This window comes from Mesoplodon densirostris, chromosome 10, assembly GCF_025265405.1.
Source record: "Mesoplodon densirostris isolate mMesDen1 chromosome 10, mMesDen1 primary haplotype, whole genome shotgun sequence".
NCBI lineage: Eukaryota > Metazoa > Chordata > Mammalia > Artiodactyla > Ziphiidae > Mesoplodon > Mesoplodon densirostris.
The window spans coordinates 33,419,128-33,488,335 of record NC_082670.1 but is presented as its reverse complement, the minus strand read 5'-3'; the positions used below and the strand labels follow the sequence as shown (position 1 = coordinate 33,488,335).

The following is a 69,208-nucleotide window of genomic DNA, read 5'->3' as shown; positions in this document are numbered from 1 at the left end:
TCCCCTCCACCCTGGTTGCCAGCATCCAAAATAAAGCAAACTTTCCTTCCCACCAACCTTGCCTCTTTATTGCCTTTGGAGCAACGAGCAGCCGGACCCCACTTTCGGTTACAATCCCACAGTGTACACACCCTCCCCTGCCCACCATCGGCCAGGTGCTGTCCACACCAGTGGGCCGGAGGCAGTGCTCACCCATCCCAGGGACTCCTCCACCTGAGAGGTAGGGTTGTTGGGACCCCCTCCCCTGACAGAAGAGGAAAAAACAAAAGCATGAGGATATGGGTGGAGGGCTTCCCCAAATTCCTACCACCAGAAAGGGGAGGAGTTGAGGTGCTACCCCACGACGGTAGGGGGATGCCTCGGAAGCCCACGCCCCTTCTCCTCCTGCCCTGCCACGCTCCTTCTCTGAGTTGGCAAGAGGGCACTACGAAAGAAGGGTCGTGTGGGATGAGAAGGTCTAGGGGTACATGTGGGGAGAGTGGCTGGCGCACACTGGCATTTATGAAAAGGAGTTAAAGCAACTCGGTGTCTGGAGGAAAGGCTGCTGGGGGCGGGCAGTTCTGGGGGCGACAGGTGACTGAGTGGATTGGGAGCAGGCGAGAGAGAGGAACCTGGGGACAGGGGCTTAGGCCAACTATCCAAAGAACCACACGACCAGATGAAGCGTATTCCCTTATTTGTGTTCCGCCACTGGCCTAAGGACTTGAGATACAGGGTGGGGGCGGGGGCCCCAAAATGCCTGAACGGAGAGCTTCATAGAGGATGGGGTACTGATGTTGGCTGGGTATCGAAAAAGGCACCGCAAGTGGGAAGAGCTTGTGCAAAAACTGAAAAATACATCTCTGATCTCTTCGAGGATGATGAGTGGACCAGCTTGGCAGGCCTGGGACGCTTTAATGGACATGAAGCCAAAGGGGATATTGTGGCCTGTTGGGGAAAGCTTTGGGTGCCCTGGTGAGCATTTATTCCTTATGGAGGAATCCAAGGGAAACAGCCCCTTGGGTGAGGCCATGCTGGCTTCAGGGTTGGTGGCAGAGATTTGCTCATGGCCCCTCAACACCTCCTCCCATGCCTTCTTGCCCTCTTGAGTCCTCTTCTGGTCCCTTTCCAGAGGGCCAAGCCTGGCCTCCAGGGCCAGGATGCTCAGGACGACTCACCCCTTCCCTAATTGGTCCTTGGTTGGGGGAGGAAGAGGTGAAGATGCCCCAGCATCTTAGGGAAGTGCCGGCCACCCCACCCCCACCCCCACCAGGTCCCTGGTGTGGCTTCAAGAGACACAGCAGTTAGGTCAGAACCCCCTCCAGATGCTGTTACAGTGTATCAAGGAAAGCCCCCTGGGGGCGTTTTCCCATCTGTTGCTCTATTTCTGACACATACTGCTCGCCCACCTGGAATTCCCGGGCCCTCCTCTCCTCTCATCTCAGCCCTTCCTGTCCTTGGACAAGTTACCTAGTCTCTCTGGGTCTTTTTCTCCTCATCCGTAATGTGGACATGACAGTGCCCACCTCCTGTGAGCCACAGAAGATTCAAGGGATTAATTCATACCAAGTGTTTAGTGCAGGGCCCAACATGCAGCCTTTAGACACATTTCTGCACAGACATGATCCACGTGCAATGACCACAATTAGGTTGCTCAATTAATGGTGGCTACAGTTCTTCTCAAGGCCCAGCCCAAAGCCCTCTTCCTCCAGGAAGCCCTCCCTGACCACCCCAGGCTTAAGTGGCACTCTCTCTTCTGCTTTCCACTGCCCATCCTTCACTGCTTGTCACATCCTGATGTGCACCCTGTGTTGCCGATACACACCTTGCCCCGACATCTATTGGGAGCTTACCATGTGCCAGGCACAAGTGCTTTACATCTGTTAACTCATTTAACACTCCCAACATCCCTATCCCATTTTACAGAGGAGGAAAACAAGACACAGAGAGGTTAAGTAACTTGCCCAAGGTCACACAGCAAGTAAAGTGATGGACCCAGGCCAAGAACCCAGACAGTCAAACTCCAAAGTCCATGCTTTTACCTTCTACTATAATCAGGTTGGTAAACGTTTGCCCAGGGCAGGGCGGTGGGGGGTGGTAGGATATACACATGACAAGTACCATGGGCTTTGTGGAGTTTCCAGTTTCACGGCTATGTACACTTGGGGGTCTATACCAGGATTGTGCATATGTGGTCATTGCACGTGGATCATGTCTGTGCAGAAATGTGTCTAAAGGCTGCATGTTGTATGCACAGAGAGCTTAGACACCACACTTTCAGAGTGTGTGCACATCTGTACAACGTCTGTGTGTGCACCCGGTGTGTATTTCTGCACGGGGGGTGGGTGGGGTTGTAAGAGGGCACATCACACACTTTTGTGTAGCTGTTATTCTTCCTTAACAATAGTTAACTACTTGGGAGGGAAGTGGAGCAGGACTTACTTCCCCTTCTTTAGAAATTGAGATGCCAGAGCCTGGAGCAGCTGCATGACTAGCACCCTGTGTGCGCATGGAGTATGAACAGCATGTGATCCAAGCACGTACGCACATGTGTGTAACCGTGTGTGTGTGTGCTAAGTACACCCACACATCTGTGTGTCGACAGTGCCTGGATGAATGTCCACACAGTACATTGGTAGCCGTATTTGGGTGCACAGAGGTTGTATGTGACCCGGGTGTGATAAATATACGTGCATATGCAGGTGTGCATGTGTCTGTACTCGGAGAGGTGTATAAGCAGGCACATGTGAGAGGAAGCGTGGTGGGTGCCAAGACTGCAAAGTAAGACAGACCTGACCTCCGCTCCTGCCTCTACCGCTGTCCAGCTGTGTGATCTTGGACAAGTTGCTTCATCTCCCGAAGCTCAGTGTCTGCCTCATAAAGTGGGACTCAACCTCCCAGCTCAGGAGAGTTGGGAGGATGAGAGAGAACAGACCTGAAGCACAGTAGGCACTGAACATATGTGCGCTATTTGAGGACGTGTTTGTGTGCACACGTACGTGTGTGCCACGAAGGTGTGTACGTGGATCTTTGTGTGTTCCCAGGGTATGGAGTGTCGGGGGGTGGGGAGCATAATGGGTGAGCACGGTGTGCTGGGCACACGACGGGTGTGTGCTCAGGCTGCGAGGGGCACAGTGGTGTCATTGCAACGCGTGTGACTGTGTGTGCGCTGTTGCACACAGTGTGTGCATGGGGGGCCGGGCCCCAGGCCCCTGCTTTTGGGAGGGGCTGGAGTAGGGGGGCCTGGCGGGGCGTAAGGGGGTATCTCTGGCTGTCAGGTCCGCGGTGGGTGGGGGCGCCCCCGGCGGCGGTGATGGAGCGCCCCGCTCTCCCGCCAGGGCTGCCAAAATACAGGCAGACAGGGTGTAATTACCGGCACTTACCGCGGCCATTACCCCCCTCGCCGCCGCGCGTGACACACGACCCGTCAGCTCGGCGTTCGCACCATTAAGGGGCCTCATTAGCATCCCGGCTCAGAAGCAAAATTACCCTCACTGCTCATTTCAAGATGTCATCAATTTTAATTTAGGGCCCCAAAGATAGTACAATGGGAAGCCCTCCCGGCCCGCCGCACAGGGGAAGGGAGGAGAGGATGGGGGAGGGGCGGGGGGCAGCCAGGCCAAAGTGCGGGGGGAGGGAGGAGAAGGACAGCGGTGGGGCGGGTAGCAGAGGCCCAGCGGGGAGGGGAGGAAAGCGCTGGTCTCCCCCTGCCCCCAAAGAGGTCCCCAGGCTAGGGCCTCCGCTGGCGCCCCCTGGGGAGGAAACCGGAATTGCAGGGACAACCAGGGACAGGGCCCTGACCCACCCGCCCCTCGAGGGCCAACTGAAAGTAAGTCTGGAGCCACACCTTGAGCAAGATGTTGTGCCTGGCATTTCCCTTCAGTTATTCCTTTAATTCCCACAACAACCTTGGGAGGTAGAGATGGCAGTCCCCAGTTACAGAAGGGAAACCGAGGCAGAGAAAGTCTCCCCCACTCCCCTTAACACGGCAAGCCACGGCAGAGCCCACATTTCAACACAGGTCCGTTTGGTTCTGCTGCTCCCTGCCTTCCTGGACCCAAAACCTGTGCCTCGTGGAATAGTCTTCTGGTCAGTGCCTGGGCCCCCCAGCTTCATCTGCTGCCAGGCTCCCCAGCCCTCTGGTCCACAGGCAGCCTTCGCACACTGTGCCTGGAATGCCCCCTCCGTCTCCTTGCCAGCCTGGTCCCTCATGATTCAGTTTAATACCGCCTCTGCCTTCCTGTAACCCCCTCGCTTAATCATCATGGCTGTTCATGTGCCTGTCTCCTCGCCCCCACCTGCCTGGGGACTGGCTCCTAGAGAGTAGGGACTGTCCCTTATCCACCAGGGCATCCCCAGCACCCAGCACAGAGCTGGCTCTAAGGAGTGCTCAAGGTTTGCTGAGGGAATGAATAACCACTATCTCGCAGCCAGTCTTCCTGCCCTCAGGTGGAGGCGGGCTGCTGTCTGGGTGGAAAGGGACCACAGACGTGTCCCCAGCCCACCCTCCATCGCTCAGATGAGAACCTAGGGCTCAAGATGTGGTCGGTGGGCCCTCGAGAAGGGCTATTTCAGTCTGTCTGAGATGGGACCAGAGTGGGCGTGCCACAAATGTTTGAGTGACTGAATGATTGAACACATGGATGAATGCACAAGTGGGTGAGAGGCGCGCACCCCAGGGTGCTTTCAGGGCTCTCCAGTGTCAGAAGTCTTAGCTATTTCCTCTCCAGGCCTCACAGCAACTTGACTTATCAGCACTCCTGGGACATTTTTATTTTACAAGCAGAGCCTGGGCACATGCTATGCCCTTAAAGAGCCTCTTTCTTCTGAAAGGGGAACTACACAGGCCAGTGGAGATTTTCCAGGAGGCGGGGGGAGCCTTCTTGTTATTCCAGCCAGCTCCACCACCCCAGTCTGTCTTAACTCATAGTGGGGTTCAGGTCAAGGCCCTGAACCCAGTGGGCCTTGGTTTCTCCAAGTGTAAAGGAGGAGTCCATAACCCACACCACCACTTCTCAAGCTATGGCGTGTGGCTCAGACCAGGCAGCAGGAGGAGGGCCAGGCTGGGGGCAAAGGGCACTGCCAATCACCGCACCTGCCCCGGCCCAGACCGGGTACCGCCTGCCTCCCCTGCTACGCACAGCCCCTCCAGCTCCCTGGCCACCTCCAGAGTGAGAGGAGGGGGAAGGACCCCCATCCTGATCCCTGAGACAGGGTCCTCGCTTGCGGCAGGCACCACTCCCCGGCCTCACAGAAGACAGATCGCTCCCTTAATCACTCTGGAAAAGAACCCCAAGCCGATATAATATTATAATTAATTAATTCACTAAAAAGGTATTAAATTTCTCTCCCCCCTGAATATTATCTGAATTCATTGACCTTTAGAAAAATCACCCTCTAATTGTAACCAGGTCCAAAAGCATTTGCAGCCCGTCCCTTTTACATTAATAATATCTTCCCAGACTCGGCTCTGCCTGCTTAAATATTGTATAAATTTCACTGCCCCCCTCAAAAAAGAGAGAGCAAAGAAAAAAGATGAGGCTGGAGGAGCCCGAGAGGGGGATGGGGGCTGGACCCTGGGAGGTGAAGGTCTCAGGAGGTGAGGGACAGGAGATGAATTGAAGGAGCTCTTTCTAGCTGTTCCAGCTGACATGCCAGGTGACGTGGAGGGGCCCAGGCTCTGAGATGGGGAGGGAGGTATGGGTTGGGAGCAGGAGGGTTAAACTTAGGGTTCGTTGTTAGGAGGCTATGTGGGGGGTGATATCCATAGTGTATATGAGACGCTCATCCAAGCCATTATCTCCAAACAGTGAAGAATCTCTGATTTAAAGGAACAGTGGGTGAAAAATCTACAAAAAATAAATGCTGGAGAGGGTGTGGAGAAAAGGGAACCCTCTTGCACTGTTGGTGGGAATGTAAATTGAAGAATAGTATGGAGTTTCCTTTAAAAACTAAAAATAGAACTACCATACGAACCAGCAATCCCACTACTGGGCATATACCCTGAGAAACCATAATTCAAAAAGAGTCATGTACCACAATGTTCATTGCAGCTCTATTTACAATAGCCAGGACATGGAAGCAACTTAAGTGTCCATCGACAGATGAATGGATAAAGAAGATGTGGCACATATATACAATGGAATATTACTCAGCCATAAAAAGAAACGAAATTGAGTGATTCGTAGTGAGGTGGATGGACCTAGAGTCTGTCACACAGAGTGAAGTAAGTCAGAAAGAGAAAAACAAATATCATATGCTAACACATATATATATGGAATCTAAAGAAGAAAAAAAAAACGGTTATGAAGAACCTAGGGGCAGGACAGGAATAAAGACACAGACGTAGAGAATGGACTTGAGGACACGGGGAGGGGGAAGGGTAAGCTGGGACGAAGTGAAAGAGTAGCATTGACATATATACACTACCAAACGTAAAATAGATAGCTAGTGGGAAGCAGCTGCATAGCACAGGGAGATCAGCTTGGTGCTTTGTGACCACCTAGAAGGGTGGGATAGGGAGGGTGGGAGGGAGATGCAAGAGGGAGGAGATATGGGGATATATGTATATGTATAGCTGATTCACTTTGTTATACAGCAGAAACTAGCACACCATTGTAAAGCAATTATACTCCAATAAAGATGTTGGGGAAAAAAAAAAAAGGAACGGTGGGTGATGGAAACTTGAGAAATTCCAAGAAGCACATACTGAGGTCCTGCTTCTCCCCCCTCCATCCCCACCCCAGGCTTCACTCCGCTTCTGGCTTCCCAGACAGCCCTGTTCTACAGATGGTGGAGCAGGCCTTGGAGGAGATGCTGTTGGACGTCCAAGATTTCCCCATGCTGAGGAGGTGGGTGTAAGGAGCCGAGAGCCAGCATCGCCCCTGGCCTGTCCTCAGCAGGGCCCGGAGTCCACTCTTGGCCTTCTGTCTGAACAAGCAGGGAAATGCTCCACAGACGTCAGGGGTAGAAAGCCACCGTCCTGTGTGTACACCCCGGTGAGTGTGTCTATTTTACTTCATGGGCCTCGCATCCCAACTTCCTTCCGGTACAAGAGGTGAGAAGCCAGCAGCTGGTGGGGGAAGGACAGGCAGATACAGGGAGTGGAGCTGAGGATGGCAGGACCCTCACACCCAGTATACCTGCTTGGCTTTGGGGCTCCACAGGGGAGCCAAAGGAGCTGCAGCTGCTTGTCCTCCCCCAACCTGGCTTGGACCCCTTCCTAGACCCCACTACCTTTTCACTCTTTGGCTTGTTCTCAAGGCCGTGGGGTTTTCCTCAGTGAAACGAGGGGGTTTCACAGGTCCGTCTCTGCCTTCACACCAATCCCTCACCCACTCCACCCTTTTACAAACAGTTTCCCCGTCGTGGACCCGACGTCTGGAAAGGTGTTGTCTACCAAGTAAAGGGTGTGAATGAAGACTGCATCCTCTTCTTATTTAATCAGAGATGTTCATAGCCACCGGTCAGAAGCTGTTGGCCGACGCCATTCCAGCCACAAGCTAAGGGTCATGCAGACCAGTCTCAGATACATGAACACTTTCTGGTGGCTTGCTGAAATTCTGGAGGTAGCCTCTGTGCCTGCTTGAACCAAACCTGCAGGGCCCGCAGGCAGACAGCTTGAAAAGCACAATTAAGCTGAGACATCGGCCCCACCCACCCCTGCCAGGGGAGCCGGCAGCTGCCCGCTCCTGGCTCTGTGGCACCCTCCTGTGGGCAGAACCCCCCCCAACTTACTCCCCAGTGCTGCCCCATGGGCTGACTGTCCAGACCCTTCTTCCCAAGCTGCAGGTGGTGGCCAGGCTGAAGGAACCTCGGGGCAGGAAGCCTGCAGGCAGGTGGAGTGGGGATACCATGGTCTTGAGGGGCTGCTTGAGGAGGCAGGTGGGCAGCTCTCCACTCCACTGAGTCAGTCCCCAGGGTGAAGGGGGAGAACAGATGGGGGTAGGAGAGAGTCCTCAATGGCCTGAAGGATGGCCTGGGGATTTCCACACCCCCATGTCTCCCCCATCAGGTATCTCCCAGCCAGAGTCCAGGACCTGCCCCAGGAGGGGCTGAAAGGGAGGTTCCCAGGCTGTGGGCAGGTCCCGGCAGTAGGGTGGCGCCTGGAACTGGAAGGAGGTGCCAGCACCTGGGCTGGCTCCAACTCACAAGGTCATCCACGGCTCCATCTGACCTTGAGATTAATCCCCAGCCCAGCCGCCATCAGCACCCACACACCCGGCCCCCTTTCCTTCTCTCCTGCACACATTAATTGTTCCAACGTTGATTCAATCTCCCATTCTGCAAGGAGGAAATTGCCCACTTAGCCATTTTCATCCTGGAATTTTTCTTTTTCTTTTTTTATAATTAGGCCCCTTTGGCCTCATAGGGCCCCATAAGGGGGAAGCCACTTTGGCCTTTGCCTGAAGAGACTGTGGGAATTCGAGGGAAAACCAGGGAAAGCCCCCAGAGACCCTCTCCTCCCTCCCCCCAAGAAACCCAGGGCTCAAAAATCTCCCCCTTCACCCCTCTCTGCCCCAAGCCCGTTTCCCCATCCTGGGTGAGGTCATAAAGTCCCAGGATCTTGGAGCAGAGGCCCCAGGAACTATTGTGCAGTGAAGGAGCTTTAGCCCAGAGAGAGAAAAGGGTTAGTGGGAGCCTGACGGCCTGATGGTGCCGGAGCAGAACCCACGCCCTGGGCACCACCCAGCGTCCTGTGCTCCCACCTCCTCCCAAACTGGTTTACATGGTCCCTCTTTCCCCAAACCCATAGAAGGATGCAGCCCCTCACTTCCTAGGGAGACTGTCCTGCTAGAGACACTAAGTCAGAGGGCAGAGGGCCTTGGCCGCACAGATCAGGCAGCCCACCTATGGAGGGGAAAGAACTGGGGGTGGGGACAGGAGAAACATGCCCCCCATCCCAGGCCAGGAGTAGCCTGGACCCACAGTGCCCAAGAGCTGCAGTTAGGAGCAGTAGACTTGGTTTACAAGCAACGGGGTCTCCCACATCACCCGGGTCAGCGGTCTCAGGCCACAGCTGGAGGTGTGAGACCAGCAGGGCTGTGGCGCCACCTTGTGGCCTCGAGGAGGGACAAGGCCCACGGCAGCTCCCGACCCCACTAAGTAAGGCTAGATCTCCAGCTTCCCAGGGGACAGGGCTGGGGAGTTGGGGGAAACCAGGTGATGGACTCAGTCCCTCCTGTCTGTATCCCCCTTCCTTGATCCCCATGGGGGCATTTGAACTCTGAATCCAGAAAGGAGTCCACTGGGTTGAATCCTCCCATCTCTGTTGTCCCCAGACCCCCCTCCAAAGAGACAGGACAAACAGGTACAAAGCACAGTGTTTACTAAAGGCACAAAGTGGGGAGACTGGAGGGGAGCTGCTCTTCCAGCAGTGACCCCACTCTAACTTAAACCCAGAGCCTCCTCTTCTGGCCACCCCCGCCCTCACACCACTTGGTGGAGAACTGTTAGCACCAAAGGGGGGTGGGGGGAGTGCCAGGCCGGAGGACGGGCTTGTTGCCATCAGAGTCCAGAAAGGCAGGCCTGGGCACCCCCTGGAGCAGTCACTGCCTCCAAGAAGGAACTTCTGGACCCCTGGTTCCAACGAGTCCTCCTTCATCGGTGGGGGGACCAGGCTCAGAAGGTAAGACCTCGTCTTACCTCCAGCACACCCTGTAACCTCCCTCACCCTCATGATTTCACCTCCGGGAGCCGGGCTGAAGGCCTATTTCTGCCCAGCCCCATCAAGAGGGCTGCCCCTGGGTGGGGGGCTTCCGACCCCACGGGCTGCCAAGGGCACTAAGCCCAAACGGGGGGCCGCCAGGGCGGAGTGAGGCAGGGCAGGGGCTACTTCACACACAAGTACAGGCTGGAGGGTGGGAGGGAGGTGGCCCTGGCTCTCCCACCCCCCAGGCCCACCCCCGTGGCCCAGGTCACAGCACGTCGCCCTCCTCCATGCTGAAGCTGCTCCTGCGGCTGCTGGCTTTGGAGGCCTCGGGGGACATGGTGGAGAAGAGGGGGTCGGAGGCCAGTGGTAGCAGTGAGTCGTCCAGGAGCATGAGGTCCAGATCCTTCTTGGACAGGTTGGGGAACGGGGAGCCATGCTCTGGCCCCAGAGGTTCGGGGTAGCCCGGGGGCCCTTCGTTGCCCCCGCCCCCAAAGCTCAGGCTGTGGCTGAAGTCCAGGTGGTGGAATGGGGACTGTGGCTGGGCTGGCTGGGCTGGCGGGGGCAGCTGGGCCTGGGGGGGCAGAGCCGGCAGTGGCTCAGGGTCGGGGACCTCGGCCCCCAGCAGCAGGGCCTCTGTCGGACCCTCCTCGCTGGGTAGCTCCTGCTTCACCACCTGCTGGGCCAGCTCAGCCATGTTCATGCCCGAGGGCGAGGTGGTGGGGAGGCCGTGGACTCGAGCCTGCATCTCCAGCTCCTGCAGGTGCGGCAGACAGAGTCTGGAGGCGCACACCCGTGGGCACCTGTTGCCCGCCCCCCACATCTGCTGCAGCCCTTGCCCCTCCCTTTGTGGCACCCAAGACCACAAAATGTCTCAGCTGGGAGGAAGCACAGGGCAGCTCTAGAGTCTAGACCGGTGTTTTTTCAAACTATAAGTCGCAACTCATGAGTGGGTTGGGAAACCACTACAGTGAGCCTTGACCAGCTCTCTATTTTTTAAATTGAAATAGACTTGCCTAGATTAGACTAGACGAGAAACTATCAGAATGCACTGCATCTATTAAGGATGAGGGTTCTTTCATGAAACTTTGATTTTTCACTTTGAGTATGGCTATGTGTGCTGGATTGTAATGTGAATTGTATTATCTACCATAAGAAATAGAAGAATTTTAAGCTGTAGTCCAGCTGCCCTTTGTATAGGTGACCAGCCTCAGGTCCAAAGAGGACAAGAGGCCTTCAACACAGAGCCAGGACTAGGCAGCTCTAGGTGGTAGGATGGACTCTCCCAAGCCTTTGTTCTTTCTCTTGTCCCCTGTGGTGATTCTTAGCATTACCCACCATAAAGTCCCAGCTCTCTGCCTCCCACAGGGGCAGGTTTGCCCTTTCCTGCCCCCTTGACATTAGGTATAGGCATGTGCTTGCATTGATGGAGGAAATGTGAGCAGAAGGGACAAGTGTCACCCTAAGGGTGACACACGGCTTTAAGAGCCAGCTCTAGATGTGCCTGTCCATCAGCTTGGGTCCCAGAATGAGGGTCTCATGGAACAGGCCCTCCAGCTGACATCTGTTGCTTAAAGCTGCTGGGGATTGTTTGTTACCAAACTATAACATACTGACTGATACGTCCTCCCTCCGCATGGGTATCATTCCCATGTCTCCAGCTTCAGAAGTATAAGCACTGCCCCTGGGGTCAGGACTCAGGCCAAGGGTCAGGAGTCAGAGCTACCCAAGAAGTCCAAGTTCAGGGGCCAGACCTGGATGCGGAGCCAGAGCTGCTTGTTGGTCATCTCCAGGCGCCGAGAGTGGTTCTCCAGCTCCCGGGACTTCTGCAGGTCCTTCTGCATCCTCCGGATGTAATCAACAGAGGCCTTGAGGATGGTGCCCTTGTTCCAGCGCACATCCCTGCAGGCCAGGCAGAATGAGAGGTGCATGCTCAGAGGAGGGGGCAAGTATTTTCCAGGAGCTTAGTGGGTGGAAGTAACACCCTGTTCGGAGCTTATGTCGCCTCTCCCAACTTTGCCCCAAATCCCAGATCCAGGCAACCCCTACTTATGAAGGAGGCTGATCTCCATCTGCACAGAACGGGCCTCCCCAGGTAACTGTGGTGCTACCACCCACGTCACTAATCCCAGGAACCAAGCAATTTGGAGCAGCCTCCTTCCCCAGGCCTCCCATTCCTGCCACCAAAACCCACACCCACACTCATCCTTGACTCTCACTACTCCTGTCCCTGGACCACCTCTGCACCAGTCCTGTGGCCTTTCCAAACTTTCCCAGCATGACTCCAGCATGACTCCTCCTCCAGGAAGCACCCCTGACCCCACCCTCACTTCTGGGACATCTGCTCCTCTCTCTCTTCCTTATTTGGGGGAGGGAGGAATCTTCTTTTCCCAAATAGATGATAAGCTCTTTAAGGCAGCAACCAAGGGATTCTCTTCCCATCCCTTCCCCGTGGCAACCAGCAGATAATACCTGTGAGCTGCTGCCCTCCCTTCCCTTCCTCCAGGAAACCCACTCACAAGTCGTTGGCCTTGGGGATCAGCATTCCCAGCTCCTTGATGCGGTCATTGATGTTGAACCTCCGTCTCCTTTCAACTAAAAGTAACAAATTCCAGGCGGGGCCATTAGGGGGATGAGGACCCCACCTGGGACGAAGGGTCCAGCCCAAGCAGGGGTGCCTTAGTCCTTCTGGGAAGTAATGGGTGACCAACCAAATGGGATTTCTATGGGGGTGAGGGGGTCGGGGGCGGTCGGATACAGCTAAGCGGGTGAGGCTGTAGCGGGCGAAGCTGCCTGGGGAAGACTCTCTCTCTCCACTGCCCAGAACTCCTTCCCAGACTCCACGCCCTAAAGAAAACAATCTGATAAACTCATTCCCTCTGAATATCTCTTCCCTGGAGCGCCTCTCCCACCCCTTCCTAGAAAGGGCTGACGGGAAGAGGGCTGTGCTGCACCCAGTCACACCAATGCCAGGATTTTAAAGCCTTGGGTAGGGAATCCTTCCTAGAAGCTGTGCAGGTCAGAGTGGCTTTTGAGCCAGCCCAGGTGAAGGGGGGAAGAGGGGCTGGGGAGACTCACTGAGGTTGTGATTGTCTTTCTTCTGTCGCTCCTTGGCCAGGGCCCGGCTCTCAGCATCTGGAGGACAGGAGAGGAGAGAGGAGCTGGGAGGGGAAGGGAAGCGGCAGGACTCGGGAGCTGGGGCGCAGGGAAGCAGCGGGCTGGTACCTGTAAGCTCTCGCTTCTGGGTCAGGTCGGCTGGGCAGGAGCTGCTGGTGACGCCCACCAGGGAGGTGGTGACCTGGGGGTCTCCACTGTACACATTTAGGTGACTGCTGGACAGGGGCAGCTGCAGGGTGAGGTGGGGAAGGGTACCCGATGAGCAGCCCCCTGTCTTCGGGGGGCTCTCCCCAGGGCCCATCGTCCCAGGATTCCCCGGGACACTGGGGGAGGCTGTGCTGGGGTCACCCAGGGCAGAGTCCAGAGCTGAATAAGAGGCAGCCCCTGCCCTCAAGGAGCAACCAGCCAGCGCTGGGAAGCAGCTGGAGAGAGAGGAGATAGTGGGTGAGAGGATTTCCCCCAGGGCCTTTGGAAGTCAAGGGGAGGGGCACCTAATCTATTCTGGAGTTTCTGGAAGGTTTCCAGAGGGTGTGGTGAGGAAGGGCACTATGGGCTGGGGGATGGCTGAGCAGGAAAGCAGCCAGGACACAGCATGAGGTCAAGCTGAAGGAGCGCAGTGGTGGCGGGGGGAGTGGGGGGAGATCCTGCCGGATGCTGGAGGGCAGGTTCCACTTGCAGAGACCCTGGGACTTGGTGATGAGCAGCCATTGGGCGTTTAAACGGGCCCCACAGGGACAGGTTTGAGCTCTGGAAAGATCTTCCCAGTTCCTGCCACACATTCACGCAGAGCAAATCACAGGCCCAGAGCCCTGCAGGGTACCCTGGCCCCCACGAAAGGGGCCAGATGCTGTGCCCTCCTCTCCGGCCTCCCAGCCCCCGATGCCCCTGCTGGCAGCTGGCTTCCGACCCACTGGCCCCGGCCAACTCCTGATGAGCCCCTGCGCGCTGTCACCAGGCAGCAGGGATTGAGGACTGAGTCCTTGACTTCCCTCAGCAGCATGGGCTGGGGCCCAAGGGGCAGGAGTGAGCAGCTAAGCTTCAGGGATCTCCAAAAAAAAGGGAAGGGGACACCTGCAATTCCACCTGCTCAGTGTAAGTACCTGTCCCCCTTGTGCAGAGCTAGCCCCCAATTTCTTGCCTTATCTAATTCTCCCACCAGCCCGTGGGTAGAAGGCATCATCCCCAGGGGCTCAGACCAGTTAAGGGACTTCCCAGAGTCACAGACAAAGCCAGAATCTAGGCCTCTTGATTCCAAGCCTGACCCCTTCCCACCTGCCCTGTCACCTCTGCCCAGGAAGCCCAGAGAGCATTAACGCTGCCAGGAGGCTGCCAGAGGGAGGGAACCCAACCAGCCTGAAATCACTTGCCCCTCAGATTGAGGGACACAGGCCTGTGCTTTCTGGGTCCTGGGCTTGGTAGAAGAGGGGGCCCCAGATCTCAGAGAAACTCATCAGCTCCAGGCCTTCCTGGGGCCACACTGCTCCCCTCAGTACCAGTGCCTCCTGCCCCCCGCCCCGCGACCCAGGAAGCCTTCCCCAGCCACCTCTCCCCCCAAGCCCCACCATGCACGCAGGCTAAGGTGCACTCTGGATTCACAGCTCTGCCGGACCCTGGGCCCTCGTCACATGATTTGATGGAGGTGATTCTCATCTCCGTAGGAGATATTCTAGTTCTCTCCAGGCTCACAGCCGCTGTAGGGCCGCTGCCCCTCCCTCTGACACACCCACCCTGCCCTGGCCAGCAATACCGTGTTGGGAATCTGATTTTCAGGATTGATGAAGCCCAGGACATCGTCCAGACACATAATGTTGTCGATGACATCAAACTGAAAGGGAAAAGATAGTCCATATTGGGGGGTGCCTGCTCGGAGAAAGGCAGGGGAAAAGGGGCACTGGGACAGCCACTGACCCGAAGGGACCTTGGCGCCTACCTCACCCCATCTGCTCACCTGGGGGGAAGGAAACAGACCCAGAGAGAGGATGAGCTGTCCAGGTCCCCCAGGCCCCAAGGCCCAGGCCAGGGCTCTTCCGAAGGAGCCAAGTTGCCCAGGCAGATGGCTTTATATACCTTCTGTCAGGACGTGGCTTTGCAGGTGTGCTGGGCATTCCTGTACGAGTCTCCTGTTTCTCCCTAGCAGAGGTTTCTAAAGTAGGGATGTTTCTCCTGGGAGACTGGGGCTCCCCGAGGGCGGGGCCGCGTCTCCCCTCAGACCAGGGCTCCCCGAGGGCGGGGCCGCGTCTCCCCTCAGACCGGGGCTCCCTGAGGGCAGTATCTTGCCTCTGTCATTAGACTAGGAGTCCCAGGAGCACAGCACATGGCCCCAGCTCTGCTGGTGGCAGGCACCGGCCAGCTCCTCACTCACCTCCCGCTCAGGGTTGGAGCCGATGTGCAGCATGGCCATGGGGCTGTTGGGAGCACTGTTGCCAGCTGAGGACGACAGCACGTGTCCGGCCCGCACGCCCGGGGAGGCGGCTGGCAGGGGCTTTGGGGAGCCCTGAGCAGGGCTGATGTGGGCAGCAAACTTGTTCCCGTAGGTCTCAGACAGGTACTCCCGCACCTTCTGGTCCCGGGACTGCTGCAGGTGGTAGGAGGTGGGGTTCTCCAGGTAGGACTGCACCTGGAGGGGGGAGGAGGTAAAGGGCTCAGGGCGGGGGCTCCGAGGACCAGGGCGAAGGGACAGGGTGGAGCAGGCCTTACCTTTAGCACCTCCCCGGGCACAGGTGGCGGAGACTGGAAGTGGACAGGGGTGTTGATGGCGGGGGTGGGCGGCGCCCCCAGCTGCTGCTGCTGCTGCTGCTGCTGCTGCTGCTGCATGTAATGCATGACGGCCTGCTGCTGCATGCGCTCCCGCTGCTCCTCCTGCTGCGCCTGCTCCCGCATGAGCTGCATGCGGAGCCCGATGCGTGATGCCATGGTGGCTGCTGGCTCCCTGCGGATGGGAGGGGGCAGTGCTGTGAGGTACAGTCAGTCCCCTTCAACGTGCATGGGGTCTTGAGACTTCCCTGGTGGTCCGGTGGCTAGGACTCTGTGCTTCCACTGCAGGGGGCCCGGGTTCCATCCCTGGTCAGGGAACTAAGATCCCGCAAGCCACACCGTGCAGCCCAAGATAAACAAACAAACAAACAAAAAACAAAACAAAGTTCACGGGGTCTTGGGGAACGGGCCAGGACAAGGGCAACCACATTTTACAGGAGAGGGGCAGGGATTTGCCCAAGGTCACCAAGCAAGTGGGTGACAGAGACTTAAACCCAAGTCTGCTGGTTCTTGGGCCAGAGATGGAGACTCCCTCCAGGTCAGCCTCCCAGACTTGGAGTCAACCTTGACTCCTTTCTCCCTCTCATGCCACCTGGTGAGCCTCCAGATCTGACCTCAAATACATCCTCCTCTGCCACTGCCTCGCTGCCACCAGTGTGAGCCCAGCCTCTGCTGTGCCTCACCTGGCTTCCTGAAGGCGCCTCATGGCATCAGACTCCCTCCCGCTTGCCCCCTGACGTTCTACTTGCAACTCAGTAATTAGAGGGGTCCTGTTAAAACCAAAGTTAGATCGTCTCCCTCTTTCGGCTCAGAACTCTCCATGGCTCCTGTTTCACTCAGTGTGTAAAAGCCAAAGTCCTCACCATAAAAAGCCCTCTATGATCTGTCCCCACCTCATGGTCCCTGTGACCCCATTATCTCCTCCTCTCCTCCTTGTTCCATCTGCTCCAGCCACAACCAATCCCTCAGACATACCAGGCACGTTTCCTACCTCAGGGCCTTTGCACCTGTGCTTCCCTCCGCCTGAGGTGCCCATCCCCCAGACACCACCATGGCTCATTCCTTCATCTCCTCAAGTGGGTCACCTCATTGCAGAGACCTTCCATGCCTACCTTATTTAAAACTGCAACCCCCCCACCAGTCCCCCCCCAACTTTATGCTCCTTCCCTGTTTTGTTTCTCCCTGTCACTTATCACCATCTTAAATATTACACATTTTTGCTTAGTTATTTCAATTCATTCTCTATCTCTCTCTCAATAGGAATGCAAACTCCCCTGAGGGCAGGCATTTTGTCTGACTTGCTCACTGCTGTGCCTCAGGCCTCTATGAACATGTGCAGGGAATGGTTACTATTTATGAACCAGCACTGGCCATACAGCAGCAAGCCAGCTGCAGTCCCTGTGCTCCTGGCATCTACAGTCCAGTGAATGAGAAAAGCAAGTCCTCAGGCCACTGTAACCCTGCGCAGGGAAGGCTACTGCAGGGCACCTGGTCCTCCCAGGACCCAGGGAGAGCTTTCCACCACCCAGCACATCAGCCCTGATGTTTTGTGTTTTTTTTTTTTTGCGGTACGCGGGCCTCTCACTGTTGTGGCCTCTCCCGTTGCGGAGCACAGGCTCCGGACGCGCAGGCTCAGCGGCCATGGCTCACGGGCCCAGCCGCTCCACGGCATGTGGGATCTTCCCGGACCGGGGCACGAACCCGTGTCCCTTGCATCGGCAGGCGGACTCTCAACCACTGCGCCACCAGGGAAGCCCAGCCCTGATCTTTGAAAGGTCTCAGGAGGACAGGGGACTAAGGCCTATTTGGGAAGGGGGCAGGACAGAACAGAACGAGTCTGGCAGCTGGTCGCACTCTGTCCCTAGCTCACTGAGTGACCCTGGGCACATCCCTCCCCCTCTCTGAGCCTCCATCTCCCCATCCACAAGATGAAAACGTTGGACTGGGTGATTTCTAAGGTCCTTCCCAGCTGGGATGGGCTGAGACTCTCTGAGAGGTGCAGGGGCCCTGAGGGTGCCCAGATGCCATAAGGTCCTGACAGGGGCTGGAGGGTCCCCTCTCAGCGATATTGCAAGAGGCAGTACAACTTCGTAGTTGAGCAGGTGCTACAAACAGGGCTTGAATCTCAGTTCTGCCACTTCTTTGCTGTGTGACCTTGGGCAAGTCACTTAACTTCTCTCAGCCTCAGTTACCTGACCTGTAAAGAGTTTCAGAAGATTGGTGAGAGCGTTAAATGAAACTAATGTGTCTTCAACAGTGCGCAGCACTTGGTAGGCTGAGTGGGTGAGTGATGGATCAGCACAAGATTGGAGGGTCAGCCACAGCGTAGACCAGAGGCCAGAGCTGTGCCCCAAGGTCCTAAGAATGAGACCAGACCTCTGGGGGTGGCAAAGGAAAGCAGCACAGGCTGACATGTCCTGCCTAATGCCAGACATCAGACTAAGTCAGCATTAGCCGATGGTACTGGCATATATTCAGTGAAAATCACTGGATCATGGAAATAATAATAATTTGCATCTATCTGAGCATTTACTGTGTGCTGGGCACTGTTCCAAGCACTTAACCTCAAACAGCCCCATCTGGTAGCTTTGGTTATTATTTTCCTTCTACAGATAAGGAGAAACAGAAGCACAGGGAGGTTAGTTCTCGGGCAGAGGGGACAGTGCTGGGACCCAATCCCACATCTGGCTCCCCGGCTCATGGTGGGTGAGGGTGAAGGGTCTTCAGACCATCATGTCTCCATGTAGAGCTGGGAAGGCGTTTGTCCCAGGTTGCACATCTGGTTGATCCAGGGCTGCCCAAGCCACCTGACCCCCAAGCCAGGGCTCCTTCTAATCACCCTGCATCCTGCCCTACAAAGTGGAGCAGCACTAACCATCTCGAGGGCTGAGTACTCAGTGGCCCTAACCTTACCTCCCTTCCTCCCTTCTCTGTCCCCGTAGACCAGGAATGTGTGAGAGAGAGGCTGCCTCAGCCCCAGGGGTCTCTCTGCCCAGCTCCCTACAGGACAGTTCCCAAGGAGAAAGGAGCAGACGCACACTTTCCCCCCTGCCTCTGTCCTGTAGCAGGGACACATCTGCAGCCTCCACCTCTGTCCTGTGCTCCTACAGAGGGGTAGCCTGTCTTTGCCCGCCCCCCCCCCCCACAACTGCAGCCCTGCAGACCTCACAGGCTCTGACCCCAGCCCAGTTCACTCCCCTCGCAGCTGCACCCCCTGCCCACTCACAAATGCAGTGAGCCCCTCCCCCTCAGGAACAATCTAACTTCAGTTGGCCCATGGGGGCGGGAGTGGGGTGAGGGTGCAGACACCGAGCCTGGCAGTGCCAGCCGGCACAGGGAGGACTGAGGGAGAACGAGCCCCTTGTTTCTCTCACAAAGGGCTGGGCGCCCATCCTGGGCTGGGCGAGAACATGGGCTCAGCCTGCTCAGCCTCTCACTGCCTGCGCCAGCCTCAGTTTGCTCATTTGTAAAATGGACTCAGGAATCCCTGCCCTACCACCCAGCCGGGGTCTGTGAGAGCCTCCTGGGGGAGGATATTGAATTATGAACCTCAGCTGTCTGTGTATCAAAGAGTATCAGAAGCCTTAGCCTGTCCCCGGTCCTCTGACAGAAGGTGACTCTCCCACCCCCAATCCTGTTGTCAAAGTTTTCACCCCCCTCGCAGAGCTGCTGCTACCCGCTGAGTCCCAGCCCCCTGCCCTGGCTCCCGGTCTGGGTTGCTCTAAGCGTGGCCAGGTGGGATGGGTGTGGGGTTAAGGGCGGGAGTTGAGGGGTGAGGGGATCCGAGGGCGGATCTAAAATGCCCCAGACCCTCCCCACTGTCTGACGTCAGACCCACCAGGCCTGGAAAGGGTCCACCGTGCGTGTACTCGGTAACACCGGGAACTCGAGTGCCCACTACGATGCAGACCCTGGGGCTAGGGTGTTTCCCTGAAGAACGTTCGCCCCTGTCCCCTCCTCCTGAGGGGACCAGGGGGTCTGATGCTCCAGAGAATTCCTGCCCCTGCCCAGTAGCATGGAAGACATAGCAGGGGCTTAAGTTGCAGCCGAGGCAATGAGAGGTGCCCCCGTCTGCACCCTCAGAATCCACGGGCCGCCTCTGCTGAGCTTCCCCCAGAACCTCCCACCTGCCTCTACCTTCCCTAAGCCGTGTCGGGGTTCTAGTTTAGTTGTGACCAAAATGGACTTCACAGTCCAACAGAGGCGGCTGAAGTGCCTGCTCTGCCCATAGTGGCTGGGTGACTTTGGGAAAGCCACTTAACCTCTCTGTGCCTTGGTTTCCTCCCCAGTAAAATGGAGCCAATAATGGCACCTGCCTCTTGGGGTCGTTGTGAGGATTCAAGGAGACACAGCGAGTGTGCAGAATGCACCTAACAGAACAGCCCTTAGGTGTCGATAACGGGTGGATCCCGGCTCCCCTCCGAAGTTGTGCCCTCCTCTGGTCAGGGGCCTGAGGTGGTTTCACACCAGCCTCCCTCATCAGTCATTTACGCCTTAGTATGAACAGGCTGGTCAGAACCTTTTCCAAGGGAAGATGTGGACAGAGGGAGGGGAAAGACGGGGAGAAATCAGTGGATTCCATGAGGAGACGCAAGGAGAAAGAGGGTCCCAGAACAGAAAGGTCTCAGATATAGGAAAGAAGATCTCAGAGATACAGCACTAAGTGGACAAATCAAACTGCAGAGGGGCTTCCCTGGTGGCGCGGTGGTTGAGAGTCCACCTGCCGATACACGGGACGTGGGTTTGTACCCCAGTCCGGAAGGATCCCGCATGCCGCGGACCGGCTGGGCCCGTGAGCCATGGCCGCTGAGCCTGCGCATCTGGAGCCTGTGCTCCGCAGCGGGAGAGGCCACAACGGTGAGAGGCCCACGTAACGCAAAACAAACAAACAAACAAACAAAACACTGCAGAATAAAATGTACAGCCGGAGCCCACTTAGGCAGGAAATGAGTAAATGTGTAGAAAAGACTAGAAGAATCAAGATGCTCTTTGAATCCTTGCCATGGGTCAGGGCTGGGCTAGGTGCTTTTCAACTATTAACTCATCTGTTCTTCACAACAACCCCAGGCAGTTGACTATTATTATTGTCCTCAATTTTCAGGGAGAAACTGAGGCACAGAGAGGTGAAGTCACTGGCCCTAAGTTACACAGCTGATAAGTAGCAGGAGGGCAATTTGAACCAGGCAGCCTGGTTCACAGCCCCCACATTTTATCCACTCATCTGGGCACCCCCAACACCCAAACTGTTCACTGTGTTACCTCTGGGAGGGGCAGTAGAGTGGGGAGGGGAAAAGAGGGGTTTTTATAGTTTCTTATTTCCACTTTCGAAGCACTTAACTCCTAGGATGTGAAGATGCGTTACTTGTGTGATTCTTTTAAAACAAGGGAAAAGGAAGTAGGGCAGCTTCTAGGGGTTTGTGAGGGGCCCAACCTGCTTCCAATCATGTTCGAAGTTGGGTCCCCCCAGCTCCACCTGGAGTCTGGCCCGAGCCCTGCCCTGCTCAGCGCGATGGTTGTTAGGCCAGCTGAGGACCCCCACTGAGGACAGTGAGTGGCCTCTGGGAGCACAGGCCAGGGTCAGAAGCCACATGCCAGCTGGAGCTGGAGGGCCAGGACCCAGGGCCTAACTCAGTTTCCACTACAGCCCTGACACAAGCCTTCGGAGGGGACATGATCTTCATGGAGGGCCTCCCAAAAAGCCCTGAGCCAAGGCACCTCCCTTCAATTGCTTGTGGGGCCTGAACTGCCCTGGGGATTTTTCTGCCTTCCAGATGATCCTTTAAAAATACAAGCAGGAAACAGAAAATACATAAATGCTCTGAGCCAGCAACTCCCTTCCCTAAGCATCTGCCCAGCAGAAAAGCATCCATGTGGGCACCAGAGGACACAGACTAGAAAGTTCACAGCAGCGTTATAGATAGTGGCCAAAACTGGACACCACCCAAACGTCCATCAGCCGGAAGATGGATAAAGAAGTTGTGGTACCTCTATGCCCTGGAATGCTGCTCAGTGATGGAAGTGAACCAACTATTGCTACACACAACTCAGATGACTCTTGCAGACATAATAGCAAACAAAAGAAGGCAAACACGCACACAGCATGATCGATGTACATACAGTTCAAAAACGGGGGAAATGAATCTTGCATGTTAGAAGTTAGGATCCTGGTTACTCTTGTGGGGGGGAGTGACAGGGAGGTGGCACAGGACAGCCTGGGGTGGGTGTGGGGACTAGGAATGTTCTGTAATTTGATGCCGGTGTTGGTGACACGGGAGTGTCCAGTTTATGAAAATGCATCCAGATGTTCACTCAGTAGTTTGTACACTTTTCTGTAGGTGTGTCATACTTTCATTAAAATTTTACATAAGAATGAGGGCAGACCTTAAAGAATGTAAAAGAAAAGTTGAACAAATTACCCTCTCCCCTCCCCCACCCAAGTGTGGCTACGACTTTAAAATGCCTTTGGTACCAGGCAGCTTCAATGCAACTGCCCGAATGTAGCTTGGTCCATCTTCTTTGGAGGAGCAGTTTGGCAATATGTATCAAAGCCTGAAAAAATATCCACTAGCCTGAGGAAGAAATCTCAAATGCAGAAAAGGCTTTTATGCATAAAGATGCCCATCACACTATATAGCGAAAAATAAAAAATAATCTCAATGTCCACAATAGGACGGTTAAATTATGTTGTGTCCAGGAATTCCCTGACCATCCAGTGGTTAGGACTCTGCGCTTCCACTGCTGAGGGCCCAGGTTCAATTCCTGGTTGGGGAACTAAGATCCTGCAAGCCACGCAGGCAAAAAAAAAAAAAAAAAATTATGTTGTGTTCCTCCTCATCAAATGTTGTATTTACAGTAAGTAACACAGGGATATGTCAAGTGACAAAAAGTAGGATGCAAAATTGTATATAAAATCTGATCATCATGTACAAATATGTGCAGAAAAACCTCGTGGGAGGAAATATACTAAAATATTACTGACTTCTTTGGATGATGTAATCACGAGTGATTTTTTTTCTTTTTACCTTTGGAATGTTGTTCTTTTTCTATAATAAACATGTATATCTTTCTTTTTTTAAATTAATTAATTTATTTGTTTGGCTGTGTTGGGTCTTAGTTGCGGCGTGTGGGCTTCTCTCTAGCTGTGGCGTGCGGGCTGTAGAGCATGCAGGCTTAGTTTCCCCGAGGCATGTGGGATCTTAGTTCCCCGACCAGGGATCAAACCCATGTCCCCTGCATTGGAAGGCAGATTCTTGACCACTGGACCACCAGGGAAGTCCCTGTATATCTTTCTAATGAGGAAAAATATTTTATACTAATGTTTATGGAGTACTTTATGGAGTACTTACTATGCGCCAGGTATGGTTCAAAGCACCTTAATTATCACAATCACTTCATGACATGAGTACCAGTACTGTCCCCCTCACACACAGATGAGGAAACAGGCACAAAGAGGTTGTCACTTGCCAAAGGTCACAGAGCTACTAAGTGGCGAGGCTGGACGCTGGCAGTCTGGCTCCACCACCCTAGTCCTGGGACTTAAGAGTTGGCCTTGGTCCTGCACTTGGGACAAGATAGCCACATTTTATTTTAGGGATTTCCACTGAAGATGTGCCTCTTCCCCCCGCCCCACCATTCAAAGTGTTTCAGCAGCCGATCTCTTTCATTCCAGCTCAGGGGGCCCGAGGGTGCCCAGGACGAGGGAATGGTCTGGAATCCCCAAACACAAGCAGAAAAAATTCTGCCCTCCCTCAAAGGGCAGAGATAATTTCCTGTATTCCCAGAAGAAAACATATGCCTGGCGGCTGAAACAACAAAGTGTGGAAGCTCAGAGGCCGGGATGCTTGGTTAAGCCATTTATCACATTCTGCACCTCTGTGGTAGGAAGAAGTTTTCTTCTGACCCAGTCTGTAACAAACTACAGTTGTGTGGGAGCTGCCCAGTCGTGGCGGAGGGGAAATCAAACCAACCACTAAAGGAAGGCCTCCTGCACAGGTGCCGAGGCTCCCGGAAGCAGGGCAAAGGACCCCAAGACCTCCTGGGTAACCTTTCAGCCTTGGGAAGGGAAGAGAGGGGAAGATTCCAGGTCTGGGGTTTGTTTTATCTGCTCTGAGCCCCCTCTGGCCGAGGATGTGGCAAAGGAAGGCCTGATGAACTAGGAAACGGAACAAGAATGTCCACTCAACCCCCTCGCCTTAGGACAAGGCCGTTCCAAATTACCAAGGCAGTCACGGGTCCCTGCAGGGCCTGGCGGGCATCAGTTGGGCCAAACCCAAAGAGAGCTAAGGGTAGGGAGGTGTCATAAGATCCCCAAGAGCCAGCATGCCTTCCCACAAGATGCTATGGGAACTTGGCATCAGAATGCTTGGGGATGAATCGGAGACTCGGGCCTGACTCAGTGTCTGAGCCTAGCCTCAGCCTTTCCATCACTCAAGTGGGACTTACCAGCTGGGGAACCTCTCCCAGAGAGCTGCTGTGATCTAAGTTGGGATGCTGGGTGATTTCACCTCTGCAAGGGTGAAATCATGGGCAGAAGGGCGATACCATTCGGTCACTGGTCACTCTCTCTTCATCCATGCCCACCGGGGGCATCCGTGGGTGAGTCTCCTCTTTCTATTCTTAAATTTCTTTTGAGAAAAGTGTCCCATCCATTCCCCCATCCATTGACACACACACACGCACACACACCCCATAACAAGGCTCCAGGTGGGGGAACAGCACTGCCTAGCGATCACCAGCTTCTGTCTCTCCTTACAGACTGGCCAGAAGCAGAAAGGCCTTGGCCAGCTTTTCCCAATACCAGGCACCCTCTTTGTTTCCTCTCGAAAAGCCTTGGGTTTTAAAAGATTTTCTTTTCCAAAGCTTGTATATTATACATAATTCACTGCGGTGCTATGGGAGAGGCAGGTGGGGAACAGTGAAACCCACCTCTCTAGGTTCTAAAGAGACCAGGAGCGGGCAGAGCACTTAGCACAGGGCTCAGCGCTGGAGACGCTTAGCCGTGTGGGTCGTCATGATCTTAGCTGATCCGTGGTTCCTTAGGGGCCATGAAAGGCAACAGTGGGCTCTCTGGATGCTTCCAACATTGAAAAAAGCAACTGGGATTCACACTTGCCCCGGTACGTGTGCACCACAGGACGCTGCATAAGGTCGGGGGCGGGGGGAGTACAGGCAGGGGCTTGTTTTAAACAATCCTGAACACAGGCAGGAGGAGGGGAGGAGGGAGAGGAAGGAGAGGGGAGACGAAGGGCAGTCCCAGGAGCTCCCGGCCTGCTGAGTGGCCGCCAGGGCCCAGAGCTCAGGCCCATCAGCCCGAGGACCCAGCTCACATCCCACAGGAAAGGGTGGGAGCTGGCACCTCCTGGCTGGCCTGGGGCAAGGCAAGGCAATTGTGCGGCAAGGGAGGCAGCTTCAAAGGCAATCCCAGGGCTTCTCTGGTGGCGCAGTGGTTGAGAGTCTGCCTGCCGATGCAGAGGACACGGGTTTGTGCCCCGGTCCAGGAAGATCCCACATGCTGCAGAGCGGCTGGGCCCGTGAGCCATGGCCACTGAGCCTGCGTGTCTGGAGCCTGTGCTCCGCAGTGGGAGAGGCCACAACGGTGAGAGGCCCGCCTACCACAAAAAAAAAAAAAAAATCAGCTGGACCCTGGCATGAGGCCTGTCCCAGGAGGACTGCCACTGAGCTTTGAAGAATGGGGGGCCAGGGGGACGTGTGGCTGAGGGAAGCATGGAGGGAGAAACCAGAAAGGTCCTGGGAGATGTCCACCCTGGGATATGCATAGACTCAGCCCAGCCACACATGCAGACCCTCTGCTGTCTGTCTGTTTCTGTCTCTCACACACAGATACACACGTTGCAGAATCCCTCACCCTGCCTCTCAGTGGGCAGCCACCTCTCTTCTCGGTTAGAGTAGGGCAAGGGGGCTGAAACCCCCTTGTTCCCCTTCTCCCCTGCACCCCCAATCCTGGACACCCCATCCCCTTGAACAGCCTGCCTGTGGCCACACTACTTTGTTCTCCAGTTGTTTCCTGGTCACCTCCAGTCTCCCCAGCTACAAGGAAGCTCCCAGAGAAATCAGCTTTCTTCTTTAGAACCTCCACCCGATCCTAGCCGGCAGACTTCCCAGAACAAGGCTCAGGGCCCTGGGAGGCTGCTCATCCAACCACCCGTCACATGCTCAATTACCACCGGTTCACTCATTCAGCAGACACTCCAAGTCCCCACGATGGACCAGGCTCGGCACTCAGCACATGACCTTTATCAGATCTCACCAGTCCCCCACAAACACTTCATGGGACAAACAGAACCTCTGCAGATGAGAAAACCAAGACTCAGAAAGGTTAAGGGCCCTGTGCAAGGCCACACTGCAAGTGCATAGTGAAGTGTTCCTGGCCAGCCCAGGTCTCCCTCAGGTGTGTGACCACCACCCGCTCCAGTCCCATGAGGTAACCAGGGCCCCACAGGGAAGATCCCTGTAGATAGATGGATTATTGTTCCCATGAACTCCCAGCCCTGCCTCACCCCCTCACCCCGTGTTGCCCTCAGTGAACCCTCCAGAGGGTCCCAGAGAGGCCTGCACACCCCTCAGCCCTCCTGGATGCCCCAGAACACAGGCCAGGCCCCGCCCACCTGCAGGCTCTCTTCTTGCTGAACAGCCAAGAAAATCCATGCCCAGGGCTCAGGAGACCATATATCTGGATCTCACTGAGGCGGTAACGTGGCCACACGAGGGCCTCAGGGGGAAATTATATCAAACTGGCTGGACAGAAATGCGATTACATGGACCAGAGATCTGGCACTGGACGGCAGCAGAGCTGTATGTGCAGAGGGAGGGGCAGGGCGGGGAGTACAGCCCACAGATGGCACCCCAGACAGGAAAGGGGCCTGAAGAGCAAGGGGAGGATTTCCAGACGGGTCTCCAAGGGCTTCAAGCCCCATGTGACCTCCCCCGCCCACCCCAGCCTACCTGATCCCATCCTCCTGCTGAGGGAAGATCAGCTGAGTTTTGGTGGATGCTAGGTCAGCCCATAAGGTCACCGATACCCCCACCAGGGAAGATGAGTCTCAAGACTCCGCCTGACTGGTCACTGTGTGCCATCATGGATTTGGGGCCCGGGAGTTTGGACCCTCTGGAATGAGTCTGCTCCAAAAGGGCAGAGTGGGATCGAAAAACCACATTTGGCTGTCCCACCACCCAGCTGTGCGACCTCAGACACATCCTGTCCCCTCTCCCAGTTGGACCCCTGGTTGATCATGGGAGGAGGCTGGAAGGGCCGTGGTGGCCCCCTTCCTGCTCTGTCCAGGAAGGTGCAGGGTTCGGGCAGCATGGATGGGTCTGGGGCCGGGTGCCTGGGGAGCCAGCCTACAGGCCTGTGACAGGGAGAGCCGGGTGCTGCTTTCCAACACTCAGGAACTCCCTCTCCAGAGCTGTGGCAGCATTGGAGACCCAGCCTTCGATCGTCCATCTCCTGAGAAGAGGAGGATGCAGCCCAGGGGTAGCGAGGAGCGGGCAGCCGGCACACAGAGAGGCTTCTGAAGGTTCCCAAACCTGAGCTCCAAACCCAGGTCTCCCTGCCCCAGGCCGGGCGCCTGGCTCCTAACCCCCGCCCTTGGGGGCTTCCTCTGCTTCCTCCCTGCTGCGAAGGCCTCTCCAATCTCTGCTTGTCCACTGCAATGAACTCCTACTGCTTGGCTTCCTTTTTAAGAATTTAATCTGCCTCTGAGGACTTCAAAAACAACCTCTTTAAAACTGAAGTATCCAGGCTTTGCCTAATAAAAGAAGGCTTTGGAAGACTGCAGGGGAAAAAGAAGGAAGAAAAACACCTATGAGCCCTGACAACTGCATTACGTTCGCAGAAGGTGGCCTATGGTCTCTGGGAACAAACCAGCAGGCATTTGTTACTACCGGCACTGAGCCATTCCTATGCACCAGGCACAGTTCTGAGTTGATACATGTTACTGATGTAATCCTAGCACATACTACTGGGGAAGTAGTCATATATCCCCCATTTCACAGGGGGACAACTGAGGCAGAGAGGCTGACAACTTGCCCAAGGTTGCACGCTGGTAGGCAGTGGAGCTGGGGGGCCTGGTCGGCGGGTCTGCATACCCAACCTCCGCAGACACAGGTGAGTGCACAGGGGCACGGCAGCAGGCTGGGTGCCCAGGTGGGGAGTCAGTCCAGAAAGGGCCTGAGGAGGCAGGTAGGGAGTCGTAAGCCCATCAGCGGAGGGGCCCTGGGCTAGGCAGGTGAGGTTGGATGTTGTTCCCTGCAGCTGCGGTCCCACCCCTCACCCACCCCCCTTGGCTGCATCTCAGCCTTCTGAGTCCGCTCCCTGGAAGATGGCTGGGTTTAGTGGAATGCTCATATGCTCTGGACCTGACAGACCAGAGTTCAAGTCTGGTTTTGCCACTTTCCAGCTGTGTGACCTGGGACAGGTACTCAACCTCTCAGAGCCTCAGTTTCCCCATCTGTAAAACAGGATGGCAGTAATGCCACCCCCTTCAGAATAGGTGAGGGGATCAAAGGAGCTGAAGTACGTGAGGAGCCCGGCACCTAGGCGGTGGCCCCTGAGGGTTAGTTCCCTGGCCGGATGAGCAGAGTCCATCTGGCTGGAGTTTGGATGGAAGAGGGCCATTTAAGGCTTCACCACTCAAAGCAAGATCCACAGGCATCACATCCCCAAGAGCTGGTTAGAAATGCAGACTCTCAGGCCCCAGCGTAGACCTACTGAGTGAGAATCTGCACTTTAACATGGACTCCTAGGAGATCTGTGGGCACGTTAAAGTCACTTTACTTGCCGCTTCCTGGGGGCTTGATCACCTGCTGGTTCCAAGTGTGACAGGTGGGAGGTGGAGGGAGATCCTTTAAGGGACAAGCACAGGCCTTCTGAGCCCCACAGTGAACCTGAGCAAACAACCCAAACTCTCAGGCAGGCCCAGGAGCCAAGGTGGAGGCGGGAGTGCAGGGCTCCAGGCTGTCTCTGGACTCGGGCTTACTCGGTGCTGGGGCTCTGGCTCGGGCAGGAGGGGAAACAGTCTGCAGGAGCTGACTGGAAGCTGATATGGTTCCCAGTGGGAGAGCAACCCAGACAGGCCGTGTGAGACACACCTACTCACACACGCTCACAGCATCTCCTACACACACACACACACACACACACACACACACACCACCCCAGGACTCGGCTGCCCAGAGAACAGCTCCAGCAGAGAGCAGACAACCTCAAGGACAGGTTGTGCCTGCATGCTGTGCGTGAGGCGTGGGAGACGCTGGGGCCTCTGCAGCAGGCCTGGGAGACCACTCTTCCCCCAACACTGCTCTGCCCTCCCCGCCCCGCCTAAGCCCCAAACCCAGCTGAGCGACGAGAAACCCAAGTCCTGCTCACCTGAGCTTAAGAGGGACCCACATTCTAATTGGTCACCTGCAACGTGCCTGGTGACTGTCCCCCGCCCCAGTGCATGAAACCCACCACCCCAGGTTGCTGGGGGGTAAATAGCCGGGTGGAGCGCTGACCTCAGGGCCCCCCCTGAGAGGCAGCAACACACTGCGGATGGAGGCTGCACCCATCTCCCACGCACACAATCACGCGAGCAATAGCAAAGCCCACCCTCTCCCTGACCACACAGCTTCAGGAGCGGCAGAGACCCCCAGCCCCCCAGCCCACGGGTGGGTAACACTCTCGCCTATACACCCTCATCTTCAGCTCAGAAACACACACCCACTGACCTCTGTCACCTCCACGGGCTGGACGGCCAGGGGCCCCCAGGCTCACACGGGCTCCAAAGAAATCCTAAAATGTGGGGCCTCAAGCAGGCCTAGATGCCCAAGAAAGAACCATTGACTAGGGGGTCAGTGGGGGCTGCTGCAGGATGCGTAATGTCACGGGTTCTGGAAAGGCCCTTGGCCCCAAAATAGCTCCCCTCCGGGTCTGGAAATCCCTCCCAGACCTGTAAGAGTCACTGCCGGGAGAGGCTCCCACCTGAAGCCCTTGTCAGCTCACAGCCCTGGGAGAGGCGGCTGACAGCTGGCCTGAGAGCAGCGGAGGAGGGGCAGTGCTAAAAGCCACCGACCATCTTTTACCCGCTCTGCAAGCTCCCACCAGGAGGGGGCACCCTGCCCTCCCAACACCCCGGAAGGCCGGTTCCAGAGAAGCCAGCACATCTTGGCCGGGGAGGACGGGTCCAGCAAGCGGAGAGCTTTAAGCAACACACCCACCCCCCGACATATGTGCCAGGGGACATCAAGTCTCGGCCCAACAGTCCCCTCGAGGAATGCAAAGAGCTGGTGACGAGGAGGTGGGGGGAGCCCTGAGTGATGAGCGCTGGGGGACAGAAGGGGGAATTAACCAGGCTCCAAAATAGCACTGCTGGTTCTGCCTCACTTCACCCTGCGCAATGTCTGGCAGCTTCTGCTTTCGGTCTGACTCATGCCCGGTGGGGGCAGGACAGGGCGGCCGGAGCAGGCAGGGGCCACTGGACAACCACAGACTGTTCTCCCCTTGCTACCAGCACCCACCCGGTGGCTGGGCTTCTGGGAATGGTCAGTTGGGGCCCAAAATCCAGGGGTCCCTTGCCTGGGTCCTTGCCTAGCCCTCGCTCAGCCCAGGACTTCCCCAATGGCAGCTGCCCCAGACCCAGAACTCAGCTTCTCTGTTGCCCTGCCCAGGTACCCGGCTGACACCTGTACCCCATCTCCCTCTGGAAGCCAGAGGAGACCTCTCCCCCCAACAAAAGAAATGACCTTGTACAGCAATGTCCCCCCACCCCAGGCACCTGGAGTGAGGGAGCCGCCTCCACCTGCCCCATCCAGCACCCCCAACACACACAGGTATGAGATGAACCCTATGGTGGGCTCACTCTCAAAACGCACACAGCGGCCCACCCACCCCTTTTGCTGTCCTGAAACGCCACAAGAAGCACTTGCCCTTTGCCGGGCAGGGAGAGGAAGCCAGTGCCCTGGCTTTTGTGGGTGTTGGGTGGGTGGGGGGAACACCGGTCACTCTACTCTCCGCACTCACCGTCTCCCCCAACCTGTGCCCTTCTGTCTCCCCAGCTTCCCCCATGGGGGTAAGACTCGGGCGGCCGACCTGCAGCTGCAACTTCTCCTCCCCCGATCAAAGATGCTTAAGCTCCATCCTGAGACAAACCGAAAGTCTCTTCGTAAGTGCCCCCTTTCTGACCCCGCGCGAATGTCTCTGATGTCCTCCCAGCCCTCGCACTGACACGCCTGCCCCGAATAAGTACAGCCATCTTTCTATCCAAGTGGGGCAGGTACACGATCGCCGTTCGCTCTGCCAGCGCTGGCCCTGCCCACGGGGTGGGAAATAGATGCCACGGGTAAGTAGGGGGAGAATGTCAAAGGGAATGAGCTTGGCCAGCCCAGGTCAACACACTCCTGCCCCCGCCGCCCTGGCACACGCGCCCTGACCGAACCTGGTTTGGAAGCGAAAACATCAAGGGGAAAGTCTGTGGGTGGCGGCTGGAGAGATGAGTCAAAGGGACTGGGACTTGGCAGTCCTGCCTGTGGCCCAATACGGAGTTTGGAGCGTGTGTTGTGTGTGCTCCCGCCAGGCCCGGCACCTGCCCCAGCCCTGTCGCCTGCCCTCCCCTGCCCCTACAGCAGGCGGCCTTACCTACACACCACCTCCCTTTCTTAACTCTGCCCGCTCCCGGGGCCCTACAAGGCAGGAGAGCGTAGTGGGAGCGGAGTCTGAGGGGTGGGGGCAGGAGTCAAGAAGGAGGAGGCCCCTCTTCAGGAAGCAGGCACCAGGCAGGGCTTTCACCAGGGACAAAGAAGGGTGCCCGTGAATAAACTCACCCCCCCCCGCCCCCCTGCCGTTGCACCGTGAATTGCATCCTGTTCCCCATAGAGACTGGGAGGGAGGGCGCTGGAAGGCTCAGGTCCCGACTGAAGAAGGCAACCACGTGGCAGCCGTGGGGCTAGTGGCCCCAGGAGGAAAGAGGCAGGGGCAGAGAGAGAAAGAAAAAGGAAGTCAGAAAAACCGCTACAATCACAGCCTCGACAGAGGTGACTCAAAGGTGGCCCAAGCTCTGTGGCCACCCAGCCTGTCGGCCCCGCCCCCAGCCTGTCGGCCCCGCCCCCTAGGAGAGAACGTAGAGCTCAGAGATGGGCGGAAAGGGCTGCCTCGCGTCTGGCGGACCAATGGGAAGGACCTCCTTCACGCTGGATCCCTTTCCTCTGCTGTGAGCATCTAGCGGGATCCTGTCAGCCTCCCCCTCTTATGGTGGCACCCGGCACATAGTAGGTGCTCCTTAAGTATCTGCTGAATGCAATGAATGTGGTACCGGTGACTGGCCCCAGTGGGAAGGGTCTGCCTGGGGTAGAGTGGCGGGCGTGGGGTGGGGTGGCAGCTTCGTGGGCATGGAGAGAGGAGGGCTGTAGGAAGGGGGTTTGGCAAGAGGCACACTCCAAGGGACTGGCCAGGCCACCACGCCTGGGTTCGGTGAGCGCTGCAGAGGCTGTCAGCGCCCCCTGGACACTCCCAGTCCCTCCTGCCCACCTGAGCACCTCCAACTGCCAGCACCTGCACGCATCTGTGCCAGGGCCAATGGAGGCAGCACCCACCTTCCCCCGGCCAAAGACCAGGGGGAGCTAGTACTAAACCCCCAATTCCCTCACCCCATCCCGCGGCTGGGAAGCTCTAAAGCACGTTCTCCAGAGATCCGAAGTGAGACAGCCTGGTGCTGACAGGGGAACACACATTTCACTGGCTTCCTTCCCCTCTGTGTCTCACTCAGCCTGCTCCACTAGCCATGCTTCCTGGGGTCACTTCCCAAGTAGACTGCCTGCACTCACAGCCCTGTCTCAGCCAATGGGGCCCGAGGAGGCAGTTTTAACCTGAAATTGTGCAGCTAACTCCACAGCTTAGAAAGAAAGGCCAATAAAGGGGGTAGAGTAAAATGGGGGCTGGGTGTCCTATGGAGAAGCTGGGAGACAGGTGCACAAGAGCCCAGTCACTGGGGGAGGCTGGTGGGGCTGAATGCAGTGGCCAAGCTCATACCTAGAACTTTCCTACCTGTGGAAGACAGGACTGCCCTCAGAAGCAGAGCTAGCCTGATGAAGAGAAGAAACAGGACGTGCTGGGTTGCAAGTTACATGATCAAGAAGCCTCCACTACAGGAGCAGCAATGGCAACACTAGGTTACCAGTAGCAAATGCCAATACAACGGGAAGCCCAGAATAGCCTCCCACCCCCAGGCTGCTCCTAGGATAGAACTATGGAACTCCAGCATTCCAGAACCTGAGTGTGCCTGTCCGTTCGTTCATTCAATAGCAAAGCTGTTATGTTCCACGCTCAGAACGAGGCCCTGGGAACACCCAGGGAGGCCATCTGATCCCACACTATGAACATGTGTTTTGAAGCAGGTAGAGCTGAATCCCAGATCGCTTACTGGCTGCGTAACCTTCAGCAATTTACTTAACTCCACAGCATCCTAGTATCCTCATGTACAAAATGACGATAATGCCCATCTTGGAGAGTTTCTATAAGGATTAAACATAAAGCACCTAATTTGGTGCTCAGGAAATATTTGGTAGATGCATGGATAGATGCATGGATATAATGGATGCATGGATGAACATAATAAATGAAGTGATGGATAGACAGATGGATGAATGGATATGATGGATGGATAGATGGATGGATATGATGGACAGATGGATGGATGCATGGATGGACATAATGCATGAAGTGATGGATGGATGGATGGATGGATGGATATAATGGATAGATAGATGGATGGATGTTTGAAAGGAGACAGAAGAGACACAGTAGTTTTCTGCAGTCTGGTTCCCACGCAGTTCAATATCCTTTTAGGTTAAATTTAATAACAAGAAAATGAAGGCCCATCACTCTCTAATTTATCTGTTAGAGAAATCTGTATCTCCATTTATCAGGTTGACAAATGCTAAGTAAATTCTTCCTAATGTGCCTTAGCCACATTATTGGCTGGGGGTGGGGGGGTTATTCCCTGAAGGGGGTAGCAGGCTATGTCAGAACAGGGTGTCCTGGCTCGGTCACCATCACACGGGTTCCCACCATGTGGTCACACCATGCCTGTATCCCTCTCCCCTCAAGTCCAAGTCCAGCCAACCCCAAACCCAGGGAAGATGGGTCAGGGGCCAGGGAGAGGAAGGGGACAGGAGCAGGCAGGGGGAGCAGGCCAGTACAGCTGAGCAGAGAAGGCCAAGAACGGAACATGGATATGTGGGCTGGGGGTGCATAGGGATCGGAGAGAAGGGACTGAAGAGCAGAGAGAGGGTTTATTGTCTTTGGAGAAGTGGAGAAAGGGAACAGCCCCGAGAGAACAAGGGATCAGAAACAAAATGCACTAAGCAACAAAGAAAGGTCATCCCCCTGCTTCATCACCCCCAGTGGCTCCCCACTGTCCACCAGATAAAGTCCAAACTCCCTAGGTGGGCCTTTAAGGCATCCAGGATCCCCCTGCCCTCACCAAGTCCTGGGCTCAGGGGGCTTTCTCACTCTCTCCCCAACACAATCAAGGCCTCCAGATGTACCCCCTGCCCCATCCTCCATCCACAGATTGTCTAATGCCTGTGCATCTCAGGAAGCCCTGCTCTAGGGCCACCTCTTCCAGGCAGCCCACCCTGACTCTACCCTCCTCTGATCACCATTTGAAAACAATTACTTAATCTGCTCCAAGCCAGGCTCTGTGCCTGATGCCAAGATACAGAGATGAGTAAGATAGTCCCTGTCCTCACCGGTACTCACAACCTAGTTTGGAAAAAACAGCATTATCTGATATCATATATTGTACTTCTTCTACTAGAATGACTACTACCACTACAACTACTACCAACAAACCTGAACTGAGCACTTACCATTTGTCAGGAACTGTTCCTAAGGGATTTACCATGTCTTAATTCACTTGCCCTTCTCAACGACACTGGGAAGTAGGAAATATTAGTGTACCCGTTTTATAAATGAGAAACTGAGGCACAGAGAAGTTACTCTGCCTAGTTTTCTCAGCTGTAGTAGAAGCTCCCAGAGGGCTGTCCCCAGGTTTTCTTTCTCGGCATCTCCCAGGGAGAAGGCACTCAAACATGGCCCTTCTGGGTTTGACGTATCCTGTTGTGGCCTTGGATGAAGATGTGTTGGCTGTCTTGGGGGACAGCATAATCGGAGTAAGCTGAGCCCAAGCAGACTGGGAAAGCAGACAAGACTCCAGAGTGGGGTGAGAAGGGAGCTGGCCTCGGTGTCCCTTTCCAGCCTCTCTCTTCCCCACCTGTCCCCAAGGCCCAGCCCTGGCATTGCACAACCGCGTGGTCCCTGCAGACTGCCCTGGCCATTTGCTGAGAGGGCTGAGGTGTCACCAAGGGGGAGCCAGGCCTCGTGCCCGGGATGGGCAGGGGACAAGGAGGGTGGGCCAAGAAGAAGGGAGGAGCTTCAGCTCTGCCCAAACCCATGGGGTCGGAGGTCATGAGTGGATAAGCTGAGACCCATGGAAGTTGATTCTGAGCACCCTCCAGCCTGGCCTGAGGGGCCTGGGTGCTAGGCAGAGATGGGACCCCCTCGCAGCCTAGAGCTGGGCTGCCCCATTGGCAGGCTCTCCGGCCTCAGAGGCCCCTTCAGGCTGGGAAACCTGAGGAGATGGGGCAGCTCAGGACAGACTCTAAGAATAGAAGCAACAGGAGGCCTTGGTCTAGGTTGGGGAAGGGGAACTTCCCGGCCAGCCTATGGAGCATAGGAAAAGGAGATGAGGGTCCAGGTCTCAGCCCTGGCCACACCTCACCTCTACATTCTTATGCCCTGCCGAGAAGCACAGGGGATATTCAGTGCCGGTGGGGCCGGGAAACTGAGGCACAGAGCCGCCTTCCGACTCTGGAGACTTGCACTGCCTGTCCAGCCACCAGTATCATCCTTGAAAACCACCACGCTTCTCACAAGCGCACGGCTCCAGACCCTACTATTCCAGGGTCCCCTTCCACCCTGGGGACATGTACTTTCCGGAAAGTAGCCTGCCTAGCTCCTCAAAGTTGGGCTGGGGAAAGAAGGAGCACTGCCTTTCCCCGAGCCCTGACCTGGAGACTGGGTATATAGCACAGTAAGGGGTGCAGAAAAGACTCTGACCAAGGCTGCCTGAGCTCGAACCCCAGCTCCATCCCTTGCTAGCTTTGTGCCCTTAGGCAGGCTACTGCAGCCTCTCAGGGTCTTGATGCCTCGTGTGAATGGGGGGCAGTGCTCCCTGCCTTGTATCCACAGTTGACAAAGAAACAAATGTATGCATCTGGCTCCTCAGGCATCTGCATGGTCCCGGCCCCTCAACTCGGAGCACCCTCACTCACAGCCTAATCGCCAGCCCTCCCTCCTCCTCCTCCCCGGGGGCCCAGTGGCTCTGGCCCTGGCAGGGGGTGCTGAGGAGCTGACGGAGCCACTGCTGTTGATGGAGCTGGTGCCAGGCCCATGGCGGGCACAGGGCCCAGGCGTACAATGGGGCTGTGTGTGCACCCAGCGTTAGCCCAGAGCAGAGCTGGGCAGGCCGGCATCTGGGGCCAGGCCAGGAATTCATTTCCCTGGAGAGGGCCTCCCCACCCCCTCCCAGGCTGCCCAGCCCCCCCTCACAGTGGTGGGGGGGCTTGTGGGAGGCACCACCCACTCCCCCAGCGAGCCAGGCACTGGAATGGGGACGTGCCTGGTGGCGGGCACTGGGGAATAGGGACTCCTGAGTCCAGCTGCCAGGCTGGGCCGCTTACTTGTGAGGCATTTGGGACCCATTATGTAATATGGGGCTGCGGCAAAGGGAAGGTGAAGTCTGCAGAGGCCAGAAGACACCAGAGAGGTCTGCTGCGACCCCTCCCCGCACAGAGGGCCTAACTCCTCCCTCCCCAACTTGCTGAGCCTGGGCCGGTGCCCCAGGAGAGGAGCCGGCTCAGTCCCCGGGGGAATGAGTCATAGGCAGTGGCTGCAGCCAGGATGGCCGGAGCCGGGGAGACGGTGGGCAGGTGGAGCCTCTCCTCACCCCTCCCCGCAGGTCTCCTCTGGATGGAAAACCACTCGGCTGGTGTGGGGTGGTGACCACGGTGTCCCAGGCTGGCCCTCTGAAGGCCACTTCCTCTGGCGCCGGGGCTTAGCTGTGCCGGGCTTGGGGGCGCACTACCTTCTAGAGCTGCAGGCATGGACCACGCCCCCGCCCCAAATGCCACTGAGAGGAGGGTCAGACTGCAGGTCCGGCAGCCCCCTACCCCAGAGTGAGATACAGGGTCTGAGGTGAAGGAGGAGGGGGCCATGGGCCTCTGGTGAGTGGGGGAAAAGGAGGAAGCCAGGCCACTCTATACCTCAGGTCATGGCTAAAGTGGGGAACTGGGGAGGGGCCCCTTCGCATGAATCACTTTCCGTTCTCTTCAGAGCCCAGGAAGCTCCCAGCAACAGGAGATAACTGCCCTTGCTCCCTGGCCGGCTGGATTCACACACCCTTTCACACCCACTCACAAGGACACAAACGTGTCCCTATTGGCTGCCGCCCACACTCGCAGAGGGTCACACACAAAAGTCATGGTGGCGGCCCCGGCCCAGCGGACATGGTTGGTTGCCCACCCTTCCTCTCACACCCACAGCCCCCCACCTCCCCACCCCAGCCATGGCACAGGCACATCGCACCCTGGAGGCCCCAGTCGGAGCCCCGCGGCATTCCCATCCTCATCTTGGAACCTGAGGGCCCTGCCTGGTGACTGGGGGCTGGCCTTTCCCCGGTGTGCATGTGACCTGCCCTGAGAACAGAGGTCGCGACACCGGACGAGGCCTCCCAAGCCAAGCCCATCATCCTCACTTCACTGATGAACAAACTGAGGCTCAGGCTGAGGAAGCGTCTTTGTTCAAGTTTATGAGCAAGGCCGAGCCTGCCCCCAGGGCTGGGGTAGCTTAAGGCTGGTCAAGCAAAGCAGAAGAAAGGGAAGGGGGAGTGGAGGGCAAGGAGGCAGGGGAAGAGGGGGGATCTGCCACCCTCTCAGAGGTGCCGCTGCCCTGGGAGTCTGTGCTGGCGCCACTTCATTCATTCCTTTCAAATATTTCTTGAGTCATATTCACTACAAACTACCTGCACTGTGGCAGGCGCCTCTCTGCCCAGTCTCAGCCCTCGCTCCTTCCTGTGAGATTTTGCTTGTGGGGCTGAGTATGTCTTCAGGGCACCCACGTCCCACAGTCAGCGAGGCCAGGGCAGCGCTCAAACCTTTCCCCCAGGAGCAGCCTGGCAGCCCCCTCCCTGCCCCCACGCCCCTCAGGGAGTGCCAGCACCCTCTGGGCAACAGTGCCCACGGCACAGGTCACCTCCCAGAGTCACTGCCACGTCGGAGGGCACAGACGTCCGACGACAGGAGCCTGGGAAGTCACCCACCAGAGATTCCCAGGCTGTTTGCAACAGCAGAACCCCGTTTTCAGACAAAATTTACCTGGAAACTTGATAGTAAAACATGAGAATGAAGCAGCTTTGTGGGGAGGGGGAAGGGCCTAGACCACCTGGCCTCCAACTGGGGGCCTCTCCCCCCACCACCCTGTTCTCCTAGTCCTTCCCCGAGGCACCCCCCGGGGTTCTGAGACAGGGTCTGAAAACCAGAGTTTTCTCTGGCCTCTTTGTGTTACAGAAGACCAGGGGAAGCTATGAGTGTGGATCACACAGCTCACTGAGAGCTAGGACCCCAGCCCCCTGCCGTCCAAACCTCCAGACCCAGGGCACCCCATCTGTCACATGGGAAAGGGACACAGCAAAAAACAAACGAAAGAAAGTCTCATGGATTCAGGTCCTACCGTGGGCCCAGCACTGGGTAAAATGCTCCACGAACATCAAATGCTTTATTTTCCACCATAACGCTATGGCCTATGTAGTATCACCTCTGTCGTGAAGGTAAAGAAATGGATGTTCAGAAAAGTTAAGTGAGTGGGTGGGAATGTAAGTTGGTGCAGCCACTATGGAAAACAGTGTAGAAGTTCCTCAGAAAACTAAAAACAGAATTACCATATGATCCAGCCACCCCACTCTTGAGCATGTATCCAGACAAAACTGTAATTCAAAAAGATACATGCACCCCAATGTTCACAGCAGCACTATTCACAATAGCCAAGACATGGAGACAACCTAAATATCCTTTGACAGATGAATGGATAAAGAAGATGTGGTACATATATGTAATGGAATATTACTCAGCCATAAAAAAGAACAAAATAATGCCATTTGCAGCAACATGGATGCAACTAGAGATTATCATACTAAGCGAAGTAAATCAGAAAGAAAAAGACAAATACCATATAATATCACTTATCTGTGGAATCTAAAATATGGCACAGATGAACCTATCTGCAAAATAGAAACAGACTCACAGACATAGAGAACAGACTTGTGGTTGCCAAGGGGGAGGGGTGTGGGGGAGGGATGCGTTGGGAGTCTGGGATGAGCAGATGTAAACTATTATATATAGGATGGATAAACAACAAGGTCCTACTGTATAGCACAGGAAACTATATTCAATGTCCTGTGATAAACCATAATGGAAAAGAATATTAAAAAAAAGAAGAAGAAAAGAAAGAAAAGTGACTCACCCAACCTGTGAAGGGCAAAGCCCACATTCCAACCCACCTGTGTGCCCTTGACCCCTCGGGGCAGCCTGGCAGAAATCACCCCATCATGATGCCTGGGTACAACCACTCCCTTTGAGCCCCATGCCAAGCTTCACCTCACTCAGAGAACAGCCAAGACGCCTCCTCCCCAACTCAGGGCACACACAGAGCTTCTCACTAGTAACAATAACAATAGAAATAATGACAATACCACCAGCTCCCTACTATACGGCACTTACTAGGTAGGCACTGGGTACATTATTATTTTACTGAATCCTTACAACACTCTACTGCCACCCCAACTTCACAGATGAGGAAACTGAGGCGCAGAGAGGTTGATGACTTGCCCAAGGTCACACAGCTAGGAAGGAGCAAAGCCAGGACTTGAGCCCAGGCAGTCTGGCCCTGGAGCCTGCACACCTCACCACTGATCACCCCCCTCCCCTATAATGTCTGCTGGCTCCTCCCACAGCAGTGGCTGTAACAAGTGCCCCAGCTTCAGGCTTGCCCTCCTGCTCTGAGGCCCTTCTCTTCAGGGGTCAGAGGCCGAGTGAATCCCTGAGGGATGGACGTGGGAAAGCCTACCCGATGAGCACCATCAGCTCATGCTCTCCGGCTGGATGGTAACCCCCAGCCCACCTCCCCACCCCCACCGACAGGCGCTGGAAGGATGAGGTCGTGGGTGAGCCAACAACATTCAAGCACAAATAGGACGCCTACTGCATGCCCAGTTTTAAGTAGTGGCAGGTGCAGGAAGCAGAAGACTCTGTCCTTGCTGTCCTGCCAGAGGCTCTGGTCCCCAGCAATGCCCAAAGGGTCGCCCTGCCACCCCCACCCCCTTCAGTACTGTCTGCACCAGATGTTGGCAATGCTTAGAAACAGGATTAAAAATAGTCTCTATAATGAGTCAGTGCTAAGAATAACTTGGGCAAACGGCCCTCGGGGAGAGGACACTGCCAGGGAGGCACCACCACCTCCCACCTCCCAAGCCAGCCTGGCCCACCCCCCAGCCTTTGCACCCGGAGCCCCCCGCAGCCTGCAGAGAGCCTGGGATATTTATACCCCAACTGCTGAGTGGACAGAGATGTGGGCACGCCCGCACACACTCCCTGCCTGAAGGGGCCGGGAGATCAGAGGGGTGGGCAGATTCTGGAGACCACCATGCTCAGGGAGGAGCCGTACTGAGGCACTGAGACACTTGAATTTCTTTCCCAATTCTGACACCAGCTCCCCACAGGACACTGGGAAACCATGCCCCCGGCTCCCCTCCCCTCACCTGTGAAACGGGTCCCTAGTGTCAGCCAGACCAGCCCACTTCCTAGGTGACCAGGGGAACTGAGACCAGAGAGGGCCAGCAATATACTAAAGGGCAGACGTCAAATGTGGGGAGCAAATCGGAACTTGGGAGTCAGAACCATGCCAGATCCCACGGCCAGGGGCTCCCACATTTCTTCCATGTTCTTCCCTCATCGCCCCCACCCCGAAATGATCAGAATTGCTAGGCTCATGGACATCTGGACATGAATTGAAGATTAACAGAGCACATTCACACGAGGTGTCAGAGCTGATCCCCTCAGTACCTGCAGGTGAGAGACAAGGTGAGGAGTATCACTCTACAGTTGAAGAGACTGAGGCTCAGAAAACTGAATTAACTTGCTAGGAGCCCCTCAGCTGGGATGAAGCCTTATTGCCATCTACCAGCCCAGAAGCATCTCCCAGGACCCCGTACGCTTCTCTTCCAGCAACACCCAGAAGGAACAGGACACCCTCCAACGCCGCTGGGAGGCAGAGGGAAGGGGCCAGAAAAAGGTAAGGAGCCTTCAGGAAGGGAGCAGCACCACACACATTTCTCTGAGAAGAAGAGAGGAAGGAGAGCAAGAAGTCGGTGTCCTGGGCAGAGCACGGGCCATGGAGTCAGGAGCCCTGGACTCTAGTCACAGCTCTGTTAGCGATAACTGCATGATCTGGGAAAATCATTTCCTAGGCTTCACTCTAGGTCTCAGTTTCTCCATCTGGAAAATGGAGCTTTGAACACCAGGCCTTTGAAATATCCTGAAGTATACCATGACCACACACTGGAGGTGCATAAAGAATATTAGCATATCAAAGGCTCTGACAAGTCCTTTAGCAAAGAAATCCATTTTACTTTTTTTTTCAACTCCCCCACACCTGCTTGATCACCAAACCCTTCTACAGAACACTTCTTGAGAAACTCTGGAGTAGATCTGGGGTCAGCACTTCAGATGCCTCCACGGGCCAGCAGGAAACATGAAAGCTTGAAGCAGGCCCAGACAAAATACATCGGGACCTGCAGTTAGCTCCAAGCACTGAAAAATTCCTGGTAGCTCTGGGGGCTGAAGAGTCTAGCATTTCTGTTCTGTGAAGGCCTCCCCCAGGACCCATCCGTGGTTTTGATCCCATCTGATCCTCAGCAATTCTGTTGAGAAGGGCAGGGAAGGGGTCGGTACCCTGTGTCACACAGCTGAGGAGACTGGGACCCAAGGAGACCAGAGAATGGGCCCCGGGCCACACCGTGGTTCCCTGGTACAGACAGGAAAGATGGTGTCCTAAGTACCAAGCACTTGACCTCCATAATCTCATGGAGTTCTCACAACAACCCTTTGAGGAGGGCACTGCGGTTATACCCATTTCACAGAGCAAGAAATGAATGGGCAAAGAGGTTCAGGCTTTTGTCCAAGGTTGCACAGCTGGCAAGTGCTACTGCCTGGCTTTCAACCCTGGCAGCCTGAATCCAGAACTCATGCCCTCAGCCCAGCTCTGCCACTCACTAGCTAGCGAGAGAGATTTGACCATTCTGAGCCTCAGTTTCCTCACCTAAAAACAGGATGATAAAAAGACCTGCACGTTAGGTTACTGTGAAGACTCAATTTGCAAATATACAAAAGTGCCTGGCATACAGTAGGTACTCAATATACGTGACCTCTCATTAAATACCACATCTTCCTGTGAGAGCTCACGCCTGAGGCTCTGGGTTCTGGGTCTGGCAGGCTCAAAGCCACCCACAGCTTCCTGAAAATTGACCTCTGCCAATAAGTCCAAGGACACAGACCCTCCACCTGGCATCACAGGCCTACAAGCTGGGGCTCCTCGGGTACCCCATGTAGGTGGGGGCTCTGGAGGTTGGGTTTCCCAGACCCAGGCCAAACCTGAGTCTCATCCCCTGGGGCCCCTAATGGGCCACCTCCCCTCAGAGCCGGGGATATCCCCAGCTCACCATGGGTCACAGGCCTCTCCCTACCCTTGCCCCAGGTCACGGGGTGGGGAGGTGGGGGGGCTCTCCAGTGAGGCAGCTGATATCCTCATGACCTGCCCCAGCCCTCCCAGCCTTAGAGACAACAGTTACAACCCACCCAGAGCTCGCCACACTTCCTGTAGCCAGCTCATCCCTGTTAGGTCACAAGGTGGGCATCACCACCCAGACGGCTGGCTGCTCAGGGATTTGTATGCCCACTTTACAGATGAAGAAACGGAGACCCCAACTTAGCCCAGGCAGAGATCTAAGTCATAGAAAAGCTTCTGGCTCCTGGACCAGGGCACAGGGCTGAGCCAGGTCCCAGGCCAGGCCCATCTGAGCCAGCCGGGGCAGCAAAAAGGAGGAGAAGACTCAGGAGACTCCCAGAGGCCAAGGGGAGGAGGGAGAGTATCTGAGCCCTGAGTCCCACCCATCACTGCAGATCCTGCAAGTCTTGGGGTGGGCGGAACATCAGTAAACCTGAGTCCTCCTCTACCCCACCCCACCCCAGCCAGGGAAAACGTGCACAGCCCTCACCCAGTGCCTTGAGACAACCCTCACCCTCACCTCTGGCCAGGCCTGGCCCTGCAGCCCTCCACTGACAGGGAGCCCCCACTGGGGGGCTCTCTATCTCCAGACCCCAAGTCAAGCACTCACCCCAGGCATTGCCTCCCCTCACTGTCCCCACCCCATGCATGTCATCACCCAGGAAGCCCTCCCTAACCACCCCCTGCCCTCTGTGTCTGCTGACCCCCACCGGGCCTGCTCACCCAGCCACCTTGCTAAGAATTGGGTCCCAACCCCCCAGTCTGGCTCCCACATGTGGAGCTGGGTCTTACCCTGAGTAGGTGCCCCATAAACATCACTGCACTGGAGGGAGATCATCTCTCAGGCGGTGGCCCCAAATATTTTGACCATGACTCACAGAAAACTATATTTTATCTGACCCAGGACACACACACACACACACACACACACACACACGGAGTACGCGTACACATGCACATGAAACTCCAAAAAAGTTGTACAAAACAACACTTACCAGTACTGTGCAATAATACACTTGGATGTTTCCTATCATTCTTCTCCATTTAATTTATTACTTCCTTTTCATTTCATTTTCATTGAGACCCACTAAGCTGATTTCATGGCCAGATTAGGGTCCAATCAGTTGCCCCGATCCACAGTTCAAAGAATGGCCCTCCAAGGATATCTGCATAGCCCCGCTCCCTGCCTGGCACACGACTCTCTGTGTAACAGGTGCCTAAGAGAGACATCCATTTGGCGGACACTAACTCCGGCCAGGCCTGTGCTAAGCATTCTGTTATGGTATCTCATTTCATCCTCACGATCATCTTAAGAGGAAGGGACTGGGAGGAGTTTTACATGTGAGGAAACTGAGGCCAGGGTCACAGAGTAAACAGCTCAGGCAGGGGTCAGAGCCCGGGCTGCCTGAATCTGGAGCCACATTCATGACCATCCTGCCCCATCCTGCCCTCCAGGTGAGTGGCCTTCAACTCCTCTCGAAAGTCCACCCACGGGCAGGGAGCTCTGACCGAGAAAGTCCACTCCCTCCCACTACCAAAAAGCCGTTCCCTATATTAATGTCATTCTTTATATTTGTTGACTATGTTATTGGAAATGGTACAAAGAGAAGACAGGGCTCCTGGCTGGAGCTGACTGGCCGTGAGGCGGGCCCCCACCCACCTCACAACACACCCTACTCCCTCCTCTCCACCCGCCCACCTCCAGCCGAACCCAGGGGAGGTCCAGCAGGGCTAACGCAGACCATTCTGCTGTCCTCCTCACTGACATCACTGCCCTGGTAAGTCACGCGATGCCTCTGTGCCTCCGTGTTCCCATCTGTGAAATGGGGATGATGACAGCACCCACCTCATAGGGTGAGTGTGAGGGTCCAAGGGGCTGGTACAGGTCAAGCATTTGGCCCAGCATCCGACGTGGAGTGAGGCCTGGACACAGGAGCTCTTATTAGTATCCCCAGTCCCTACTCAATCCTCGCCATCAGAAATAATCACCGTGAACCTGGTGTTTTGATGTTTGCACACAAACATGCTCACATGCAGGTACGACATTAACTGTGCCAGGTGCTGTTCTGAGCACTCTCCGTGAATTAAGCCTTTTAATCCTCAGAATGAACCCACACCGTGGGCACTGTAACTGTCATCTCCATTTTACAGAAGAGGAAACTGAGGCCCCAGGATCACACAGCTGCAAAAGCGGCAGGGCCAGGATTTGAATCCAGCTGGCCCAGCAGTGTCTGCTCCCAATCCTGACGTCAGTGTGTATTTCCTGCAGCCTGGCCGCCCGGCTAAGTGCATCAGGCCCATTACCTTCTCACCAGAGGCTCAGACGAGCCTGGGAGAGGAGGAGAGGAGGAGAGGAGGCAGGGAGCGCTCAGTTACACCGCCCAGGGCTGCACGGCTCCGCAGAGGTGGGACTGGCCGTCTGCTTCTCCTGATTTCACATGCTTTCCACCATCCCACCCTCTGCCCCAGCCCCTCCCTTCACCACCTGCTTCCCCAGCCCTGACCCCGCTCAAAAGATACCCACATGCCAGCGCAGCCTGCAGGAACTCATCCCCACTAACCCAGCTCCCCAAAGACATCCCCCCCACCCCACCCCACCCCCGCCACACGCACATGCACACATGCCCGCTAACTGGAGAGGGCAGTCCCCTGGAAGGAGGCCCCCAGGAACGCTCAGCTCTTCGGGGGTCAAGAGCCCAGGGCCATGCCCTGGCCCCAGTGCCGGCCCCAGTTTCCTCATTTTCCCCAGTGCTGTTTCTCACCCAGCCCCCTGCACCTTGGCCTGAGAGGAAGTTGCACAATCCCCTGGGAGCTGCAAATGTGGCTGAGGATTACTCACAGTGCATAGGGAACCACACGCCCGGAAGGCCTCTCACACCCACAACTCTACCCAACGCAGATGGGCTCCCAGCTCCCATCTCGTGGACCCGGGGCTCCAGGTCACCTACAGGGTCCCTCCCTGCTCCAGACTGAGCCAATGACAGCCCCACTGCCCACAGAGCCGCACAGGGCCCCAGGCCAAGCTGCCCCTGCACCGAGATGGAGAGGCACAGAGGGGCAAGAACTTGCAGGAATCCTACTAGGTCCCGGGCGGGCCAGACCCTAACCCACACATCCTCCCTGTCCCTCCTGGAGGTGTGTGCCCCCTTAGCCAGAAGCCCCACGGTTCACTGCTTTCCTGACTGACCCCACACCTGTGACCTCAGCCTTTGGCCTTCCCAGGGCCTCCAGACACCCAATTCACACTCTCACTCTGGCCCACCTTGAAATGGACCCTGAGACCCAGCACAGTCCTGTGAAGCTCTGGGGAGATCTGAGCCACCATACGATTCTCACGTGTGGGAAAATGTTCTTGCTACACTTGCGATTTCAGAGGTTCCTCGGCCCCCGAAGCACTTCTCTAACAGCCTGAGACACTTGACATTTCGCTAGTGTTTCTTTCTGGTGGCTAAGGGACTCCCATCTCTGGTAGGTAGATACTGCTTTTCAAGAAAGGCAGGCAGTCACTGAGCTGTCGCTAGTCATCTACACCTCAGGGTGGACGAGGTTACTAGGCCCTTTCACGAGAGTATGTCTCAGGAAGGGATAGTGTAGTGGCGGGGGGGCTAGGCACGCCAAGGTTCCTGAAGACGCATGGGGTGAGGTGAGCCTCAGAATGGGGAGGTCAAAGAGGCCCGGAGAGCTCTGACCCAGACTCTGACCCAATCCTGGGCCCTCCCTGAGATAGCAAAATCCAGAAGGACACAAAGCTTGGCCTGGGTGTACAGAGCCCCTAAGGATGACCTCTGGCTCCCACGCTTCACCACCGGACTTGAAATGGGGCCTCAGATAAGGAGTATGATAAGCACCTCTTATCACCCCATACAACCTTGGACTCCCACCCAGCTGAGGACAAAGTCAGAAATGGTTTTTTCTGGGCCCCAGGGCTCCCCAGAGAGCCCCTCATTTCTGCAGCCCTCATCAAAAGGCAGGGGCCCTCAGGGCAGTTACCCCACAGCCCTCTGAGACCTGGAGTAGCAGGAGGCTCACAGCCATCACCTGATGCCTCCAGCTCAGTGGATGGACAGGGAGCACAGTCGAGGGGAAGGGCTGGCGCTGGAAACCCCCCACCCCCTGGAAGCAATGTCCATGGGCCCCTTTGCAGTGATGCTTCCCAAGATGCCTACACAGCCACCCTCTCCCCAGTCCTGACAACAGCCTATGAAGGGGAGGGGGCAGCAACCCTTGCCACCCTCCTTTTTAGACGAGGAGACTGAGGCTCAAAGCATTTAGTCACTTCCCTAAGGCCACACAGCGAGGTCATGGCAAATCTCAGGTTCCTGGATCCTTCCCTAGAACAGAGTTTCTCAACCTCAACACGATTGACACTTGGGGCCAGATAACTCTTTGTTGCCGGGCTGTTCTGAGCATTTTAGGACCTTTAGCAGCATCTCTGGCCTCTACCCACTAGATGCCAGTAGCATTCCCTGAGTTGTGACAACCAAAAATGTCATCAGACATTGCCAAATGTCCCCTGGGAGACAAAGAGAACTACTGCCGTAGAAGGACCTGACAGCCGGGCACCTGCCAATTCTAAATTGAAGGGTATCTGCTGGAGCCCTAGATGTGCCAGGCAGGAAGGGCCTGAAGGTGCTGGTAAGTACCCTGTCGGCTCAGTACCCTCTGGGCAGAGCTGCCCCATTGGCAGCCAGTGCCACTTGGGAATCTCGTCCCAAGACCACCTCCCCCCCGCCAACCTATAAACCAGCCCCCTCCCTGGCATTCAAGATTTCAGTGGTCTTTCAATTATTTTGATCACTCACCCCTGTGAGTAAAAAATTTGGAGCACCCCCAATATTAGTTTCTTTTCTCAGGAATTGTTTATAAGTACCAGTGTATTAATATATCATGCATGTGAGCAAACATATACAAAAATAGATCTTTAAAAAAGTGAGAAGGGAAATATAAATTACACCCATGATGAGATACTGTCACATGCTCACCAGTGGGACAGAACTGAAACAGTCTACCAATACCAAGTGTTAGTGAGGATACAGAGCAATAGGAACTCTTAGGTGCCACCAGTGAGGAGTAAATCGGTGCAACCACTTAACACAGTATTTACTAAAGCTGAAATATGCATTGCATAGCCTGTGCTCCAGCAATTCCGTTCCAGGTTATATGGACTCTGGAGAAGTGTATGCACCAGTGTACCAAGAAGCAAATTCCAGGATGTTCTTACAGCATTGTTCACAGTAGCCAGAAAAGGAAAGCAACCCAAAAGTCCATGAGTGGCGGGATGCATACAAATACGGTAACAAGTTCATACAGTGGATACTATACAGCAGTGAAAATGAACACACCACAGCTACACACAACAGTGGTGGACGGATCTCACAACGTGACAAAAGAACATGTTCAGTGTCATTCCAGCTCTAGAAACTCAAAACCAGGCAAAACTAAACTCTCTTGCTAAAGGATGCAGCTACAGGTGGTTACATGATAAAGGAAAGCAAGGAACTGATTATCTTGAAAGTCAAAATAGTGGTTCGCTCTGGGGGAGGGGCTTATGACCAAGGTGGGGCACACAAGCTGATTTCAGAATGCAGGTTACATTCTGTTTCTTCATCCTGGGTGGTGGTAACCTGGGTGTTCACTTTTTTTTTTTTTTTTTTTTTTTTTTTTGCGGTACATGGGCCTCTCACTGTTGTGGCCTCTCCGTTGCAGAGCACAGGCTCCGGACGCGCAGGCTCAGTGGCCATGGCTCACAGGCCCAGCGGCTCCGCGGCATGTGGGATCCTCCCGGACCGGGGCACGAACCCGCGTCCCCTGCATCGGCAGGTGGACTCCCAACAACTGCGCCACCAGGGAAGCCCGGGTGTTCACTTTTATAATTATTTATTACATTATCCATATAGGTTTATGCTCCTTTTGGCAATTATGCTACATTTCACCATAAAAGGAGGGACAAAACGATGCGATAGAAATACATAGAAATAGAAGTTCTAATATTTTCTTCTCACACCTGGCTTTGAAAACCATTATGATTAGGCCAAACCTACTGGATGAGAAGCTATAGTTAGTCACAGGTCTGGAGGAGCTGGTGGCACCCAGCGCTCTCTGTAGAGGGGCTCCTCCAGCTGGCCCTTTCATCTCCCACCCATGCCCGGGCATCCCAGCCACCACATGCCCCTGGTGGCCAAGGGCAGGGGGTTGCATGATGCTGGGCTCCCTCGCACCCACCTCACCCTGCCCTGGGCCATTCCTCTGGGTCCCCAACAGCAGAGCTCAGAGGTCCACACTGGGAAGGCCCTAGGGGAGCAGGGCAGGCCTCACACACCCTCTAAATACACCAAAAGAAGGAGGGAGGCAGAAAAATGAAATGAAGAAGATGAAGCAGGACAGGGAGACACACCCGCATCTAGGCCTGATGTTCCAGATGCCGTGGAACTAGATGAAGGGTCAGAGGGATGGGGATGTGGGGGGCAAAGGAAAGAGGGGGTAAGAGAGGGATGCTGGAGGTCGGGGGGGGGGGGGGCAGAGGCACTGCTCCGGTTCCAAGCCCAAGCCTTGGGGCTCAGCAACAGGTGTGCCCAAAGAGGCCTGAGCTGTTGCACCGTGTGCCCCAGGGCCCAGGGCTTCAAATGACAGGCGGGTAGCTCAGGAGCCAGCAGCCTCCCTGTGGCCTCACCTCTCACTCAGCAGCCTCTAGGCCTCTGGGAAGAAAGGACCCTGTCCAGGAAGGAAGGCTCCTGGGCCTGAAGAGGTGACCCCCCGGGGTGGGAGGACCCAGGGATCGAGAGAGCCACTCTTTCTGGAGCTCAAGGGGTGAGAAGGGCTGAGCCAAGGTCTCAGTGCTGGCACGAGCCCTCCTGTAAAAACTCTCTCTGGACCAAGGAAGAATGCCCTTTGGTGGGGAGGGATAAATTGGGAGATTGGGATGGACATATACACACTACTATATATAAAATAGATAACTGATAAGAACCCACTGTATAGCACAGGGAACACTACTCAATACTCTGTAATGACCTAGATGGGAATAGAATCTAAAAAAAGAGTGGATATGTGGATATGTATAACTGATTCACTTTGCTGTACACCTGAAACTAACACAACATAGTAAATCAACTATACTCCAATAAAAATTTATTTAAAAAAAAAAGGAAGAATGCTCTTCAGACCAAAGGGCCAGGCGTCCACACATTTGTGGTCATTTAGTCCACGGCTCTGTACTATCTCACATCACTCTGCCTTTCACTGTCCTCTGCAGTTACTGAAATTCCCCACCAGGCTACCAGTTTTGGGGGAGGAGCCGTGTCTTTATTCCCACCCACCCTGCTTGGCCGGCACAGTGCCAGGCCCCCACTCAGTCCGTGCCTGCTGACCCCAATGGATGCTGGAGCGGGTCCCCCGCACTCCCTGGATCCCGGTCCCCTCCTCTCGACAACACAGGGGCTGCGCCAGCCGGCCTCTGAGGCCCACAGCCCTGCAGCTCCAATCAGCCCATGGCAAAGCCAGATGGTGCCTCGCTGGCAGGGGCAGCTGAGAGCACACCTGGCCAGGGCAGGGAGGGGACAGAGGTGGCAGGGGGTGGACAGGATAGTGTGTCACCTCCTGGCCACACTGCACCCCTCAGGGATGTAGGAGCTGGGGCAGGTGCTGTCCCCAGACCAAGTGTAAACAAGGCAGAGGACAGGCTGTGATTTCCCTAGGCAAACAGGAGAAAACAAACCGGAGCCCCACCCCACAGACCCACTGGTAGAACTGGGGTGGGGGAGTGGGGGGGGTAGGGGGCAGGGCTGCTGCTGCAAACTCTCTGCGGGGACGGACAGGCTGTGAGCCCCATGCTAGAGCCAGGCTGGGCCTGGATCACTGTGGGCAGAGGCGGGGAGCTCCTCCTTGTACAAGTCCCTGGGAACCAGTCCCTGGGTCTTAAATGGTGACGTTCTTGCAGGGCAGAGACCACGGATAAAGCATTTGTGTGTCCTTGTTTCTGAGCACACGACCGGGGCCCCATTCACGCTCGCTCACTCACTTCATGAAGCTGTACTGAGCACCCATTACACACCAGCCTCTCTCCAGGCACTGGTGATATTGCAAGACAGATCCCACCCCTGTGCTCAGAATGTGACCTTGGAGCAGTCCATTCATCTGTAGATTGATGGGCTCTGACTCCAGCTCATCTCACCACCCCCCTGCAGGGCTGGAGGACCTGCCATCACCTCTTCTCACCTCCCAGAAGGCTTCCCCGCAACTCCCCCAGCTTCCAAGGAAGACTCCACCCACACAGGCCTCCCAGTGAAACCCCACTGTCACCCGACTATCTGCTGCCCTCAAGGCCCAGGACCCCCTGGAAGATGATGGACACATCCCTACTCCCAACAATGACCCCCACCCACCATTCCAACGTCTCCAGGCCAGGTGAAGAAAGGAGAAGGAAATGGCTATTTCTTTTTTTTCTTTTTTTTCTTGCGGTACGCGGGCCTCTCACTGTTGTGGCCTCTCCCGTGGCGGAGCACAGGCTCCGGACGCGCAGGCTCAGCGGCCATGGCTCACGGGCCCAGCCGCTCCACAGCATGTGGGATCTTCCCGGACCGGGGCATGAACTTGTGTCCGCTGCATCGGCAGGCGGACTCTCAACCACTGTGCCACCAGGGAAGCCCGGAAATGGCTATTTCTTGCATGTGTATTATCATTTTTATTATTAACCAAAAAATGCAATTCAAACAGTGATCAAACACCCTCCACAGGGTGGGAAAGTAAAATAACATGATGGATCTTTCTACAGCCTCACTTTGGGCTGCTTTGGACACCTCCACCCTGGTGCCAGCAATGCCACCCTGGCTCCAAGCACTTTTATGGGAGCTTCAGACCCCACCGCCCCCGTGTCCTGATGACTCTCGGGGCTGGTGCTGTCCACCTCACCCTGCCTTAAGCAGTAACTATTTCCTGAGCACCTATCCTGAAGGGTGGGGCTAAGACTGGACACTGGTCAGTTTAATGGGAGGTGAGGGCAGAAAGTCAGGATGGGGGAGGGAGGGCCGACCATACCAGAGACTAGGGGTCACCAAATGGTCTCAGGGTGGTTCCTGCCCCTGGGGACCTGGATTCAAAAAGGAGATAGGCCTAAGAGACCCAAAGCAATTGGAGACCCAGGAAACAGATAGCTCTGGCCTGGGTAGCTGCAAAACAGTAGGTTATCAAAGTGGGGTCCCAGGACCAGAAGCATTAGCATCACCAGCGAACGTGTCAGAATTGCCAATTCTAGACCTATTGGAATTTGCAGACCTACTCAATTAGAAACCCTGAGAGTGGGGCTCAATAATCTGTTTTAACAATCCTGCAGTTGATTCTGATGCCCACTCAAATTTGAGAACCACTGTCCTAGAGACAGGGCTTTAGAATCATCAGACAAAAATTTTTTTGGGGGGGGCTTCCCTGGTGGCGCAAGTGGTTGAGAGTCCGCCTGCCGATGCAGGGGACACGGGTTCGTGCCCCAGTCTGGGAGGATCCCACATGCCACGGAGCGGCTGCGCCCGTGAGCCATGGCCGCTGAGCCTGCGCGTCCGGAGCCTGTGCGCTGAAACGGGAGAGGCCACAACAGTGAGAAGCCCGCGTACCACAAAAAAAAAAAAAAAAAAAAAAATTTTTTTTTTTTTAATATTGATGCCTAAGCCCCTCCCTGAAGACTCAGATGCAACAGTTTTTTTAAAAAGAGCTCCCCAGGGCATCACAACCTCCAGCTGGAGCTGCAGATGGAGCAGTCCCCTGGTCTCCTGGAAGGGTGTGCCTTTATGGACAGAGGATTTGCCTATAGGGAGGGGAGTAGGGGAGGGGTTGCCAGGAGAAGGGACCAGCATGAACAAGAGCTGGGACGAGGGAATATGGACCATGAGTTTCTGGATAGTCTGTTGGAGTTCCTGGATTAATCCCATGGCAGCACATTTGACTCTGGAACCCCCCTGTGTGGAGAGAAGACAAGAAGGCGGCCTGGGCCCAAGGAAGCTGGACAAGGGTGGGGATGACCAGACATCATTTCTCTTCCTCCTCATGCCCACACTTAAGGGACAGGAAAGAAAACTGGTGATGACTCTGCCTCTTGCTTCTGCCCCTCTCGGCTGCCCTCTGCTCTCACCCACTGCCCCCACTGCCCCACAGCCAGCAAAGCACTTCCTTGTGGGCACGGTAAGTTCCACATCTTGCCTTATGGCTGAGATTTTATCTCTGCTTTTAATGGCATTGCAGACAAGGAGATCTGTATCTCTGGTCAGAGTGCAGGAGGGCCAGGCAGCAGGAGGGCAGGGGACGGGCCTCTGGTCAGGAGTGAGTAGTAAGTGACCAGGCCAGATGCTATCCTAGGAGTCCCAAGGGGCAGGGCAGGGCAGGGTAGGTAGAGATGCTGCAGGCATGGCCAAATCTGCTACCTTGTTAATTGTGGAGACTGAGCAGGGTGTGGTACAACAGGGAGTGGTGGGGACTGTGGCCATGGAGTCTGCAAAGCCCCATGTACGGCATTTTGCTCGAGGCTGCTAGACCCACGGGAGAGGCCTGTTTGCAACCCATAGGTCTTTATTTCTCCCCTAGAGCTCTCTATGCCTCTATTTCCTCACCTGGAAATGAGAAATAAAGACATTATAGGAGTTAATTATGAGAATTAACATTTTTTGAGCACGGCACTGTTCTAGGTCCTGTACATGCAGCGAGCACCAACATACTTAGGCCTCCCTACAGCACTATTAGGTAGGTGCTACTATACGCCTCGATTTCTAGGTGTGGAAACAGAGACACAGCGCGGTTTAGCAGCCTGCCCAGGGTCACACAGCTGGTAAGTGGCAGAGCTGGGATTCCAAGCCAGGCAGCCTGGCCCTGGAGCTCATGCTCTAGGGTACACTTAGCCCAGTGCTCCATACATGGTAGCTATGGCTCTGTCCCCAGAAAAACTGGCGGGTCGCTCCACGGGGCCAGGCTTTAGCGAAAGCGCTACTGAGTGGACTTGGGCAGCACCTCCCCCCTCCCCTGCACCCCATACCCAACGCTTTCTGAAGCCTCTCCTGCCTTGGTGCCTTTGAGGAAGATTGGTAGAAGGCTCGCACTGGAGGGGACTCCACAGATAATCTAGGTTCACAGATTCGGAAACCGAGGCTGCGAGAGGCAGGGACCAGCCATGGATACAGAGAGGGAGAAAATTTGGGCCATCTTTGCAGTCTACCACACTAATAAAGAGAAATGGGCAGGATGGAGGAGAGGGCTGAATAAGGGTGGGAATGGGTGCTAACACGTGAGGCAGGTCCCAGGTCATGTCAAGGTATATTTTATACATCATCACTATAGGTATTTTGTGATACCACACGGCCTGTCAGTGTGGGGTCTCCTGGGTTCTTCTCACGACTCTCTGCTCTCCCCTTCTCACCCAGTAGCCCCCCAGCCTCTTCTCCACATCTGATGAATCGAGTGCCTACGGAGGACTTCACTGTAAGGGGAGATTTGAGGTATCCAAAGAGACCCAGGAAGCCTTGTCTGAACCCATCTCCTCCCCGGGCCGGGCGGGAGAGTCCTTGCCAGGGGTCCTTCGTCACCTGTGTCAGCAGAAGAGCAGCCAGGAGACAGGTGTGTCCTGGGGCAGGGGCTTCAGCAAGTCCCACCCCTGCTCAGAGCAGGAGACCCCGGCAGAGGAAAAGAAGGTTCCTGCACCACGACACACCCTGCCTTTTAAGACAGAACTCCTGGGAAACCCTGAAGTGGTCTTCTGCAGGGCTTGAGAACATGGATTTTGGACTCAGTTGGGCCTGGGTTAGAACCCCTACCACGTCCAGGCTATGTGACTTCAGGCAACCTGCTTAACTTCTCTGGATCAGTCTAATGAAAATAATAAGCACTACCTCATTCTGAAGAGTAAATATACAATAAATGCTGACAACTATCATTATAACTAAATTTTATTATAATATTGTTCTATTATAGCATAAAGAGAATAGATGCATATTCTATTAATGTTATCGTTACACTCTCATTATCTCATAGATAACGTTATCGTTGCACTCTCATAGACATGTATATAGACAATTCATCTATATATATGTATGTAGATACCGATAACCTCATAACCACACACACAAACTCCCATCAATCACATACACCCCACACTGACATACAGAGCAGCACCCTGGACTCACCATGCACCAGGCACCTGATTCCTTACAGCAGCCTGAGAAGTTTGTACGTTTTTACCTCCCTCTTTTCAGTTGAGGTTACATATATTATATGCAAAAACACCCACTGTATCCTGGGATGTGGACGCTTCTGGCAGCTGTGGGAACTCTGAACTCCCTCCCTCTGTATCAGAGGAGGCCAACCCAATTTCCACGGTCATCTCCAGGGCAGCCCCAAGCTGGGCCCCAAGTGCTGACTGCCCTCCATCCCTAGGACAAAGGCCCAACCTGGCTTTCATGCCAGCTGCGGTCGGGGAAACCCCTGCTGCCGGCAGAAACCAAGTTGACTTTGAAAAGGAAGAGACAGAAGCCAGGGGGTGGCTAGGCCACTCCCTGTGGGGGCAGGTGCTAAGTAACTCTATAAACTCTGGCTAATGATGCAATTACAGCCATAAACAGAGCCCCAGGGGGGATCCAGGCCAGAAGCCAGACCCTCAAAGGGCAGCCAGGCCTGAGAGGTGGGAAGCCCCTCCCACCTGCTTTCCAGCCGAGAGGCTGAAAGGGAGGCCTCACTGGCCGTGGAGGTGAGCACTGGATACTCCCATCATCCCAGAACCCTGGATGGGTTCCTGCCTGCCCTGGCCCACCCTCCTACCCACCTCTGACTGTGAGTTACCAGGTCATCAGCCCACAGAAGCCCAGGGGCTCTCCCTGGATTGAGTGTTCACCTGAGGAGATGTCCCCAATCCCTGCACCCCTTCCATGGGACACAGAACCAGGAGACCTGGGTTCCCATTTGGCTGCACCTCACAGAGCCGAGCTGAGGACAGAATAGCACTGCAGCTGTAACAGGCCTTGTAAACTGTAAGCAACACTGGCTGCTCTCTCGCACAAGCAGAGCATAGAGTCACCCTAAACAGCCCTTCATTTACACTCTCTGGTTCCCGACTCACATCTAGAAGCCAGGAGGCAGGCAGAATGAAGGGGTCCAAGTGAATTGCTATTTTTCCCACGGCTGGGAAAACTGAGGCATGGTACAAGCACACCTCAGACTACCAGGCAGGGCTCCCAAGGCAGCCAGCCCTTCCCCTCTTCAGCCTCTTCTGGCCTGGCTGTCTCTCTCCCAGACTGTGATCTCCCTGAAGGCAGGGCCTGGGGGCCATCTCTCAGGCTGGGAAGAGTGAAGGCCTCAGAGGGAACAAGCCAAGGAATCAAGAACTGCGATCTGATCTGAGGGCACCCACATCTGGCAGCCTTGGAGGACACCAGAGACCGGCCCCCTACCTTCCCCTCCACCCCCAGTTGCCCAAGAGTGCCAGGTCTTGGGCCGGTGGAATCTCAGCTAGGAGGGTCCTGAGCCCACATCCCAGAGGTGTCACTGGGGACCTGAACCGGCCTGTCCCCTTCCCTGCTCACCCAAGCACCTCTCTCTCAGGGTGGGGGGTGGGGTCTGGGCGGCAATTAACTGACACTTCCCCAGAGAACACTAAGCCAAAGCGCTAAAGTTTAGTCCAGAAACTGTTTGCGCAGAGCCATCCCCAGAACAGACGGGCGGGAGGACGACAGCAGGAGTGGACGGGGCATCTGAGAAGGACCCCGCGGTGAGGGGCTGGCCTGGAATGAGGAGCGGGTGGGGGAGCCCTGGGCAATGCGGGCGCTAGCGCAGACGAGCCCCGCCCCAGGCGCCCTCTCCCCCTCCCTCCCTTCCTCCCTCCCCCTGGGCGCTGGGCTGGGGCGCGCCGGGCGGCTTCGGCGCGAACCTGCTCGCGCAACCCTGAGCAGCTCGGGGCAGCCGTGCGTGAAGCCAGAACCCCCGGCGGGAGGGGGCCGAGGGGCGGGGGAGCCGAGCTGGCATCAGCCCGCTCCCTTCGAGGAGGCGAGCGCACTCGCTGCGGCCGAATAGCTGATCGGGGTACCGGGAGGAGGGGAGAAGAAGGAGCGCTGACTCGGGGGCGGGACAGCCTGAGGTTGGGCGGTGCGGACTCAGGGAATCGGGGGGAAGGGGGCGTGTTTCCGGGATTCGGGACCGAGAAGAAGGGGGATACTCAGGGGGCGGGCAGATGGCTGGGAGCTCCAGGGAAGGTAGAAAGAGGGGCGTGCAGTGGGTGAGCTCTGGGGTTGGGGTTCCCTAAGGTCGTGGAATAATGCAAGGGGGAGAAAAAGACTGCGCTCAGGGATACCGGGGGACTCTGGCAGAGGCGGCTTCTTCAAGAGACCGAGGGGGAGGAAGGGAAGGGAAGGGAGGGAGGGATGGTACTTCCACCCGCCCCCCCCTCAGCTTCCAGCAGCCCGGCCCCCGGGGCGTGGCGCCGATCCGGCCCTCCCATTCCCCCGGACCATCCAGGCAGGGCCTGGCCCGGCCGGACTCGGCCCCCGCACACCTCCCCTACCTCCGGCGCCCTCCCCCGTGCCACCCGCCCCAGCCGCGTCCGGTGGAGAAGAAGTGGGCGCCCGGCCCACACGCCCTCAAACTTATTGCAAGTTCACTCCCACGCCTCCCGCCCCTTCGACTCCCAGCTCCCGGGCCGGGAAGGCCCGTGCCCGCCACGGCCCCTCCCGCCTGGTTACATAAGGTCGCAGAGAAGCCGCCCCCCGGCCCGGGCCTGAAGGGAGGGGCTGAAGGGGCTCCCAAGCTCCGCGGGCAGCGCCGCCCCGGCCATGCGCCGGGCGTCCCGGGCTAGACGGACAGCGGGGCGGGTGGCAGCGCGGCGCACACGGTCTCGCTCCCCTTTCCAGCCGACACCCCCACCCACCCACCTGTCTCCCGGACCCACTGGATCGGACCAGGGGAGCCTGGGTCGGGGGTTCCGGGCCCTCCGCGCACCCCTTGCCCCCCAGCGCCGCTCACCTAACTATGAAGGTCAATCCGTCCGCCGCCCGCGCCCCGCGGCTCCGGCAACTTGTCCCAAGTTCAGGTGTCCGGCCCGAGAGCTGTGCCGGCCACCCCCTCCCGGGATCCTCAGGCTCCGCGCCACCAGGGAGGCCCGCCCCCGTCCGCCCTTCCCTCTGCCGTCGGCGCCGCCGCCGCTCCCTACGTCCAGCCGGCGGCCGCCGCCTCCGCTGTCACCGAGCCCCGCGCCCGGCGCCGGGGCTCCTGCTGTCACTCCGCACCCACTTCCCGCCGCGCCCGGCAGAGGGCAGCACCCTGCCCCGCGGCCCCGCCCCGCCCGACTCCGCCCCACGTCGGCCTGCCGCGGAGCCCGCTGGGAAGCGTAGTCCTCCCTGCCGCTCGGCTAGGCACGCCGGGATTTGTAGTCCAGCTCTGTGAGTTCAGGCCTGTACAGGGACTTGACGTTTAATTTGGAAACTTTGTTCCACTTCGTTTCTGCCCCTTTTGCAAGTTTTCTCTTTTCAGTAAGTGATGTCCGAACCACAGATCACCACAATACACCCTGTGGCCTATCTGACCCCAAGGAGAGGCTTGCAGCGGGCTGGCTTTCCTGGAGTCTAGGAAAGATGTAAGGTCCCAGATGGTGTGCTGTTGCCATAGAAACCCCTCTGTGTCAAACCTCAGTTTCCCTCCTGGCGGAGTGGGGTACCAGACCTGGATCTTGAGCATAAGGGACAAGGTTGGTCAGCATGGTAAAGGAAATATGACTATAAAATAAAGCCCACCTCCCCTCTAATTGTGAGTTCTCCATTTATATATACCCCCTCCCCACCTAGACCTCATCAGCCTGAGCTTGCAGGTACCCCCCACTGCCATGTTGCTGGACAGAAATTTCCTGACCTCTTTCGTGTCACCTTCCCCTGCTGGAAGTTACAGGGTGCTGAGCTATCATTCTTTGCCTTTTCCTCCTCTTCCTCCTCCTCCTCCTCCCCCTCCCCATACCGTGTCCCCAGCGCCCCCCCCCACAACCAGGTTTCTGGGTCTTTTGCTGGGTGGGTCCTATGGAGGACAGGAATGAAGTCCAGAAGGACAAGACCTCTTGCTCAGTTGGTTAGAACAAATGGGCTTGATTTTCATGTGATTCAAATAGCTATCCCTCTTGTCCATGGTCGAGAGCCAGCCCTTCTTTAAAGACAAGCCCTGGGACATAGGGGTCTGGGTTAAAATACGATAGGCTTAACTCCAGATCTTCTGGAGCCCTCCTGGAACCTACTAGGTTCTGGTGGCATCAGGTGATCTCTCCCTAAAGGATCCATGACTGTTACAAATGTGTATCGGCATCCAGCCTTACTCTGAAAGCTCCTAGTGAAACTTGATCACAGATAAGGAGGAAGAGGCCTAGATTTAGGATACACTGGACCCCTAGTCACACTGCTAGTGCACATGTGTGGGGTAACTCTGGTGGTAGTTTGGTAAATTAGGTCAGCAGAGCATTTTGGATTGTCCATTACAAAGGAATGCCCTGCTTCCATGCCACTACCACAGTCTTCCCTCTCCAGAGAGAAGATGTGAACAGACTCCAAGCTTTGAGGGATGCAGGGCCCACCCCCAAGCCCTACCCTGTGCCCTATTTCTCTTAGGTTCTCAGTGACCCACTGCAAACCTCCTAGAAACTCAGGGAGAACATGGTGCAGCAGAGGCAAACGTGCCCCTGACTCTCATTGTCCCCATTGTCTGAGACCAGGGGCTGCCTTACAGGCCACAACTGCCCTCTAGAAACAACAGCTGGCCAATAGGGAGAAGAAAGATTTATTGTTAGAGAAAATCCAGAGTCCAGAGAAGGGAGGCTACATGCAGAGAGGAAATGCAGAGAGAACCCCCTGTAGCCTGGGAGGCCCAGAGGGAGAAGGGAGCCCGGGCGTCCAGGCGCTGAGTCTAGACGGCGGTGGCAAAGCCCACCCTGTTGTTGCCCGAGTCATAGACGGAGTAGTAGGACCTGAGGAAGACGTCCCCAAGGATCCACAGGGGCTGGCCGTTCTGGGAGGGCACGTAGGTGGACTCGACCCCCAACATGCAAAAGCTGTCGCCGTCCTGCACGATACAGAAGGGCAACACTCATTCATCCGCTCACACAGTGACGGGGCTCTGCTCAGCCCAGAGCCCCAGGCCAGCAGCACAGATGCAGAAACAGGTGAGCCAAAGTTTCTGCCCTTGAGGGCTCACAGGCCAACTGAGAGCCTTCAGAGCCAGAGCCGGGCTGGTGGGGGATCCTGGCGTGGCTGAGGGCAGGCTGCAACAGGCCTCCCTCTGCAGGGTCTCCTTGACTCCCTCCTGTTCCTGATTTGGAGCAGGTCAGCCTGGCAGTAAAGTCTTGGAGCCAGACCAACTTGGGTTCAAAGCTTAGCTTCACCTTGACTAGCTATGTGGCCTTGGGCCAGTTACTTAACTCTCTGAACCTCCAAGCTTTTATTTGTAAAATAGAATCAGTATCTTGCTCATTGAATGTTGTGACGAGTAATCAGGGAAATGTAGACAAAGTGCTTCACTCAGTGGCTGACTCTCATAAGTGATCACCAAAGAGCCAGTGCCCCTCCCCCCTAATTAATAATAATCATTAATAATAGATGGCACTCTGCTCTTTCATAGCCTCGTTCCAGAGACGGGGGTTTAGAATCAATGGATGGGGAAAAGAAATCAGTGCTGCAAGGCATCAGGAAATGGCGCGAGGTAAGGAGACCCAGCGTTTCTGGCTACCCACCCCTTCCTCCCACCCCTCACCCCCATCCCCATCCCCCACCCTCCCGATCGTGTCCCCACTCTCTCAGCCTGCAGGGGCCAGGACTTACATTGAGGGTGTAGGAAGCGGGTGACAGAGGGAACTGCACACCATTGATGATGAACGTGAGGGTGGGCAGGCTCTGGATGTTGTTACAGTCCACGACAAGCTGCAGAGAGGAACAGGGCCCGGGATGCCTCATCTCCCCCCTGAGAGTACCTGCCAACCCCATCACCTCAGCCCCTCAGGACCCGGGCCTGAGCCCCAAGCCTGCTTTGGGACTGGAGGCTGCAACACCAATCCTGCTCGTGTTACACATGAGGACTCACATGCAGCGGGTAGGATCTGGGGGGACCTGAGCATCTCTCTCAGCCCAAACATGACTCTTGCTTGAATTTCCCCCATGAGAGAGATTAAATCTACACCCCCTTCTCTGCAAGTGTCCTTTTAAAACACGCAGGTCTGTAGAAAGCATGGCCCATCAGTCCAGCAAAGTTAGTGGGAATGCATTAATTAGGCAAACCCTTTGGTGGGCTCAGGAGGGGGCACGGGGCAGAGAGCATGGCCCTGTGGAGGTGAAGGAGCTGTGGACTGAAGGGTTGTCCCTTGTCACTCATGGGCTTGGCAGCACAGTCTAGTTATTTCCCTCTTACTGCAAAGCCCGGCAGGTGTGTAACCTGTTTCCGCTAAGGGGCTGAAGCTCAGAGGAAATTCTGCCTAGTAGTGACCTCCCCACACCCTTTTAGCACAAGCATCTGGCTCCCCTGGATCAGCCTTCGGGCCCCCAGCCAGCTCCCAGCCCCAGTCATCCTGAGCCCTCCCCCTCCAGTGCCTGGGGGCAGCGAGAAGCACAGAGGCCAAGAATCAGGCTATTCCTGTGCTCCCAGGAAAAACCATAAATGCGCCCTGGCTGGCCTCCCCCGGGGAAGGGGCACACCTCCGCCACACGCACCTGTCCATTCTGGTTTTCCTCGGCCCCTGTGGCCTGCAGAAGGGAGCTCATGAACTGCTGGGGCACGGTAAGCAGAGACGTGCCAGTGTCCACGATGGCCTGGCAGCCCTTGGAGCACCAGCCTGTGGCCTGGTCACCAATGAGGAACCTGAACGGTGAGGAGATGGGCGGCCTCAGCACCTCCCAGCTCAGGGCAGCTAGGGGATGAGCTGCAACCACAGAATCGAGGTGCACCTCAGGAAGATAAGGACTCTGCAGAGGTCAATCCAGCCATCCTCCTGCCTCATACCAAAGTCTGTGAAAGGCCACCTAAATGGCCTTGGAATCTCTTTCTAAAGAGTTCCAAGGATGGTTCTAGAAACACTGAAGGCCAGGGTTACTGATTCATTGTAAGTACTTCGAGCAAATTAGTCCCTCCCCCTCACACACCCCAGTTTTCTAATGTCTAAGCCCCTAGGGTTGGACTACAGGATCCAAAATGTCTGGGATTCCCAGTCCTGCCCCTTCCTATGTTGTCCCCACCCCACCCTCCTTCTCCAGGCCAACCTGGGCCTTGAAACCCCAGCTGAGGGTCCTCTGTCCCCCCGCCACCCGGCAGTACCCGGATGTGTGTGTGTGACATGAAGTGCCTCAGAGCCTGCTCCGAGGAAGTGCCCACGCCCCCAGGGCCCACCACAGACTCACTCCTCAACGCCAATCTGCCAGTACAGCTCCCGGGTGACGGGGGACCAGTTGATCTGCCCCGTGTACAGGCTGCTGTCCACACCCCCGAAGATGAGTGCTCCCCCGTCCTGAGAGCCCTGCTGGCTGCAGGACATAGAGCAAAAGTGAGTCAGGGAGTGGCTGTGGAAAAGGCAGGAAAACAGAGGTCCTGCCCTGGCTCCAGACTGGGGCTCCCTGAGGAACGGCTGTGTCTCCCCTCAGACCGGGGCTCCCTGAGGACGGGGCCGTGTCTCCCCTCGGAATGGGGCTCCCTGAGGAACGGCTGTGTCTCCCCCAGACTGGGGATCCCTGAGGGAAGAGGTTGTGTCCGCCCCCCGCCCCGACTGGAGCTCAGACTTCCCAGTGCCTCAGGCTCCCAGGTGCTGCTGCTCCACCAAGCGCTGCTGCTCCACCAAGCGCTGCCTCTGGGGAAGCCTCTGGTCGTCTGGCCCCCCACCCTGCCACACACCACGTTCTCCATTCCCTTTCACTTTGTGCTGCTGGTGGAGTGTGTCCACGGGAGCCTGACCCAGGCCCAGCTTGTTATTTTTCTGCTGGGATCGGAGGGAGGTAGGGCCCAGGTGGAGGGGAGGGCAGGGCCTCCCCTGTTAGACAGAAGACAAACCTGAGTGTGGAACTGGGCAGAGCTCCTACAGGCTAAACTCAGAGGCCAGTAACCGACGTAACAGGATAATGTGGTTGAAAGATTCAAATGACTAAGCCCCAGAGAGTAGATATTGACTATGTCTAGAAGGTAGTTGTCTAATTCTGGAGAGGAAAGAAAGTCCACCCCAGGCCACACGTGACACCCCCACCCCCACCCCTCCTACTGCCTGGCACCGGGGCCCATCCACATAAATCACTGAGTTGGCTCGTGTGTGTGGTAAGCATAACAACTTGCTAGGAGTTCATGGTGGACCTAGACCAGAAGACTCCAGGACCTGCTAGAACAATAGATCAAAGGAGATGAAGCAATAGATTGCTACACAAAAGAGGTGTCCAGGTAGAAAACATTTGGTCAGAAGGAAATGAGCTAACTGGGGCTCTGGGCAGGAGGTAAACCCAAGAGGTATGGAGAAGCAGTAGCAATGCTCAAAGAAGGGTTCAGCTGGAGGAAGGAGAGATACTGTCGTGGCCGAGAAATACAAAGAAGAGGCCGAGCGGGCAGGGACAGATGCGGGGGTTGGGGAGGGGAGGAGGAAGAGTCGGAAGCCCAGGAGGAAAGGCCCTGCCACATATTCCTGCTGGGAGGCCTTCAAATCCCAAAGTGTTGAACCTCAGCCGTCCAGGGCCCCGGGGGGGCATGGGCTGGGAGCTGGGGACCGCCAGGTGGTTCCTTACCTGCCGAGGTAGAAGCTGAAGACTGGGCTGGTGAGGGCACCCTCCTGCAGCATGCCCTGCAGGGCGGTGGTGGCCCCGCCTATGGACAGGGAAGGGTAGGCCAGGCCCATGATGCCATCAAACTTTGCATAGAGGAAATTGGAACCCGGCTCATTCTGACTCAGGCCAAACTCCTGGTTGGGGACCTTGATGCCCTGGACCTGGAGGGGAAACAGAGGATGGGAGATGACAAGTGTATCTCCACCCACCTCCCCCAGGCTCCCCCTCCTCAAACCCCTCAAGGGTCTGTTCTTCATCCCTCCTTTGCTTCTGCTGCTTCTCTTCTTGACAGGTTTGCAAAAGCCACTTTCTCTTCCAAGAAGCCATCCCCGACTACTGCAGCATTCCCCACCCCAACCTTCTTCTTCCCGAGGCTTTAAGTTCCTTAAGGACCAGGTCATCCCAACTATTGTGGTGCCCTCGGTGCCTGGCACATCATGGCCCACAGTGAGGGTTCAATGAGTGAATGGATGAGCTTTTTTTTTTTTTTGGCTGCGTCTTGTGGCATGCGGAATCTGTTCCCCAACCAGGAATCAAACCCGTGCCCCCTACAGTGGAAGCGTGGAGTCTTAACCACTGGGCCACCAGGGAAGTCCCTGGATGAGCCTTTATTGTACTGATTTTCTGGCCTGTACGGTAGAGCACTAGGTGTTTCCCATATTTTTCAGGGCCTCCATCTAAGTCTCCCCATCAGACTGTGAGAATTTTGAGGTTAGAATCCAGCTCACAGCCCCGGACTACCTTCCCCACATTTGGGTGTGGGGACAGGGGCAGCCGGCAGCATCACTCACTGTCAGAGTGTCATAGCCGAAGAAGCCGGTAAGGCTGCCACTGCCATACTGCAGGGAGAAGGTCTGCCCATTGGTGGAGTAGGTGGAGGACAGGCTGGGGTTGTAGCGGGTGTGGCTGGCTGCAAGGGAAGGAAAATTCGGGAAGTCAGGCTGGCTCACTCTCAGGCCTGCCGGGCTGCCCACGTGTCTCCCAGCCTGGGCTTACATCCTGGGGACTCAGCACTCCCCCCATGCCCCACCCTCCACCGGCCACTGAGTCAGGTGGTGACCAGCTGACATTCCTGGCATTGGAAGACCCACAAGAACTGGCCAGCCTTGACTCCAAAGCCCCCTCTGACCTACAGAATCTTGAGATGCCCTGGGATGGTGACCTCCCTATGGGCAGGTTATATAGAATCTATTCATCTCCCTGACCCTCAGCAGATCTCCTGACACATGGCGAGTGCTGAGAAATTACTCATCGGATGAAGGAGTGAATGAACCTCCAGGGCATCTGTGCATTCCCTGACCCTCACCTCACCCTGAGGAGAAGCTGGCCACACCAGGATCCTGAGATAGCCTAGGATGGAGCCGATGAGGGACCTTCTGGACTAGAGGGGTCAAGACCCAAACCCCTAGGCTTTAGCAGGGACCAAGGCAGCCCTAGGAAGTGAACATCTCCTGTCTCCAAATACAACTGAGGGGACCACATCTATATCCTTCTCCCGTGTCCCTTGAGATACTCAGTAAGAACTTAGTAAATCATGGGGTGGAGTAGCATAGAAAGAGTGTTGTAGAGTGGAGGGGGATGGAATGGCATTGCCCAGAGCAAACAGAACGGAGTGGAGTGGGCTGGGCTGGGCTGGAGTAGGTGAAGGGATATGTATTGGTGAGCAGGGAAAGCAGAGGGGCCACCCAGCTCCATGGCCAGCTTCTTCCCTCTGGCTTGGGCATGTGCCACGTGACCCTGGACAAGTCCCTGGTCCCTTCCAGGACTGCAGCTCTCCCCAGCAATCTTTATGAAGTGCGGCCCTTCCCCAGAGGGTGTCAGTGCCCTGCCCTGCCAGCCGCCCTCCCCTGCCCAACCTAGCACTCACTGCAGGCCTGGCTCTGGCAGTAGACAGAGGGCACCCACAGGTTGGAGGAGCCAGTATCGAAAAGGACCAGGAAGTTCTGTGGTGGGGTCCCGATGCTGATCTCACCAAAGTAGGCAGCCTGGGCGGGAGAGGGGCGACATGGGCAGGCTATTAGCTCTGGCGGGATCCAGGGACCATCAGGCCCAGCCTCCTCCACGGATAGAGTGACAGAGTGACCAGCCCCACAGCCCGCACCAGAAGCAGGGGCCTGAGCCTGCCCTCCATGCTTGCCCAGAACCCACAGACCTTTGGTCCGAGCCTGTCCGGGGCAGCTGCAAAGGTCTCTGTGGACGCAGCTGCCAGGTCAGCAGGGGCCCCTGAGTGCTCCGCCCGCCAATGAAGTCTCCGGGCTGGCAGGTTTGAGAGATGGGGGCAGGCCCCGGGGGCCGGGGGGGAGGGTGCAGAGAGGAAGGGCGCAGCTCACAGCCCAGGCCTGATCTTTGGCAGCAGGGAGATGGGGAGCCCCGGGGAGGGTCAGGACTCACGTCCATGTAGTCCATGGGCTCGGAGGTCACGCTGAAGTCATTAAAGCGGTACTTCTGGGCGGGGTCGTACTTGTGGGTCCTCAGGAAGTCCTCCAGTATCCCCTTCTCTTTCATGGTCTCACGGATGGACTTGAATTTCTTCACGGGGACTCTGCAGAAGGGCTGGGGTCAGGACAGGACCTCCCTCTTTCCTACGGAGGCTCTAATATCCCAGTCTCTCTCTCTCTGCATCTCTGTTTGCCTCAGGTTCCCTGCCGCTCTGTCCTCCGGTGTCTGCGGCTTGTACGTGTCTGTGTGTCTCTCTCTTTCTCCATCTCTGTCTCAATCTCTGGTTCTCTCTGGCTCTTTCTCCCTCTGCCTCTCATTTTCTTCCCCTCTCTTTCTCTTTCTTTCAAAACTCTTCTCAGGACTTGCTCTGAGATTCAGAAAACAACTGCCTTCATCCATGCATGCCCCCACCCCATCACATGGGTCCTCATCCCACCCTGGTCCTCCACTCTCAGATATCCCATAAACACTTTCCCAGGCAGGGGAGAGGAACTTCAGACATTACCCTTTGTAGGATTTGTACATTTTTTGTTCTGTTTTGTTTTGGTTTGGTTTTTGGTTTTTTTCGGCTGTGCCACGTGGCTTGCGGGATTTTAGTTCCCTGACCAGGGATTGAACCCGCGCCCTCAGCAGTGAAAGCGCGGAGTCCTTAACCCCTGGACCGCCAGGGAATTCCCAATTTGTGCGTGTTTAAAAAAGGTTTCAGAGGGACTTCCCTGGCGTCCAGTGGTTAACACTGTGCACTTCCACTGCAGTGGGAGCGGGTTCAATCCCTGGTCAGGGAACTAAGATCCCACATGCTGCGCAATGTGGCCAATAAAATAAAATAAAATAAAAGTTTCATAGATGGCAAAGTTCACCCCAAAGAGAGTCCTCTGGTACAGTGGCTGTCAGGCACCTGGTGCCGGCTGGCCGTGACAGAGCACAGGCCCAGGGAAAGAACACTAGCCTGAGGACTCAGAAGACAGGGTCCTAGTTTTGCCCCTGCAGCTACTTGTCTGGCCTAGATCAGTCATGCTTCTCTCAGGATGCAGGGACAGCGGGGAGGTTGGCCTGGGTGGTCCGGAGCCCACGTCAGCTCTGGAACTGCATGTACTGAATTATGGGTTTCTGCCCATGTCCTCCCAGACCTGCTTGCTGCCATTGCCTAGGGGTCTCTGCGGGTCCACCCAGGCCTGGTTCCAGGTTCCAGAATTCCTGCTGCTTTCACTTCTTTCCCCATCTCTTCCCCATTCCCCCAAGACCCTTCGTTGTCCAGAAATTCTCTGCTAAACCCATTCACCTTGAGCTATGAAGGCTGATGTTTGCTCCACCCCATCACAATTACAGAATTTGCATATTCAAAGAAGTTTCTGAGAGGAGCCATCTCTTTGCCAAAAAATCACTCTTTAGTGGTAGAATAGCAGGCAGTGTGGCAGGCCGGGAGTCCTCCTGATGTCCTGTGAGCTGTGCCGCCTCGTTCCCTATCCCCTGACACCTCAGCGTGTAGAGATTACATGACTGGTGTTTCTGCTTAGATGATTTTGGCATCTGCCAAATAAATTGGGGGCCTTAAGGAAAATACTAGCAAACGTCTCCCTATCTAGATATAATTGTACCAGCCGTTCAGCATCTGCTTGGGTGGTAGTCACCCCTATTCTCCCTGTTTCCTATCCATCTTTTCTCATCAGTTGGGGAAAGGATGGTGCTTCTCCCTTTGACTGGAAGTTCCCTGAAAGCAGAGGCCAGATCTCCTCCCACCGCTGAGTCCTGTCTTAACGCCGATTCAGGGAGCCTTCCCTGTCCAGAAGTCCCAGAGCAGAGGCAGATCATCCAGAGAGCTTCCTTGTCCCTTCCAACATGTGAGGATAGCAAAAAGATGGGGGTATATGAACTAGGAAGCAGATTCTCGCCAAACACCAAATCTACAGTCACCTTGATCTTGGACTTCCTAGCCTCTAGAACTTTGAGAAATAAATTTCTGTTATTTATAAGCCATCCAGTCTATGGTAGTTCATTAAAAAAAAAAAAAAAAAAAAAGGCTGCCCAGGCTCCTGCCCCAGCAGCCAGGCCCCAGACTCACTTGATCACGGCCGCCTCCAAGGTCTGGAGGCAGATCAAGGCCACCACCATCCACTTCATGATGCCGATTCCCAGCTGGCCACAGCAGAGAAGCAGCTCAGAGTTGTGGCGTCAGAGTGGAGTGAAGGCCTGAACACTCCTTCCTCCTTTATACCCCAAGGACTCAGCCCAGCCCCTGCCTCCCTGCCCTGCACCAGCATGACCTCAATCCCAGGCATACCCTGGGCTCCAGGTATCAGTTGTTTCTGTGTGTTTTCCCTTGTGAGGGTGGCTGCAAATGACTTTTCACCTTATTGACTTTTCAATACAAGCGGTGGAGGCCAGGAGGTGCGAGCGATAAGAAATCAAAGTGGCCGTAAGATGGAGTGGCAAATATGACTTCTTGTGCAGGAACCAGAGGTGTGAAATAAGCCTTTTAGGGTGAGGGCCAGAGGAGGGCAGAGTGAAGGCCGTAGGCAGGTTTTTCATCTTCAGCACTTCCGACACTTTCAAACAAAAAACTCTTTGTTGTGGACACTGTCCTAGGCATTGTAGGATGTTTAGCAGCATCCCTGGCCTCTACCTGCTAGATGCCAGCAACAGTCCCCCAGTTGTGACAACCAACAGTGTCTGCAGGCATTGCCACATGTCCCTTTCGGGAGCAAAATTGTTGAGAATCGCTGGTCTATAGGTGATGCACTCAAAGATTCTGACTTAAGTCCTGGTTCCAGCACCCCCAACCCCTTGGGGGATGCAGTTAGGAGTGTCTGGGGGTTGATGGGGTCAGTAGCTAGGATGATGGTAATGATAATGGTAGCGGTGAGCGTGATGCTGACAGTGGTGATGTTGACGGTATTGTTAGCACAGATGCAGATGGTGGGGCTGGGTTGCCAGTGGCTGAAGTCGGAGCTATTGGGGGCAGCTTTGGAGGTTTTCCTGGTCAAATAGGACATTTGGAGAAATTCTCATCATAGTTCAGCAGGCACTCAGGATACACCCACAGAGTTAGCCGCACTGGCTTCTGGTTGTGCCACTGGCACTGATCTGCAACAACAGGAGGCCTGGGCAGGGGCATGGGAGGAGGGGACGTGACGGCCCCTGCTTCTGTTCTTCGTTGTCTCTCTTCTTCTGTTCCATTGAGACTCTGCCCATGTCTTTTTTTTTTTTTTTTTTTTTTTTTTTGCCTCACTGTGCGGCATGAAGGATCTTAGTCCCCCAACCAGGGATCAAACACACGCCCCCAGGCTTCCCTGGTGGCGCAGTGGTTGAGAGTCCGCCTGCCGATGCAGGGGACACGGGTTCGTGCCCCGGTCCGGGAGGATCCCACATGCCGCGGAGCGGCTGGGCCCGTGAGCCATGGCCGCTGAGCCTGCGCGTCCGGAGCCTGTGCTCCGCAACGGGAGAGGCCACAACAGTGAGAGGCCCTCGTACCGCAAGCAAACAAAACAAAACAACAACAAAAAAACCCCATGCCCCCTGCATTAGGAACACTGAGTCTTAACCACTGGACCACCAGGGAAGTCCCTGCCCATGTCTTTTGCTCTCCTAAAACACCTGTGTCCCCCACTACCC

At 55.8% G+C, this 69,208-nt stretch overlaps 2 protein-coding genes across 2 annotated transcripts; both read right to left on the bottom strand.

The window, feature by feature from the left end:
• Positions 1-9,303: 9,303 nt before the first annotated feature.
• On the bottom strand, positions 9,304-57,573 carry TFEB (transcription factor EB). Its single transcript, XM_060109305.1, has 9 exons — positions 57,366-57,573; positions 15,443-15,674; positions 15,108-15,362; positions 14,493-14,570; positions 12,854-12,974; positions 12,707-12,763; positions 12,148-12,223; positions 11,383-11,530; positions 9,304-10,385 (listed from the first exon to the last, which is right to left on the bottom strand). Exons 2-9 carry the CDS (start codon positions 15,656-15,658, stop codon positions 9,897-9,899), a joined length of 1,440 nt encoding a protein of 479 aa, XP_059965288.1. The 5' UTR covers positions 15,659-15,674; positions 57,366-57,573; the 3' UTR covers positions 9,304-9,896.
• Positions 57,574-59,282: 1,709 nt separating this feature from the next.
• On the bottom strand, positions 59,283-67,717 carry PGC (progastricsin). Its single transcript, XM_060109901.1, has 9 exons — positions 67,659-67,717; positions 65,549-65,699; positions 65,025-65,142; positions 63,949-64,067; positions 63,119-63,318; positions 61,760-61,882; positions 61,076-61,223; positions 60,194-60,292; positions 59,283-59,438 (listed from the first exon to the last, which is right to left on the bottom strand). Exons 1-9 carry the CDS (start codon positions 67,715-67,717, stop codon positions 59,283-59,285), a joined length of 1,173 nt encoding a protein of 390 aa, XP_059965884.1.
• Between the last annotated feature and the right edge of the window lie 1,491 nt (positions 67,718-69,208).

What these genes read in the sequence shown, in the direction of transcription:
- TFEB (XM_060109305.1), bottom strand. Translation starts at nt 15,658, where the DNA reads ATGGCATCACGCATCGGGCTCCGCATGCAGCTCATGCGGGAGCAGGCG. An exon ending in TGCCCGGGGAGGTGCTAAAG is followed by an intron (nt 15,363 to 15,442) that starts GTAAGGCCTGCT and finishes TCCCCCCTCCAG; the next exon opens with GTGCAGTCCTACCTGGAGAA. An exon ending in CCAGAAGCGAGAGCTTACAG is followed by an intron (nt 12,764 to 12,853) that starts GTACCAGCCCGC and finishes CCTGTCCTCCAG; the next exon opens with ATGCTGAGAGCCGGGCCCTG.
- PGC (XM_060109901.1), bottom strand. Translation starts at nt 67,717, where the DNA reads ATGAAGTGGATGGTGGTGGCCTTGATCTGCCTCCAGACCTTGGAGGCG. An exon ending in AGCCCATGGACTACATGGAC is followed by an intron (nt 65,143 to 65,548) that starts GTGAGTCCTGAC and finishes TCTCCCGCCCAG; the next exon opens with GCTGCCTACTTTGGTGAGAT. An exon ending in CTGCCAGAGCCAGGCCTGCA is followed by an intron (nt 64,068 to 65,024) that starts GTGAGTGCTAGG and finishes CTTCCCTTGCAG; the next exon opens with CCAGCCACACCCGCTACAAC.